The sequence below is a fragment of the Ochotona princeps genome, chromosome 5 (assembly GCF_030435755.1).
Source record: "Ochotona princeps isolate mOchPri1 chromosome 5, mOchPri1.hap1, whole genome shotgun sequence".
Lineage (NCBI taxonomy): Eukaryota > Metazoa > Chordata > Mammalia > Lagomorpha > Ochotonidae > Ochotona > Ochotona princeps.
The window spans coordinates 13,350,837-13,422,925 of record NC_080836.1 but is presented as its reverse complement, the minus strand read 5'-3'; positions in this window follow the sequence as shown (position 1 = coordinate 13,422,925).

Here is a 72,089-nt window from a genome sequence, read left to right as displayed (position 1 = left end):
GAGAGACAAAGAGGAAGATCCTCCGTCCGATGATTCACTCCCCAAGTGAGCCGCAACGGCCGGTGCGCGCCGATCCGGAGCCGGGAACCTGAAACCTCCTCCAGGTCTCCCACGCGGGTGCAGGGTCCCAAGTCCTTGGGCCATCCTCGACTGCCTTCCCAGGCCACAAGCAGGGAGCTGGATGGGAAGCGGAGCTGTCGGGATCAGAACCGGCGCCCATATGGGATCCTGGGGCATTCAAGGCGAGGACTTTAGCCGCTAGGCCACGCCGCTGGGCCCATTCCCCCTTGATTCTTACAATAGATCATGATTTTCTAAAACAGTAACTTCGCAGTGCTGTTGCTACTAGCTGATAAAAAAAGAATTGGTGGTTGGTTGAAGGAAGGAGAATTGATACAAATGTGTGTGTGTGTGTGTGGTGTGTGCATACACAGGCTTGTGAAGATGGGCAGCACCTCAACTAGAATTTGTATCAATAGCATTTTCTCAAGATTTCTGCTATGAGTTAGAGTTCCTGTCTATGCCATACCGCCCTGAAAGTGCCTCTATCTCGTCTGATCTTGGAAGCTAAGCAAGGTCGGGGCTGGTTAGTACTTGGGTGGGAAAGTTAGAGTTCCTGTCTTTCTGAGCCCAGCTGCCATCTTTATGTGTCTCCACTTGATGCAGGAAGTGACAATCTCCCCATCCCCCACACACATTGCCAATTCCTTTCTTAGGGCTGGTGCACCTGAACGACTTGCACTGCCCATAAGCAGATGTATTTCACATACTCTCCTTGTAAGAAATACATACTAGAAAGCAGCACTCCTTCTTACTATGGAACATGGAGATATGGGTTTTTAAAAACAGCATTCCTTGTAATTTCTGCATTCGTTTTTTTTTTTCATGGGTCCCCTCTCTGGCCCCAGCCCAGGTCCCAAAGCATCTGCCTGCATTATTATCTTCTGTGGTTCTCCTAACTTACTGCCCTGATATTGGGTCTCCCTGTTCACAGCCACTCTCCCCTCTGCAACCAGCCTTCTCAATGTGCAGCTCTTGTTGTGTCCATTCCTGCTGTACAAGCTGCTCTGGTCCCCTCCCCCACCCCAGGACATACCAAATCAAGCACATAAACTAAGCTCCCCAACCCCACAGAGAAGCCCCAAGGTTCCACCCAAGGTTTTTCTTTAGTAAACCAAGCTGAGCTTCAGTATGTTTTACAAGCACGGTTTACCTTGTGCTGGGGTCACATAAAAAGTAAGCTGAAAGTGGCCTAACCTTCCCTTAAACTGTGCCTTCCAGCTTTTGGGAGTCTGGTGCAGTGCACAGAGCATAGCATAGCAGTATTCTGAGCTGGGCATCCTGGTGGCGTACTCCCATGGTTCTAAGGATGTAGAAAGTCAGCCCACTCAGAGTAATCTGGGAAGGCCTACTGGAGAAAACACGCCTATCTGTTGGCCCTGAAAATCGGTATTTATTACTTGATATCATCACATTACTAGTGGAAAATACTGGGGACACTCTGCAAGATATAGACATAGCCAAAGACTTCTTGGAAAAGACCCTAGAAGCACAGGCAATTAAAGTAAACATAAACAAATGGAATTACATCAAACTGAAACGCTTCTGCATTTCAGAGGAAGCCATCCACACAGTGAAGAAGCAGCTACTAGAATGGGAGAAAATACTTGCAAATTATGCAACTGATAGAAGATTAATATTCAGGATCTATAAAGAGCTCGAAAAATTCAACAACAACAAAACAGGCCAATTAAGAAATGGCTAAATGACATGAGTAGGCATTTTTCAAAGGATGATATTCAAATGGCCAACAGATTATGAAAAAAAAAGTCTCAGGTTTACTAGCCATCAGGGAAATGTAAACAAAAACCACAATGAGCTTTCACCTCACTCCAGTTTGAATGACTCTCATATGGATCAAAGAACAGTAAATGCTGATGAAGATGTGGGGGAAAAGGTACCCTAATTTACTGCTGGTGGCAATGTTAACCAGTGCAACTATTATGGAGGACACTATGTATTTTCCTAGAGATCTGAAAATAGATTTACTAAATGACCCAGCCATTTAATTCCTTGAAATTTATCCAAATGAAATAAAATCAGCATAGAAGAGAGTTATCTGTACCCTTATGTTTATAGCAACTCAATTTACAATAGTTAAGATATGGAATCAATCTAGATGTCCATCAACGGATGGCAGGATAAAGAAAATGTGATATATATATATATATATATATATATATATATATATATAATAGAAAACTAATCAGTCATGAAAAATCAAGTCTTGTTTTTTACCACTAAATGTATGCAACTGGAAGCCATTGTGCTTAGTGTGAAATAAAACAGTCCCCAAAAGACAAATTTCACATATTTTTCCTGATGTGTGATAGTTAATATAATACACAAAGTACAAAAAAAAAGAAACCTGTGAGTCTGATTGACATCATGAGAATTATTGTCTATAGCATTTGTCTATATTCCTGTGAAATAGTAGAAATTTTTTCTACCAGCTGTGTGTTGATACCTTTGACTAATAGTGTTAAGTGCACTAATATGGAGTGAAATGAAAACACACCCTTATAAAAATTAGGAAAACAGAAAAAGGAAAAACAGGGGAGGAGGAGGATGGCTAGGGAATGTGGGCAGGAGAGAGGGTAGGATGGGAAACATCACTATACTCCTTAAGCCTTTATTGCATAATATACTAAATTTGTACACTATACATAAATAAATGAAAATAAATGAAAATACGCCAGATAAAAAAATTAAAATAACATCAGCACTTACTGCCTCCCAAACAGCCTGCTCCACCTTTCTCTTACTATGTATGTTTCCTTTGAGACTCAGTCAAATGCTGCCTCTACAGCTATGATTCATTTCTGGAGTCTGGCAACTGAGGAAGACTCCTTCCTTTGACTCCTGATGATGTTTTGTGTGTTACCTTTTGTGGTGCTATGTCTTGTCTCATTCTGTTTCTGTTATAGTTGTTCTACATTTTTATTCCACCTCTATAATTTACTCATTATATTTCCCTAACACAGAGAGCTCCTTAAGACTGTCCTTATGGTGCTGAATTCATCACTTTGCGTTTATTTCCCCTGAAAGAGCACCAGGAGGCATTCTGTATGGGTTTGAGTGAAAGGCAGGAGCAGGCTTGTGAGTCTGATTAAAACGGGTGAACCATTAGCATGGAACCTGCATCTGCTCAACCCTCAGTTACGGATAGCCACTGTGCAGCCCAGTGACCTTAATCATGTGCCCTGAGCTCATTCCAGGTCCCTGTTTGCAAACTCCAGCTTTCAAGTGTGTGCTCTTGTTCACAAAGCCATCACCAGTAGGATAAGGTAGGGGTCTGAAGAGTGGAGCAGGTGGCACACATACAAAGGGAACAAAGAAACTCCAAGTCAGGAAATCCAGGGCTATTGGGCCAAACTGACTTTCTATTGAGTACCATCAGAAATTTTCAACTCCATCTCCTCCCAGCTCAAGATTGCACAAACTATGATGGAAATAGAGCTGAGTTCCCTCACATTTTTGTTTGGAATGAAAAGAGGTTGTCCATACTGATTTGCAAGAATGCTGTCGCTCTGGTGGTCTCCATGGCACAGTCGAGCACCTCTGTCCTCTGGTTTATACTGAAAATATCTTTCTGGTTGTTGACTGGGAATGACACTCTTTCAGCAGAAATCTAGGAGGACATCATTATGAAATGATACATTTTACAGCTTTGATTTCGACCTAACTGGAAGCTCATTGCTTCATGCTGATCTCTTAGCTCTGGGAAGAGGCTGTGAAAAAGTCTTCAGTGTAATATGCAATGTATTTTCAGCTTTTTATCCAGACAGAGTTGGTAAGTGAGAGAAACACATTTTGAAGAGTATTATGAGTCTCTGAAGTTGTCATTAACAGTTCTTCCTGGTCCTCCACTTTAATGGAATGAGTGGCAGTGACATCAGGAAAAAAAATAACAGCCCAATCTTTGTGTTTTGTAATGAATAATAAAGTATTTTAACCTCTTTAGGGATTTAGCATCACATTAATCCCTTAATCCCTGGAAAAACCAATTTTGTTGACATGAAAAGGGGATATTTAACTTCATCCAATTAATTTTCTACCTTAGAGATGCTGTGATTATGAAGATTAGATGGAATAGGTTTATTAGCGCTCCCACATTGTGTAGCTTTGACTGTCCCCCCATCACCACCAAAGCAGCAGCAGAAAAAAACACCCCTACATCACCATTGCATTTACATTTTTCCATTTCAAAGTAGCAGGGCTTGGAGTGCATGGTTTCTTAAGCCCTGTTGATTGCACCAAAGTACCTAACAGCTACAATGGTGCCATCAAACCAGCAACTCAGCTGATCTTCCTGCCTTCCCAAATATCTTTCTCAATTTGAGCTTCCAGTTCTCACTGTGTCTGAGAAAAGACTGAAATGCATACCTCAGACACATTCCTAATAGTAAAAATTTAGCTTACAAGGTGGCAGGGCAAGGGAAGAACAGGCAGTGGGGAGGGAGGCACCTCATGCAAGTCATCCTCAGAATAATGGATTGGAATTGGTCATAAAAGATAATTGGGTGGAATATTTAATTATTTTTGCATTGGCCTTCAACATAGAGGACATGGAAAGGTTTGAATCCCCACCCCTGGGCAGAAGTGGATTTACTGAGATGAAAGAGAAGGGATGACGGAAAGTGAGGGTTGGGGCAGTTGCCACAACAATTTTAATGGTGCAGTAGAAAGCCATGAACCCTTCTGGCTGAAAATGGATTTTTAGGATGGAAAAATGGGAACATGAGAAATGTCAGAATGACCTTTCACTCAAATCCCAGCGGTCACTTTCAGTAGGTGCCGTTTTCCACTAGCCTGTCACCCCAGATGGAGCAAATTAGTTCTGATTGTCATCCCTTGTATGTTTAGCCCAGTGGTGGCATACAAGTAGTACTGTTTAGCACAGAACTTTCTGCTGGGGAATGACATGATGTAGCCACATAGAAATGACACTGATGTACTCTATCAGTCAGTGGGATTACTACAGTGAAACCCTCAAGGCAGTTGTGGAGCTCCAAAGCCCAAAGAACACTAGATAGTTTTGGGCCAAGACCCCATGATGGGTAGCCACACACATGCAGAGGAAGGAATCTTTCATTTCCAGGAAACTGGATTGGTTGAGTTTGAACCCAGGCTTCCCTACAGCTCTCTCTCTTGTGAAAATTATTCTGTAAAGCCATATCTTCTCTAGACTTCAGGACCTCCCCCTAGGCTCTACTTCCTAAAGATTCCACCACCTCCCAATAGCACCAATCTGGGGGTGACACATGGGCTTTTGAGGACATTCTACAGTAAGTTGATATACATTGTATAGTGTGTGCTTTATGTGACATGTGGGGGAGCGCAGGACCATGGAGTGAGGCATGGGTGATTTTCGAAGCACTCCGGAATCTGAATCATTAGCTTCCTACCCTCTAGCTCTGTGACGGTGGACAAATTGCCTGTCAAGACTTAGTCTTCTCATCTGCTAACTGGGAGGAATGGTGCCCCTCTTAGAAGTTTCAGAGTTAAGCTCTGTATGTCAACAGGGTAATGGGAACCCTGGCAGAGCCATAGCAAAGTCCTGGATACACAGCAGACATTAATTTCCTGCTCCGGTCACACGGGGATCTTAATCACATTTTTAATGGATGTTATTATAAATGATACATGTTTAAGGGATTTTTGAAGTCACCTAATATTCCCCATTAATTTCACACATAAGAAGGAAAGACTTGCTTAAGATTAGACCACCATTCAATTCTAGAATGGGTCAGAAACAAAAATTGTAACTTTCGGGTTAGACCTGCCTTTAAAATTTCATGTAGATGTAGATTGCATTATGTAGAGTATTTTTTTGTGCAGTCCATCTTTCCCCAGGGGACTGAATCCAACACTTTTTTTCTCTGAACTCTGCTTCTCAGATCTTTCTTTAGTCGCAGAAATTCCTAATGTTTCAAACTGTCTATTTGGGTCCCACACTATCTCTACCTCAACTTTAGGACCATGATTTGACTTTTCTGGGAAGACTATTGGTTTGTTCTTAGAACTTTTTCTCCTAGGCTCCATGTCCTAGCAACTGAATATCTGCTTTTGAGGATGTGGCTAACAGGAATATGTGTTTCTTTCAACCTCCAGGCCTCCTAGGCACCCAAACAGAAGCTAGAGATCAAACATCACATGATTAGCTGGGCAGAAATTAAGGAGACAGAACTTGCATTGCTGGATCCAACTCTGATCTGAGAGCAGAATGAACCAGATCTATCCATGTGTAGCAGGATAATAGTGGCATTGAAAGGAACCATGTGCTTGAATGGAAAAGTCTCAGAAGGATCCTGGCAGAAGGCACATCTGCAGGGACTGAATGTGACCTGGGTGGCTATAGGAAAGGAACTCAGAACATCTGGCACCTCAGGTAGAAAACAGAAGGCGGCCCATGCCCTAGGGACCCATAGCTGCATCTCTGAATTTATTATTCCACAAATAGTTCATTGCATGCCTTTTCTGCAACAGAGAGATGTACAGGTCTGACAGGTGTGCTAGTGGAGAACATAAGAAGTGGCACTTGTCCTCAAAGAGCCTCCACTGTTCTCTCATTTCCCTCTGTGCATTTATTACAATCCTGATGTTTCACTGCGAGAAATGTCTTCACTATTTGCAAAACCTTTTACAACGTGTTAACCATGACAAACTGCCCTATTGACAACTTCATGAATGCATTCTACTTTCTGATTTATTTTGGGGAAAAGTGGCATCTGGTGAAGTTAAGTGTCACTTTAAATTGTGCAGTTGTTAATTCTCAGCCCCCATCTCTCAGAGGACATTGCCTGGAAGTGGAAAATTAGCCTGTCATAGAATAAGGCCTGGTGCACAGTGGTACTCCACTGTGGATTTCAAGAGAGGCTGCCATACTCCAGGTGCAAATAACTGGTGCTAAAGGAATTCACATTGGAACTGAGGAGTTGAAATGTTGCTGTTTGCAGGTGACATGATCCACTACATAGAAGAACCAAAAGATTCAGTCAAAAGATTATTGGAACCCAAAAGAGAATTTGGCAGGTTTGCAGGATACAAAGTTAATGAACGTAAGGCATCATTTTCTAGCAAGACCCTCATTGGTCTCTGCACCACACTGTCATCTCAGAGTAGTAAAGGCTTGAGATCCACAGCAGCTACATTGGCAGCACAACATCAGGTAGAAAGAAGAGTAGGATGACTTCAGGTACTAATGTTGTTTGAAACGGAAGAGGATTTAGCCATGCATTTTGGAAGGATTCACATGTTATTTGCTGAAATGCCCTGACTCCTAAATGCATGACTTTCTCCGTGTCCTTGAGGAGATACCATCGTGCCTCTTCCATGCATTCCCAGTGAACCCAGCAGGGAATGTCTTCTGATCCCTGGAAGTGGTCTGGTTGCCTAGGATGCCTGGGGATTGAAAAAAAGGAGGGCCTTTTTGGGGGATTGAGAAGCTGTTACATATCCCAACACTGCTCTACAACACATGAAGAACCTGCTGACTCTGTAAGAAAGACAGCCCAGGTGAAAACTCAAGACAGCCCAAAGGACCCAGACTTAGCTCCCTCGGAGGTGATAGTTACTGGGAACCCTCTGATGGTTCCTCTTAATTTGACTGATCACAAGCAACTCCTCTCATAGAAGTGTGGCACAGAAACAGCACTGTCCCTCCTCTCCCACTGTCAGCTCTGCCCGCTTACCATCTTTCTTGACTCCAACTCTTCCTACCTGCTTGGTCTCATGAAGTTGGCATCTGAATTCCCAGCTTCCTGAAGGTCCATCCTTCTCTGGGGGAAGGAAGAGCCATCATGCTGGAGGAGAAGGACTGATGCCTGAGACTGAAAAAGTAAGTCATTCCAGAGCATAACCAAGTCTGTGGCCCCTACCCTCTTAGGGTCACAGAAGTGTCACTTGGCACTCAGAAAGGCACAGGGAGACTTGAGCTTCTGGACAATGAAGAAGCACAGTGTTGTTCATGCAGAGTCCAACAAAGGCTGTTTAACAAACTCCATAGCATTTCCTCTTGCATGGCACCCATGGCTACTGGCAGATGTGCCACGGTATGGTCTTAGCCTCCCTCTCTTGAGAGTTTACCCAGGAGCAGCTGCTGAAGCCTGAGGCTTGTTCTCCTTTGCCTGGCTAAGTGAGGGCCTTGGCTATGTCTCTTCCTTCTGACATAGTCTCCCCATTTTCCTTGCTTTTCCTGGGTTTCCAGAGCCAGTGCTTGCAAACGTGGTATCCACCGCCCTGGCCCTTTTGTAGGGGACACTGTCCTTTGTTCCTCAGCAATGAACAAATAATAATTATGATACCAGTAGCTAGATTTCCTCTGGACTACTTCTCCTTCACCTATCTCTCCTCTCCACCCCCTCCAGTTTGGGTAGAATTTAGGATGTCAAAGCTTGAGAGCCACTATTTGGGTTACAAACTTCAGCAAAACATTGGCTGAAGCCTGAAGATGGTCCTGGGAAGAGACTCAATATGCTCAGCTTTGAAAGGATTGGCCCAGTGGGCTGCAGGAGAGCTGGGGTTTTGGGCCATGTTTCTGGGGCTGGTTCTCCTGGCTCTGATCCAGCACCAGATAAGGGCCTTGGGGGAGCTGGCAATCCACCTGTCCATCATGTGCTGATTACATCTCCCCAAATAGGCCGTCACACTACAGACTCCCAGCACGCACCCCTGCTCTCTCTGTCAATAATCCATCAATTAAGGGCTGCTAATAGCATGCATTGACACAGCAGATTAGGCAGCCATGATCCCATTGGTCAGCTCTTCAAGTCAATGGTTGGAGGATTATCAACCCTGCCATTGACGTTTGCCTCATTCTTCCCTCTCCAGTCCCTTGTGGGCGGCAAGAGAGAGTGCCATTCAACCCTACAGGCTCATAAAACAAAAGAGTAATCTCAGCATGGGGCCTTGGAAAGCAATTCAGATCAAGAGAACTCAGGGGCAACCCCTGACTTCCCTCCCTCTCCTCTCTGCCTTCTTTTTTGTGCTACAATTGTCAGGTGTTGGGGGGTTTAGCTCAGGACAGAGGTGTCAGAACACTCTGAACTCCAAACTCAACAAGCTCATGGACCAGGGCAAGCTGAGGGAGGAAAAGTCTTTGTTACTGGGCTTGCAGGTTCTCACTTGGTGTTTCTCCCCACTGGTTGGCAAGCATGCGGCTGCAGGTGGAGAACAAGCATCTTCCCAGTATGGCTCTCAGAGAGCAGAGGGTGCACTTCCCATCACGGGGACAACTGAGGACCTGGCAGACCTTCTCCTTGTGGCTGTCTCTTGTCCAGCAGGCTTGGTTTTATGTGTTTCGAAGGAAGGATGGGGAAGAGAAGACAGCACGGAGACCTGGAAAATGGGAACACTCAGGGAAATAGAGACGAGAGATGGAGGGATATGGAGGACCAGAGGAACTTCAGATGAAGCCATGGGCTGCAGCTCTGGTCCTCTACAAACTCACCATGAGCCTTGGGTTCACCTGCTCTGCTGCCATGTATACGCTATAAATGGGAGATGTGGCAACAGATATTTATTTCCCCACAGTTCTGGAGTGTGCCAAGATGTCACCAGTGAGGTTTCCCTTGAGGCCTCTGTTTTTCAGACGGCTGCTCTTGCTTCTGCTTCAGGTCATCATTCTGCTGTGTAGCCGCCGTGGAGAGCCTCTGTTTACCTGCAACTCTTTCTGTTGGGGGACACACAGAGGTTATAATACTTACCCAGGTACGGCTCTGCTGTGAGCCAGGAGGAGCTGAGCCTCAGAGTCACATGTTAACTTCACAAAGTGGATGACCCAGGCAACATGCCATTTGTTGTGACAATTGCTGTAGACAGTTGCTCGAAGAGGGGAGGAAAACGCGTTCATAAATCTGGGGTTTGGAGGTACATGGGAAAGAGACAAATTTTTCTAGGCACCATGGATTCTGGCATTTCCTATAGTTACTATCAAGCTGAGCGTGATGGGAGGCAACAACAAGGGCATCAGCCCTGCCTTGATGGCAGATGTGCCCTCTCTCACAGCCCCCAGTGGGTAATGTTGAAAACTGTATTCTAATTTAGGACTCACTAGCTCACACTTCAACTTTATTACATCTGAAAGCCTCTTTTTGCCATGTGCTCATCCTCTTCATCAATCTCCTGTCTCCCAACAGAGTAACCTCTGGTCTGAATATTTCATCATGCTTTTAATTGATTTGATGTAGCTTTACAGTATACATATACAATGAAAAGTAGAAATTCATATATGTATGACTATATGAACATACACACATATGCACATATTTGTTGCCTATGAGTATAATCTGTATGCATCTCACGTTTATACGTTTGCCAAGCAAAAATGGCTTGATTAAGCTTACTTTTGCAGCTTGTAAGAAGAGTAGACTAGTTAATCTAGTATTTACAGATGTTTTTCTATCACTCAACAATGACCAGGAACATTTGTCTGTATTGCTGCTTATAGCTTTAGTTTCTTCATTTCTTATTGTATTGTATGGAGTTGTGTGTCTGTACAGTTTATTTGTCCATTGCAGTGCGAAGTCTTCCTATTCAGAAGCATGAGGTTGCTCTCCACTTAGTTAGACATCTTTAGTGCCTTTCTGTAGAGTCTGAGAATTTTCTATGAAGAGATATTGAACACTTTAAGATCATTTCTGGGTATTTAAAGGTCTAATTACTGTTCTAAAATATTTTTAAAAGATTTTTTTTTTAATTGGAAAGTCAGATGTACAGAGAGGAGAACAGACAGAGAGGAAGATCTTTCATTCGTTGAATCATTTCCAAAGTGGCCACAATGGCCGGAGCTATGCCAATGCAAAGCCAGGAGCCCAGAGCTGCTTCTGGGTCTCCCACGTGGATGTAGGATCCCAAGGCTTTGGGCCATCCTCAACTGCTTTCCCAGGCTGCAAGCAGGGAGCTAGATGTGAAGTGGAGTTGCCAGGATTAGAACAAGTGCCCATATGGAATCCTGGCGCATGCAAGGCAACAACCTTAGCCACTAGGCTACCGCACCAGGTCATACAAAAATATTTTTAAAAATCAAAATTTTAAAAATCAAAACTGGGGCCTGGTGGCGTGGTCTAGTGGCTAAAGTCCTCGCCTTCAACGCCCCGGGATCCCATATGGGCACCAGTTCTAATCCCGGCAGCTCCACTCCCCATCCAGCTCCCTGCTTGTGGCCTGGGAAAGCGGTCGAGGATGGCCCAAAGCATTGGGACCCTGCACCCGCGTGGGAGACCTGGAAGAGGTTACAGGTTCCCGTCTTCGGATCGGCGCACATCGGCCCGTTGCGGCTCACTTGGGGAGTGAATCATCGGATGGAAGATCCTCCTCTCTGTCTCTCCTCCTCTCTGTATATCTGACTTTATAATAAAATAAATAAATCTTTTAAAAAAAATCAAAACTGGAATCTATATCTCCCAGGACAAGTGTTTGGCATAGAGATTAACATACATCTCCAGATGCCTATATCTTATATCACAGTTCCAAGTTCAAGTCCTAGCTCCACTTCCAGTTCCAGCTTCCTCCCATTGTGTACCTTGCGAGGCAGCAGGTGGTAACTCAAGTACGTGGGCTCCCCACTTCTGACATAGGGGACAAGAGCGGAGTGTCAGGCTTCTGGTTTCAGCCTGGCCCAGCCACAGCTTTTGTGGATGCTCAAAAAGGGATGGAAGATCTCACTCTGTCTCTGAAAGGCAGGGTGACACAGAAAGAACGCATGAGCTTTTATCTACTGATTCACTCCCTAAATGCCCACAACAACCCAAGTTGGGCAAGGCCCAAATCAGGAGCCAGAAACTTATTCTGGGTCTTCCACACAGGTAGCTGGGACCCAGGTGCTAGGTTCATCACCTATTGTATCTCAGTATCTCTGTTAACAAGAAGATTAAGGAGTCGGAGCCAAGGCTTCAACCCAGGCATCCTGATATGGGATGTATGTAAAGTGACTTTGTTTCTGTTCTGTCAAGCACGCCCTTCCCAGTACATTTTTATTAATCTTTCATATATATATATATATATATATATATATATATAATTCATAGGAGATAAAATGTCTGAAGTATATAGTTTTGACAAACGAAGACACCTGTGTAATCAACACTCCAGTCACCGACCAGCACATTACTATCACTCCACAAAGTTCCGTGTTCATTTGCAGGTGTTTAGTCATTGCTTTTCCTCCAGGCAGCCATCAATCTGATGTCTGTCACCATGGATCTTCTACCAGTTCTAAAACTTCATATAAATGAAATTGTGTGATAGATACTCTTTTGATGGTTTGGCTTCTTTCAATTTAACAATAGACTAAGAGATTAAATCATGACTATTCTCTGGCTGCACATTCTTGATGTAGAGTGGTGCTGCACTGAATGAATGACCATGTAATTATTTGCTTACCCATTCATCTAACAATGGACATTTGGATCATTTCTGATTTGTAATGTTTTTGAGGCCATCTACTTTTACGTCTTGTGGAAAAATACCCAGAAATGGCATTGCCGAGTCAGAGCTTCAGTTTAGGTTTATGGAAAACAAACACAATGATTTTTCAAAACTCTTGTGCCATTTTTGACAGTAGCGTATGAATAGTTCAATCATTCTACATCATCTTTAACACTTAGTGTGGTCTTTTTTTTAAAATCAACTTTAATGCAGCATAGTTTACATAGGATAAAATGTATCTAACAGGAGCAGGAAACTTATGACCACAGGCTGTATGAAGCCTGTAAAATCATTTGATCTGGCCTTCCCAAGGCAATTACAGTGAGGATTCTAAATTCAATAAGTCTATAGAGGCTAATTTTTAAGTTGGTAATTTTGTATGATCCACAAATGATGCTATGAAAACCTTAGCAGAAAAAAGAGGATGCCTTAACTCTGAAAGAGGAAAGTTTGATGACTCTTCCCAAATGTGTACACCTGTGAAACCATCACTATCATCCATCAATGCATGAAGCGTTTTCATCTTTCCCCAAGTTGCAACCTGCCCCTTTACAGTCAATCCCTTAAATCTTATCACTAACCGTTACTGCTTTACTTCCTACCACTTCAGTTAGCCTAGTCTTCTATCTGTCTTCTTTCAGTCATTCTGGTGAGTGTGAAATGGTGCTTAATTAGGGTTTTACTTCATCTCCCTGATGACCTGTGCTGCTGACTACCTTCTAATGGACTCAATGGCCATTTGCATATTTTCTTTTTTAGGTGCCTATTCAGATACTTTAACCACTTTGAAAAATCAGCATGCTTGTCCAAGTTTTTAGGCATGTCTATATCCATTGTGTTTTTATACAAATTTTGGAATCAGCGCTGCGATTTGAATAGGTCTTTCAAATTGTACATGTTGGAAATTTAATCCTGCAAATTCAATGTGTTGATTGTATTTGGATATACGGTCTTTGTGAGGTAATTAGTAGATAATGTCATTGGGATGGGACTCCTATAATGGGACCAGTGGCTTTTTAAGAAGAGAGCAGAGTGGATACGGTTTTATTGTCTCAGTGTGGGATGTCCTTTCCACATGATGACAACATAGTAAGAAGATTCTCATTACATACCTGCTCCTGGCTTCCAGAACTTTGAGCCAAATAATCTTCCAGTGCTTATAAATTCATTGCCTTTAGAGATCTTTTTTATAGCAGCATAAAATTAAGTAAGACAGCCATCATCAATTTCTTTGGAAGGTCTGCTGAAATTTTGATTTGATTGTGCATTACAGATCAGATAGCTAGAACTGATGCATTACCCATATCAAGGCTTCTAATTCATGAACATAGTATATAGATATAAATTCTTTATTTCTCTCATCAATATTTTAAATTTTATGGGTTTTAATGGAGTAGCTTGCATATTTTGTGAATTTCACTTAGGGTGTGTTTTTATGCCATTTAAATGACATTATTATTTAAATATTATTTTGAAATTTTTATTGTTGGCTACAAAAATGTGATGGTTTTTTGTGTTTTATGACCCACAACTTTGGTAAATTAACCCGTTAAGTCTAGATTTTTTCATAGATTCCTTATACATAGTTAATCATGACTTCAAATAAAGACATTTCAATTTTCTTCACAACCTTAACCTTTTTGGGTCCTATACTATGTCTCTGCCTTGCAACAAAAATGGGATAGATTGGAAAGTGAGCACCTTACATTGTTTCTTATTTTAAAGTGGATGTTTGCAATACTTTTCCATATGAGATGGCATTCAAGTGTGTTTGGGTACATGAACCATTCTTCAGAGAGACAGAACCAACAGGGTATTGTGGAGGTGTATGAGAAGAGATTTATTAGGGGAACTGACTCACACACGTCTGGTGGCTGAGCATTCCCATAGCAAGCTGGAGGCATGAGAGGTAGACGAAGAACTCTAGGGTTAGTCAGCCTGAGTCCTGGAGTCAAAGGCTGATGGGTTGGGAGCTGTGACGTCCAAAGCAGCAGAAACATGGTCCACAGAACCTCTCAGAGAAAAGCCCACTTGCCAGGTTTGCTCTTTGTGAGCCATCTACCGAGTGTGTGCTGGCTGGCCACACTGAGAGCAGGTCTTTCTCCTCTTGTCTGCTTGAAGTCCTTCATGTATCTGGACACACCTTCACAGACACAAAGTAATGCTTTCTCAAGTTTCTCGGTATTCCTAAAGCTGGTAAAACTGACATCAAATGTTTTTTATGTTAGGGTTTGATAATGGTTTCCCCATTATTCTATTCAGAAAATAAATGATATGATTTACTTTAACAGCATCAAACCGATGTTGTACACCAAGGACACATGCAATTTGATCATAATGCATTGTCATTTTTATTTGGTATTTGATTTCATGTTTATAGTTTAAGAATGTTTGTATCTAGAGTTGTAAATTGAACCTATAATTTGCCTTGCTGATACCATCTCTTCTTTCTATACCAAAGCTATAAAGGTGGAATAGAAAAAAATCTGGAAATTGGGAGAATTTGCATATGGTTTGGATGAAGATGCATTTTGGCACTCACGTGGTGAAGAGTGGTGAAACATTTTGGTCTGTTCTGTGTGAAGAACTGTAAAGCAGTCTGCCATCATTTTGATATTTTATGCTTATTACCAAACTGTTTGCCCTTTGGTAATATGTCAGATTTGGAGCAGATATACAGAGAGGAGGAGAGACAAAGATCTTCCGTCCGATGATTCACTCCCCAAGTGAGCACTATGACTGGTGCTGTACCGATCTGAAGCCAGGAGCCCAGAGTCTCTTCTGGGTGTCCCATGTGGGTGCAGTCCCAAGGCCTTGGGCTGTCCTCGACTGCTTTCCCAGGCCACAAGCAGGGAGCTGGATGGGAAGTGGAGCTGCCAGGATTAGAACTGGTGCCCATTTGGGATTCCTGCATATTCAAGGCGAGGACTTTAGCTACTAGGCCACGCCGCTGGCCCCATATCTACTTTTTAAAATGTTAACGAATAATTTCTCTCACAACTTTTTTTAATAACTATCTATCTTTCCATCTCTTACTTCTGAAGTAGTCATTAATTAGAGAAAATGCTGGTTTCTTTTAGGGATTATTAGAATATTCATGAATGAGGGGGGTAACAAAAGCTCTAAAAAAGGCAAGATCTTGCAATGGGTAAAATTACAGAACTCACTAGGGGAAGGTAACAGGGAGAGAGAGAGAGAGAAAGAGAGAGAGAGAGAGAGAGAGAGAGAGAGAGAGAGAGAGAGAATGTGTGTGTGAGATACAATTGGGGTTTGGATCCAGACCTTCTGAATCTACTGCCAAAATACTTAGCTATGGCATTGATGGCTATCCTAAAAACAATAGAGAGGAAAAATAAGAGATACACACACATCTTTTACTAGCTAAGGACAGCATGGATTGTTTTACCAATCGATACATTTATGGTTACTGGAAGTACTTAAAGAGTTAACAACAGACCATCAGAGTGTTTGCTTATTCACTAAATATCTATTAAGGATTTATTCAGTGCCAGACATTTTGCTAGGAATTATGAATATAAAGATTCACACAAGATGTTTTTAATTCTAGGACTGCTAGGGTCCCATGAGCAATGAGACAGAAGCTTTGGAAATGGTGTGGCTCAAGCCCTTCACGAATTCATGGTCCCACCCTCAGGAGTTAGCTGAATGTGTGCAATTCCGCGATCTATTTTTGCCTCTTTCGTGTTTCCTCCCTGTGCAGTTCTGCTTATGTTGTGAACTTTCAGAATCCCGTTGGACCTGAGAGTCAGGAAGAAGGATGATTAGCAAGAGCATCAACTTGGCACTCAGAGACCTCCTGTCCAGTTGGAATTCTGCCACTATCTGCCTCCGTGGCAGAGAGCAGGGAGCTTACTTCTCTACATTTCCATTTTCCTATCAATTAAAAGAAAATACAGGCATTCATTGCTGATATTCTCTGCTTAGCTACAAAGCCCTTCTTCAAATTACAGTTTATGAAAGAAGCCTAATGGAAAGTGTGACTATGTGACATGTAGCGTGTAGCTGTAGGAAGCATTGTGTAAGGTTTGAATAGACCCTCCCTGAGTTTATCCCCTTATGATCACCTCTCCCACTGGCTTCTGAGGACATGTAGCACAAGCCCTAGGTCTCCTCAAATCACAGTTGAAATTGAACAACACGATGAGCTCTAGGATTTGCATTAATTCTCCAAATTTACTGTTCCAATTTACCTAGTCCAGGAAAACTTCCTGCAAGTGGAAAGCGTCTGAGTTGAACAACAGGTGAAAAACCTGCAGGCCACCTAGCGACAAAAAGGAAGACCATCATTTCCAGAATGGTGTGTGTAGTTCTTGTCTCTGTATGTGTGTGCCTTCCAGCAGGTGATGAAAGAAGCTAAATTTGAGAATGGCATGGGGTTTTACATCTCTGTCTCTACTGTTTAGAAACTGTATGGCTTTTTAGTAAGTTGCATCACCTCTCTGATAATGGCATTATCAATACTCTGCTGGGTGCTGACAGGCATGAGGATGATAAGGACAATGAGGGACTTCATTTTTAGCTTCTGTGAGTCCAGTGTCCAGAACATAGTAGCTGATAATAAAGATTAATTGTTCTTGAGGAAGTCCTAGAAGGCTTCCCCTCCTGCCTTTGTATTTCACAACTGGAGGATCTCTTCCCACACTTCTACATCCTTTGAAATACCCTCCTCCAGTTACAGGCTGCCCTCTGTCTGCGCCACACTTGACAAACACACATCCTTATGCCATGTGCCTCCTGCCTTCATGTGTAAACACTTCTACATTATTCATCCAAAGTATCATCTTGCAAGATGAGCCATAAAAAGTTCTCCACATCCATTCACACAAACAGCTTTTTGAATCCTATCCAGCAAGAGAAATTGCAGGAGCAGGGGCAGAGGATGTGTTATTGTTTGTGGGCCTTTAAATATTGCTTCACAAAACCACTTTTCATCTTGTTCTCCAAGGGATTAACTTCTGAGCATGGATGATTAACTGATGTCAGGTTAGGAAAGCAGTCAACACCAGGGTCGACCAGCCTGACAAGATTAGTCCTTAAATAAAGAATTTACAATCTGTTTTAAGACTGTATAACTGTAACTTCCTCTGAAAGCTTTCAGTACCTTGAGCAAGAGAGCAAGTTTTGGAGGCTGGCGGGGCATATGGTTTACAGGCGGGCCTGGGAGGGAGGAAGGGAAGGCAGTTCAGTGGATGGGCCTTCTCCCTGGTGCATTAGTTGAACATCATGTCCTTGGAGAGACAACGAAGTAGAATGAGGCCCATTTTGAGCAAAGGAGCCATGGCGAGCTGTTGCTGGGGGAAAGACAATTCACAGGACTGGCCCCACCAAGGGTCCTGGAGGTATTTGGTAGAGTCTCAGAGACTCCTGCTTGACGAAACTGTTTCTCTGTCCTAATGCTCAGCTGCACTCTCCATTCTTCCAATTCTCCTTTCCTGGGAGCCTAGTTCTTGACATTGCCTTGTCCACAGGGTGGTGCTTCCCTTTTGGGCCAGTCTGGAAAGGGGACCTTCTAGGAACCTGATGAAAGGACCTTGCTGAGGCTCTCTGGCTCCTATTCCTATATGTCTCAGTGTCATGCTGGGCCTGGCAAAGCTTGATGTGAAGTTGATCTCGTTGGCCCTGGATTCTAACTATCTCGGCTCAGATCCCAGCCCAATCTTTAATCAACTGACACATCCAAGCCTCAGCCTTCTCACATAGATGACAACAGCACCGCTTGCCTAAAATTATGAAGAACTTCAACGAGATATTACAGGTGACACAAACAGTATGTGGTTCATTACCTCATACCATGCTTAACAAACATATGTTAAGTATTTCTATGAATAAATGGTTCCTTTTAATGGGTTCAATTTTTTTTATCCCCAAAACATCTGTTGGCACCTTAATCCTTAGTACCTCTAAATGCTGCAGATGTGATTAGGCAATGAGGTCTTACTAGGATATCAGGAGCCCCCAATCCAATATTGACTGATGTCTTTAAAAAATCACCCCACAGAAAGGGGACAAATAGAACATTACCTGAAGACAGAGGCAGAGATGGGAGTCAGGCAGCTGCAAGCCAGTGAGGGCCAAGGCCTTCAGCTACTACCAGAAGTTGCAAGAGGCAATGAAGAGTCCTTTACAGGCTCTTTGAACATACTGATTCTGGATCTTGAGTTTTCAGAAATGTGTGGCAATAACGCTCTGATATTCCAAGCCACCGAGAATGTGGGTCTTTTTTACAGCAGGCCAAGGAGATTCTAAATGCCCTACACCATCCTGCAACCTAGCATACTTCCTGCCAGTGCCTGTTCTCATTTTCTTTCAACCCCATACTCTTCTGTCTTCTGTCTTCTGGAAGCCACGAGTCAGTGTTATATCACCATCAGAGGCCCCTGAGAGGAGAGACTGTGTGTGTAGCTGAATGCAGTGGAGACATACTCATGGTGATGGTGTGCCTCAGCCTTATGGGCAGCCTGGTGGATGGGATACTTTGGGATGTTGTCTCTTTGATCTCTGGATTTCATTGCCTAGAGATGTGCCTCCTGGGACTCTGCTAGGCTTGACCTCTCCTGCCCCCTCTTCTGAGTGTCCCCTGCTGTCTCTCACCCAGTGATTCTGCAGGCAGCACTGAAGATGGTGGGCCCCAACCTTGGTTAGGCAGCGAATGTAGACTTTCATTTAAGCGAAATTGAGCATCAGTGGGGACAACCAAGCCCCCTGGCTTGCCATATCATCAGTTAGGAAGAGTGCATTTCTTTTTCTTCTCTTTCATGTATATTTTCCTCCTAGACACAAATAACAATCCAGTTGCCCCATAATTAGATTGGATTACGGAATAATTACAACCTTGTTTGCTCTCGGCAGATTACATGGTAATTATACTTGGCATTACCATGAAGAACCAAGAAATTCCAACAATGTCATTACATGGTTATTTGTACAGTACAATACAGCAGTGTAATTATACATGCAACATTTGTTCTCCAATAGGAGAATGATTAAAACAATGCTAATGCTTCAAAGTGTTGATTAGGCGCCAACGTGATATGACATTTGCAATGTGAAGAGAGTGGCTGGATGTTTTATTTGTTCTTCAGCACAGCAGTAGCTACTCTTCCCTGGACTCCCCTGATATTTCCTCAGTGGACTGTGCTGACTGAGAGGCCCATTTTTGGGGCCCAGTGCAGTGACTCGATTAGTTAGAACTCCCCCTTCAAGTGCTAGGATCCCAAATAGGCACCAGTTTGAGACCTGGCTGTTCTACTTCCCATCCAGTTCCATACTTGTGGTCTGGGAAAGCAGTGAAGGATGCCCAAAGCCTTGGGACTCTGCACCCACATGTGAGACCCAGAAGAAGCTCCTGGTTCCTGACTTTGGATTGGCCCAGCTTTGGCAGTTGTGGCCACTTGGGGAGTGAACCAGTTGATGGGAGAACTTTCCGTCTCTTCTCTCTGTAAATCTGCCTCTCCAATAAAAATAAATAAAATCTAAAAAGAGATCCATTCTCTGCCCTCCAAGTTAATCTGAGCTCATCAGTGCCAGTGGACCTCAGTTCATGTTAAAACCAGAGACAGGGAGGGACTGTTGGCCTTGGAGGTTATGATGCTGCTTGAGGTTCATGTCCCATGTTGGAGCACCTGGTTGGATCTTCAGCTTAGGCTCCTGACTCCAGTCTCCTGGTGAAGCACATTGTGGAAAGCAGATATGTTGAGTTAAGTAATTGAGTTCCTCTTATAATGTGGGAAACTTGCACATGTTTCTTGTTCCCTGGCTGTTGTAACCATTTGGGGGAGAAACATAACATGAAAGTCTGTCTGTCTTTCCCTTTGTGTCTGCACTGCTCTGTCTCTCCAGCTCTATAGTAAACAAATACATTTAAAAACCAGAGTTATGAGGCTAGTGCAATGCATTAGGCTAATCCTCTGCTTGCAATGCCAACATCCCATGTAGGCACTGGTTCAGGTCCCGGTTGTTTTACTTCCTGGTCCAGCCTTCAAATTATGGTTTATGAGGAGTGGAGAATCACTCAGCTGTTGGTGACCCAGGGGTGATTCCTGGCTCCTGGCTTTGGATTAGCTCGATTCCAGCTGTTGTGGCCATTTGGGGAGTGAACCCAGATGGAAGATCTCTCTCTCTCTCTCTTTATAATTCTGATTTTCAAGTCATATAAATAAATCTTTTAAAACAGAGGTAGGTGGCTTCTTGTTCTTCAGGAGAACATGTCCCAGCAGAACTCTGTAATCACTTGCTACTTCCCCATGAAGCTGCCTTTTTTTTTTAACACCTTTGTGGTGGAGAGAGAAAGGGACAGAGCACCAGGTCCCCTAGCCTTGCTTAGGATCTGTGTTCAACCTTCTGAGTGACTGGTGGCACACTTTCTCGAGTGGGGTCATGGTTTCTTCCTATTTGTACTTTTCTGGATAAGTCACATATTTGTGAGGCCTCATGGTAGGGCTCTAGCAGCCACCACTATGTAGCACCTGTGTATGTCCTCTGGTTTCTACCTGATCATGCGTCCTTCCAGCCAAGCTTAGGAGAATCCTAACACATGTTCTTACAGTGACATACGCAGCTATAGAAGTCACAAAATCGTGACAAACACTTCCAGTCCTTCATCAGCTTTTTTCCTTTCTTGAAGAAAGAAGTCAAGGTGACTAGAAGTTGGACAGGAATGAATGTGGTCTAGGTCCTTGTCCATCAGTTTGGATTAGCACAACAATGTGTGTTTGTGTGTGTACGCTCTTTACATTCATGCAGAAAGACACTCATTTTGAAGCCAATCCTGAATGTCACCAGGATTAGTGAGGTAGAGAAAAGAAGAGGTGGTAGGGATGGATAGGGGATGGAAGACGATTGAATGGAAAGGACTCAGAACATAGCTTATTCTAGGAATAGTTTACTGGCTAAATGATAGTTTTGCAACCTTGGGATCTCTGAAAACTGTGGCAGCCTGCCAAAACTCCAGATCTAGAAGATACAGTTCGTAGTTTCTTCATCCCATGTGGGGCTGTGAAGGGCTTTGTGGATTTGTGCATTATGAAGTCCCATGAGGCTTGAGACAGGGATAGCAGGGCAGGCAGGAAGCCACACTGGAAGTGGAGTGCAAAAAAAAGTGTTTGATATGCTTGTGGCACCACATGAGGCTAAAACACCAAAAGGCATGCCTCCCAGTCTTGGCATCTCTGTGAAGACTTCTGTGTCTATCCCTGCTATCTCACTTTATTCTTTATTCCTCTGTTGGAGATACACTGTCATGGTGGTACGGTGGTAATGTGGACCCTGCACCCCAACAGAGCAGTATTCCAATTTTAGTTTCATCACCTTGACATGTGGTGCTGAATATGTTTCTCATCCCCCAGAGCACCCAGTTTCTCACCTGAAGAATCAGCCAACATTCTCACGTCTCCATTATGGCACCATGGTTGGGCTGTGTGCAATAAAGTATGAACTCTTCTTAGCAGAGAGCTGCTGGAACACACTCTGATGCCCAAGTCATGTCATATATTTTCCAGGATGGTTTCCAGTAGAGTTAGGCTAGATTTAGGTTGACTCTGTGGCAAAGACCTAGAGCAAAGATATTGGGACTGTGGGTGCAAGGCCAAGGTCAGGTGCTTCTGGATGTTCTGCCAACCACAAGGGGCATGTTCATACATAGCCAGGTCCTGAGGATACTCACAAGCCACCCTTCAAAGTCTAGTGCTTTGGTCAATGGGGGAAAGAATCCTGACTTTATTTTATTCAAATTCCCTGGTCTACAGATGCAATTTGTATAACCACAAAGTAGGGATGGCACTGGGGTGGGAGGCTGGAGACAGCCTTGAGTCTGTACCAAACAGCTGTGGGTTCTGGAGTCAATCTCAGCTATTTTTGTCTCAATTTTTCTCACTGTAAAAAGGGGGAGGTTAGATAGGATCATCTCCAAGTCCTTCTCCAGCTCTAAAATTTTATAGTCCTGAGAAAAAAATTCTTTTTACCCCTACCAGAAAATGTGACTTTATTGTATATTTGAGATAGGTTCTTTCACTGAGCCGAGGTTCATTCTACACACATGTATGCATTCTATAAATACACACACACAGAGGTCTACGCAGGCAGTGAAAGAGGAAATTGTCCCTACACCTCAGTGCTTCCAATTGAGCCATCAAGTCACTCAGGTATTTATGATGGAGAGAAAAGCACATGCAGTGTTTTCCTCTCTCTCTCTCTGGAGAATCACACCAGGAACTCTGCTTGCATGTGGAAGTTGTGTGGTGGGGAGAACAAAACGAGACACTGATGTGTGAGTAGTGCCACACAGAAATGAGAAAATGTTCTCTCTCTCTCTCCTCTCTCTCTCTCTCTCTGTCTTTTATTTTCACACATCAGCAGGCTGCCCTCTTAGAGTATTTGGTGGACCCTACTAAATGATAAACCCTTCTGCTCCTAAGCCCTCCTGGTACTGAGCTTGGTTTGGCTCTGCCCATGCCCTGATCCTCCAACTATCACTTCTTTGGCCTCTCAGTGTCTTCCTCTGGCATTCATATGATGACTACAAGGGGGTCCTTGCTGTGGGTCAGGCAGTGTGCTGAGTGCTGGTGTCAGAAAATGAGCTGAGTGCTGGGGATCCAGCAGCGGAGAGTCCACGCTCCCTCTTCTGCAGTAGCCTAGAAGGGCTATCTATTAGGAAGACACTAGTTGCCCAGGATCTCAGTACTCTAATATAATACATAATATACTATAGTATAATAGACATTATCTATGATTATATATACATATATTACATACTACTATAGTCTATGACGTGAAACATGATATAGTTGGAGTACATTCTTGGCTCATATCATTTCAATTCAATCTGAGTATTCAGCGGCAGCATTCAGGGACCAAGCTCCTTTAATCTGTGTCCCTGCCACCCCCCACAGCTGTTGTGCTTGTAGCTTCTCATTAGCATGTGGTCAGAGCAGGGGCATGAAGAAACGTCATCCATTTTAGCTCTGAAAGCACAACACAAGTCTGTCTCCTCCTAAGTCCTCATGTGCTGAGAATGCTATGTGTTATGGAAGAGAAGCACAACCATCAGTAGGCAGACCTCATAGGATACAGCCCACACAGCCCAGACATCAGGCAAGGACCCCCACAGCCACATACTTTGGAGTTAATTAGGGGCAAAAGGTATGGGGTGGGAGGATAGAGATACTGGCTAAGTGTCTTCAAAGGCTGAGAGGTGTGGCCAATGTTGGGTGTAATGGGTTGAGCTGCTGTCTGTGATGTTGGCATCCCACATGGGTACCAGTTTGATTCCCAGTTGTGACACTTCCAATCCAGCTCCCTGCTAATGTGCCTGGAAAAAAACAGCAGAAGATGGCCCAAGTCTTTGGGACCCTGCACCCACATGAGAGGCCCTGATGAAGTTCCTGGCTCCTGGCTTTTGGCCTGGTCCAGCCTTAGCCATTGCTGCCATTTGGAGAGTGAATCAGTGGATGGAAGATCTCTCTCTTTCTGTAACTCTGCCTTTCAAGTAAACGTAGTAATATTTTAAAGAAAAAAAAAAAGGCTGAAATATGGGAAATAAAGACTTTCTAGGGTCCAGTGCAATGGTTAATGGCTAAATCCTCATCTTGTGCCAACTGGGATCCCAGATGGGTACCAGTTTGCATCATGGCTGTTCCACTTCCAAATCAGCTCCCTACTTGTGGCCTAAGAGTAGAGGATGGTGCAAAGCCTTGAGGTCTTGCACCCACATGGGAGACCCAGAGGGAACTCCTGGCTCCTGGCTTCATATTAGCTCAGCTCCAGCTGTTTTGGCTACTTGGAAATGAACCAGTGGATGGAAGATCTTTCTCCGCTCCTCCTTCTCTGTAAATCTGCCTTTCCAATACAAATAATAAATTTTTGAAAAAAATATAAAAACTTCTAGAAGTAAAGTGCAGATTAACTACACCATGTGTCGGGAAGATAGGAATGAGAAGGAAAGATAGAGAGGGAATAGATCAACATTATATATCTTGGGGGCTAGTATTGTTGCGTAATAGATAAAACCGCAACCGGTCTGGCGCCGTGGCCTAGCAGCTAAAGTCTTTGCCTTGCACGCGCCAGGATCCCATATGGGCGCCGGTTCTAATCCTGGCAGCTCCACTTCCCATCCAGCTCCCTGCTTGTGGCCTGGGAAAGCGGTCGAGGACTGCCCAAAACCTTGGGGCCCTGTACCCGTGTGGGAGACCTGGAGGAGGTTCCTGGTTCCCAGCTTTGGGGAGGCGCAGCACCGGCTGTTGTGCTCACTTGGGGAGTGAATCATCGGACGGAAGAGCTTCCTCTCTGTCTCTCCTCCTCTCTGTATATCTGACTTTGTAATAAAAATAAATAAATCTTTAAAAAAAAAAACCACAAGCAACCATGTGTGCCTCCCTTACGGGTTGATGTGCTGGCTCCACTTCTGATCCAGCTTCCTGACAAGGCTTGGAAAAAGCAGCATAAGATGACACAAGTCCTTGGGACCTTATCCCACATGGGAGATCTGAGTAAAGCTCTTGGTTTTGGCCTGGCTTAGCACCAGCTGTTGTGGTCATCTGAGGAGTGAAGCAGCAGACAGAACATATCTCTCTTTCCCTCTGCCCTGTTCCTCACCTCAGCTTTCTGTATCTGTATGTTTATGAGTGTGTGTGTCTATAACTGTGACTTTCAAACAAACAAATAAATAAATCTTTGTTTTAAAAAGGAGATTAAGCCTTCTGATTTGCTTTAAGGACAAACAAGCTCCAGGGAAATTAGTTGAATGCCCTTTGGAAAGCTTAGCTGGCTGCAAGTTGAGAGCGTGATGCTGAATAGGCAGATCTCTTGGGAGCTATGTGGTGGTCTTGGCTTAGCCTGAGGGATTGTCAGTGAGACTGACAAAAGAGGGGGATCCAAGAGACATTCATGTGGTAGATTCCTTAGAAAGAAGTATTAGGGAGAGTTTTCTAGTCTTGTCCCTCTACAAGGATGGTCAGCACAGCCTCATGCAAGCATGTCCTCCAACCTCTGCCAGCAGAATTGGACGGTGAGGTGATGTTTCTTCTAAGTTGCAGAGAACTCAACTCAATCTGGCCAGTTCCAGCAGAAAGTGACACACTGGGTTTTCACAAACCTTGTAGTCGGCTAGGCTGCTACCTACAGCCATGGCATCCTATATGAGTTGTGGTTTGTGTCCCACCTGCTCTACCTCTGACTGAGACTGCTGTTAAATTGCCTGGGAAAACAGCATAAAATGACCCAAGTGCTTGGGCCCCTGCAGCTCTTGTGGGAGACCTGGACTGAACTCCAGGCTTCAGCCTGGCGTGATCCTGGTCATTGTAGCCATTTGAGGAGTGAACCAACAGAAGATGTTTCTGTGTTTTTCTTCTCCTGGTAATTCTTCCTTGCAAATTAAAAAAAATTTTTTTTCAAAGTTTATGAAAATGGGGCCAGTGCTGTGGCATAGCACATTAAGCCACTGATTCTAGGGCTAGCATTCTATATGGGCATCCATTTGAGTTCCAACTACTTTGTTCCAATCCAGATCCGTGTTTATGTGCCAGGAAGTATAGTAGAGCATAGCCCACATACCCATGTGGGAGAGCACAAAGAAACTCTCGGTTCCTGGCTTTGACCTTGTCCAGTCCTGATTGCTGTAGTCATTTGGGGAGTGAACCAGCAAGTGAAAGACCTCCTTTTCTCTCTCTCTCATTCAAGTTTTTAAATATGCCTTTCTTTTTTTTAAGCTCATGAAAAACTGATGTTGTGAAAAAGCTGTCCTACTCATCCACATGTATTTTGCTCTGTGCTGCTGTGATGAGGGCCAAACAGCAACTGCTGTACAGCAAACAGGTCCTTGGCAAGCTTGGGCACAGCTGGACAGAATCATCCATGTAGTCAGAGCCTGTCGTTTGAGAGCTGGTCTTGTTAACACATACTGTACACTGCTGTTCTGGGCAATAATGGAAGAAATACAGTCGTTAAATTTTAATTAGGAAGAAAAGAGGTTCATTATTAGTTGTCATTCCTCATTGTTTCCTAATTATACTCATTGCATGGTAAAATGAAAGACTACATTTCACTTGCATTGTTCTCGCCCAGCATGGATGGGGATGAAGGCATGTCTTGGTTCTCCCTCCTGCTTCCCTTGCTTGAACTGCCCCCCTCTGCAAGCTCAACCTCAATGGCCAAAAGATTATGAGAGAAGATTCTGGAGTTCCAGTTGTGTGGGCTTGCACTGTGCCCCACCTGTCATCACAGGTCAGGTGAGTTACCATGCAAAGCTTGGCTCTCTGGTTAAAACTGAAATCATAAAGCCTGAAGGTCTGAGAGGATTGCACGCCACAAGGTGACATTCCTATGAGTGCATGAATGATGCTTCAGTAAACACCAACTCTTCATTCATCATTGTAAACTTGATTATCAACCAAAGGTTCTACTGAAGGGAGGAAGTCTAGACTGACCCTATATAGAGCGTTCAAAAAGTTTGTATATAATGCACACAATAGAAACTATGTGTGACTTTTTAAAAACTGTTGCATCATAATCAGCACCCCCATTCCATGTTTTAAAAGAAACTGGATGGGAAGTAGATCAGCCGGGATATGAACCGACATCCATATGGGTTTCTGGCTCTTGTAGGTAGATTAGTCAACTGAGCCATTGCATTGGCCCAATCATTTTTTTTAAATTCCAACTTTTCTGTTATTTTTCTTTTGAGGTATCCTTATGTAACTCAAGGGAAATTCGTGCAAGCTGCTTCAGGAATGAGAATCGTGAGAAGGGAGCAGGTGGCAGTTAAAGTCATTCATTTGGTAGATGATGCCAAGTGAAAGAAAACTAATTTTCTAAATACACAGTTTATTTTTAAGTTCAACTTCTCAAGAAAGACATGAGTTTTGACCTGAGGATGGATATGCTCTGGATTCATTTGTACCATGAAGCTAATGTCATAGTGGCTGGAAGACAAACTGGCACCAGGGCAGCCTCTTGGTCAGAGCAAAATCAATGGATTGGGAGCTCATCCTGTATCTCTGTGTCTTAAGTAGATAGCCACAAACCTGACAGGCCAAATGTTGTTGAGCTTTTCATTTGCTTCAAAATCAATACTCCCACTTATGTTTAGTTATCTCGAGTCCTCAAAATTAAATCTGTCTCACAGTTGTGGGTAACCTTTTTTTGCTGCCAAGGGGCATTTGAAAACCTGTAATATCATTCAGGGGCCACACAAACTTAGCAACTTCAAACTTCACCTGCTATAGTTATACTGAATTTCAAGTCCTGGCTTTGGTTGCCTTGGCAAAGCCAGATCCAATGATTTAATGAACATTATGGGGACATTCCCCAGCTCCCCACCCCAGAGGGAATTGGGAACTTTACATTAAGTGGATATGTGTGTATGTGTGTATACTTGCTTCTGCAGAAAAACTGAATGGGAAAAAAAGAGTAAGTTTTTTCCATTTGATTTTGAGCTAAATATATTTGGATTAACATTTTTGACTCCCAGACCTGATAGAAAATTCAGAAGGGTGAGCCCCCCAAGGCTTGCTGTAGAAGTGCCATGGCTGATTGCAATGTGAGGTAAGTGAGGGCTTAAAAAGCAGTGATCCAATTGTTGCACCTTCCAAGCCGAGTAGCATCCCATAGTAAATATTATGCCCTCACATTGCCAGGGAAGAAAGGAGCAGGAGTCAGCAAGTGAAACAATGCAGTGACAAAGGAAGGGCAAGAAAGCTCCCAACAGGTATAGTCAGGCACCACTCAACAGTGGACGTGTTCTAGCAAATGCATTCTGGGGTAATTTCATCATTGTACAAACAGCTGAATGTAGTAACAGGAACTGGAATGACTGCGATGTCAGCAAGCCACAAGCTGATCCTGATGGAAAACTCATTGTGCAAATGCATGATTGCAGTTGGATGAAACTGAGGTGTTTCTGTTTGTTTTTCTGAAATTCTGGTCTGATCTGAATTTTGAGATGTTGCCAAAAGGAGCTTATAGCAATCAGTGCTTATGGGTCCAGTGACTTTTTGAACGGTTTTATTTAGGGTCTCTTTTTTTTTTTTTTTTAAAGATTTTATTATTATTGGAAAGCTGGATATACAGAGAGGAGGAGAGACAGAGAGGAAGAACTTCCATCCGATGTTTCACTCCCCAAGTGAGCCGCAACGGGCCTGTACGTGCCGATCCGATGCCGGGAACCTGGAACCTCTTCCAGGTCTCCCATGCGGGTGCAGGGTCCCAAAGCTTTGGGCCGTCCTCGACTGCTTTCCCAGGCCACAAGCAGGGAGCTGGATGGGAAGTGGAGCTGCCGGGATTAGAACCGGCGCCCATATGGGATCCCGGGGCTTTCAAGGCAAGGACCTTAGCCGCTAGGCCATGCCACCGGGCCCTAGGGTCTCTTTAAAAGAGATTTATTTGAAAGGTGAGTTAGAGAAATAGAGAGAGAGAGAGAGAGAAAGAAAAAGGTTCCATTCACTGGTTCACCCCCTAAATGGCCTCAAAGACAAATGCTGGTTCAGGCCAAATTTAAGAGCTTCGTCCCTGTTTCCCACTTGGGTGCAGGGGCCCAAGCCCTTGGACCATCCTCCACTGTTTTCCTAGGTGCATTACATTGGAATTGAATCAGAAGTGGCACAGTAGGGACTTGAACCATCACACAGGTGGGATTTCAATGTTGGGTTGGACATTCCTGTGAAATTCCATAGTTAACCGTTGATGGGGAAGACCTGTAACTCCAGTGCTGACACCCTAACCCATATTCCCAAAGGTTACTCAGTCTCTAGAAACTTATTTATTTCAGCCGAAGACTCCAGAGTCAGGGCCATACAGGTGGTCCTCCAGAAGGGGGGGCAGCTGTAAAACAGAGCCTCTGCCTCCACCACTGGAGGCAGAATATATATATATATATATGCAAATATATATATATGCAAATATATATATTTGCAAGTCAGTCACAGAGAGAGAAGGAGGGCAAGAGGAAGAGATCTTCCATCTGCTGGCTCATTGCTTTGGCGGCTGCATCAGCCATTGCAGGGCTAGACTGAAGCTGAGAGTCAGAAATTTCTCCTAGGTCTCCCACACAGATAACAGGGGCACAAATACTGGGCTATATTCTACTGCTGTTCTTGGGAAATTTGCAGGGATTGGGTTTGAAAGTGGAGTGGCTGGGATATGAACCAGTACCCATATGGGATGCTGGTATTGTGGACGTCAGCTATATGCCACAGCACCTGCCCCATTGCATTTGCTTTGTGTCTGCAGTTTCTTCCGACACAGCTGGATGGAGGGACAAAGTTTTGGGGAATCCCTACACCTACTTGATCCTGAACTTCTTTTATTGGCTCCCCATCCTGGATTCTCCAGAGGGTTTTGTTAAAGTATTTGGAAATCTTTTTCTTTCCCCAAATATGTAAATGTATGTAATCAAAGGAACTATTTTGGAACTTTTCTATCTTTCTTGATGACAAATTTAATACATTCATGATGTGGGATTTTTGAAAATACTGAAAAATAGCAATCAAAAATCCAGTCACTCAAAATAACTTCTGCTCATTGTATTATTATGTGTTTGTTCTGGGCCTAAATACATGTGAGGGTATTTCAGAAAGTTCACAAAGCATGAGCTTTAGATATGCATTTCTTTTGATGCAAAAAATTGAAATCCAAGTATATGAGGAATTTCATATATATGAAAAATTTCATGGAAAGTATGTATCGATGAAAAATGTTTGCATAGGTTATAAAACCAAAGCAGACCAATGCTTTAATTGTTATTTTTCCACAGCCTTTACAAATTACCCTTTTGTAGGCTGGTTTACTATAAAGTTTATGGCCCAGGGGCCCAGCATGGTAACCTAATGGCTAACGTCCTCGTCTTGCATGCACCGGGATCCCATATGGGTGATTGTTCTAATCCTGGCGGCCTTGCTTCCCATCCAGCTCTCTGCTTGTGGCCTGGGAAAGCAGTCGAGGATAACCCAAAGCCCTGGGACCCTACATCCACGTGGGAAGACCCAGAAGCAACTCTGGGCTCCTGGCTTCGGATCGGTTCAGCTCCAGCCATTGTGGCCACTTGGGGAGTGAATCATCGGATGGAAGATCTTCCTCTCTGTCTTTTCTCCTCTCTGTATATCTGCCTTTCAAAGAAAAGTTTATGGCTCAGGAATAGCCAATTGGAAGAAATGTGTAGGACAAAGTAAGGGGGCAGGATGGGAGGAAGGACAAAGCTCCTTCTTCTGGAACATACCTCCTTCCGGGGATATCCATTTCCTACCCAGAAACGCCCCTCTACACATTTTTCTAAACTTCAGTTAGTACTATCTTTGCATGAGTCATTGTTTCACATGACATTTTTAAAAATAAAGTATTTTTATTCATTGGAAATGCGGGGTGACACAGGGCAGGAGATGGAGAGACCTTCTATCTACTGGATCACTTGCCAAGTAGTGCAGTAGCTAGGGCTGTGACAGGTTGAAGCCAGGAGCCCAGAACTCCATCTGGGTCTTCCACATTGGTGGCAGGAGCCCAAGCAGTTGGGCTACCTTCTATTGCGTTCTTAAGAAGATTAGCAGGAGCTGGATAGGAAGTAGTTTTGATACAGATGCCAGTGTCCTAGGCTGTGGTTTAGCCTTCTACACCAAACATCTGTCCCTAGGATGCTGCTCTTACTTTCTTCCTTTTTTAAAAGATTTATTTATTTTTATTGGGAACGCAGAACTTCCATTAGAGAGAAGAAGAGACAGAGAGAAAGATATTTTGTCCGTTGATTCACTCCCTGTGTAGCCACAACAGGTGGAGCTCTGCCAATCCGAAGCCAGGAGCTTCTTTCTGGTCTCCCACGTGGATGTAGGGTCCCAAGGCTTTGGGCCACCATCCACTGCTTTCCCAGGCCACAAGCAGGGAGCTGGATGGGAAGCAGAGCTGCCTGGATTAAAACCGGTGCCCCTGTGGGATTCTGGCACATGCGAGATGAGGGCTTTAGCCACTAGACTACTGAGCTGAACCTGATGCTTTTTTTCTCAAGAGGATGTCAAAAGCATCTGCAATGTTCATGTGTAGGGATTTAGTTGGCTACGTTCTTCTGAGACAATTTCCTCTGTATTGCTCTGCCAAAGTTCGAATCATTTGCCAAGGGTTTTGTCTCAGCTGTGATCTTTTAAGTTTAAAGTATATTGTAAGGCTTTAACATGCTACAAAAGGCATGCAGTGGTGTGTTTTTCCACATGCTATTCATGAAATGTACCACTGTAGCATATCTTTCCCAGCTCTGGATATTTTATCTTCTGTTTTTAAAATTTTAAAGGTTTATTGTATTTTTGTTAGAAAGGCAGATTTATTGAGAAAAGGAGAGACAGAGAAAAAGGGCTCTTCGTCTGATGGTTCACTCCCCAAATGGTCACAATGACCAGAGCTGAACAGGTCCAAAGCCAGAAGTCTGAAACTTCCTCGAGATTTTCCACATGGATGCAGGAGTCTAAGGTCTCCTCTGGATCTTCCACATGGGCCATCTTCTTCATCCTTCCCAGGCCACCAGAAAGGAGTTGGATCAAAAGTGGGGCCATCAGGACCGAAACAGATACCCATATGGGATATAGTATGTGGAAGCTCAGCCTACGATGGCAGTTGCCAACTGATGGATATTTTATTTTATTCTATTACATTTATTTATTTCTGAAGGCAGATTTTTACAGAGAGAAGAGAGGCAGAGAGATCTTCCATATGCTGGTTCACTCCGCAGTGGCTGCAAAATCCAGAATTGAGCTAATCTGAAGCCAGGGGCCATGAGCTGCCTCCAAATTTCCCACACAGGTTCAGGAGCCAAGGACGTGATCCATCCTACAGTGCTTTCCCAGGCCAAAAGTAGAGAACCGGATCAGAAGTGGAGCCACTAGAACTAAAATGATGCCCATACAGGATGCCAGTGGTAGCAAGTAGAGGAATAGCATGCTAGGTCCCCATGGTATTTCATTTTTAAAAGAACTTGTTTCTTTATCAGTGAACCTTAAGATTTTGGGGGTTTTGTTATTTGATGGTACTGTAGAACGCTCTTTTGAAGAAGTAGGTCTGAACCTTTGCTTTCCTACATACAAAGCCCTTTTGGGCTCCCTAAACTCCCTTGCCTATCTAGGACAAAGCCCTTGGAGACACATGAATAAAAGAATATATGAGTAGGGCTCGGCAGCATGGCCTAGTGGCTAAGGTCCTCGCCTTGATCCCATATGGCCGCTGGTTCTAATCCCGGCAGCTCCACTTCCTCTCTATCTCTCCTCCTCTCAGTATATCTGACTTTGTGATAAAAATAAAATAAATCTTAAAAAAAAAAAAAAGTTAAAAAAAAAAAAAAAAGAATATATGAGTAATCATAGGATTATTCTCCATCCACAGTTTCTCAGCAAGTCTCTGTATGATCTGGGCCAAATCCCTTGATTTCCCTTATCTTTGATTTCCTCATCTACAAAACATGAGATTAGCAAAACCAACCTCCTACCAATGAGATGTCATCTGTGCAGTTAGCAGAGTGTCATGGTCCTCTGGAGTTGGCCATGGTCATGTTGTGGTGGTGGTATGCATTTAGCCAAAGCTTAATGAATGTTCTCTAAGTTTCATGCCTGGATGAATTCCTTCTAGCCTCATCAGTGTGTGTGGAAGATGGTATTATAGCAAGTATTTAGTAAATGAGGAAATGGAAGCATGGAGAGATTAGGAAAGTGCCTAGAGATCAACTACTGGTCCATAGCCAGGCTCGAAATTGTACCCGTGTCACTGAGAGCCTTCAGAATGAGCTTCCTTGCTTTCCTCAAGAACCCTTATTTCTCAACTTTGTGATCCTGTGATATGTGACCATGTGGTCTCTCTGGAACACACTTGAGTTCCCTGTGTTCTGCATGCCTTTGCTCTCTCCTTCCCCCTCCAGGGGGGAATAAAATCTTAACTCTGCCTTTCATATAAAAATAATTAAAGAAAAAGCTGATACAGAAGCTTATGTGTGTCCTCACAAAGCTTCCTGTGGAATCCAAGTCATGAATAAATTCTTGTCTCTGTCCTTCACCTTGGGAGCTCCTTCAATTTACTCTTCAATCTCGTTTAAGTGTCCCCTGCACTGTGGTCCAAATTGGTCTCTGTTGACTTTGTTGAGCACATAGCTCAATAGTGTGTGTGTGTGTGACCATGTGCATGTACCTGTGTGTGTATGTTAGAGTATGTGTGGGCTACCTGTGGATGTGTTCAGTGTGCCTTATCATATTGCTTGTAATATAAGTTTGAAATATGTAAACCCTTGCATGGACTGTGGACTTTCAGTAGACTTCAATTTTGTTTTGCTATTATTCTTATTTCCTAAGCTGATGCATAATATCTAGAAGGGGTCTAATCATAATTAGTTGCATGAATAAATAAATGGTGGCATTTCAGGCACAGCAAGAAATTGAGAGGGTGGAGAACTAGAACTCTTGAGGCTTTCTGGAAGCCCTGATATGACTTGCCCTACTTGGGCTCTGTATGGGTCCATTCCTGTGATGAAATGGCTTCTCCCTGTCTGATTGGCCATTGACTGCCCTGTGTATTCCATGGAGATATGTCAGAAAGCCTCAGGACTTGAACTCCACAGGAAGCCCTGGAGGACACACATAAGCTTCTGTATCAGCTTTTTCTTTAATTATTTTTATTTGAAAGGCAGAGTTGAAGAGGACAGACACAAAGGATCTTTCATATGCTGGTCCATTCCTCAAATGGCTGTGATGACCAGAAGAGGGCCAGGCTGAAGCCAGGGGTTAGGAGCTTTCTCTGGGTCTCCCACATGGGTGCAGGGTCCCAAGGCTTTAGGCCATCCTCTGTTGCTTTTCTAGCCCATTAGCAGGGAGCTGGATCTGAAGTGGAACAGTCAGAACACAAACCTGCACCCATATGGGATATTATAGGCTTAACCTGAAATGCCCTTTAAAATCTCTAAAATATCACAGGATAGAGATTGTATGAGATTGTGCCAGAGATACCCAGGAATCAGCCACAAGAATTTTTATTTGCAGGGGAGAAGATGAGACTTGGTTCTGGTTCCCAGGCCAGCTGGAGCACTCCAGGTGGAGAAATGGGAACAGCAGGCAGGGAAATTCCAAGCTGATTACGCAGATGATGACTTTGAAGACATTCTGTTCACTTCCTAGTGCCACCATAGCAAGTGATCGCAAACCTGGTGAATTCTGGCAGCACATTTCCTCCCTTGCAATGCTGGAGGCCGGAAGAAGTGAGTTTCTGTCTGCCCCCTAAAGGCTTGAAGGGACCGGTTGCTTCCTGGATGTCAAGCTTCTTGTGTCTATTCTGAGGCTCCTTGCTTTGCCCTACTTTGCCTGCAGCGTCTGTCATCATACCTTCTTCTTCCTACTCCATCCCAAATGTCTTTCCGTGCTTAGGTTGCAACGGTGTTGCAGGTGGTGGCTTTACCCTCTATGCCACCATGCTGGCCTAAAGTTAGTTCCAATAGGTAACAAGTTTCCAAGTAGGCACCATGTAAGAAAAAAAGATTCAAACAAAGGAAATTTCAGAGCCAGATTGATCAGTACAAGTACACTTTGTATCTCTATAATGAGAGAACTGAGTGATTATATGTAGATGATCTCCCTAATTTTGTAACTCAAGAAATATCCCATCAGATGGGTTGGTGTGTAAGAAATAGCTATATGAGGGGAAAATATTTCAATCTGCACCAGGAGTCAGGATTGAAGCTTCTGTTTTTGACTTGTGGTGCTTACTGGAGGATCAAAGGGGACACACATGTGGTCCCTCCCTTTGGGCCTTGGTGACTTCTTTCCTGGATTGCTTCTTTCCTGGATTGCTCCTTTTCGCTATCTGAATCCAGGTATCTATGGAGTCTTCCTGAGAGCAAAGACTCTGACCAGACTAACTAGACTCAAATCTCAATTCTTCCAAATCGCAGCCAATGTCTGTCCATTCTTGTGTTTGCTCATCTGTAGAGACCTCTGTTTAAGCTCCAATCATGACATAGCTGCACACTTGTGTACATCTGCCTTGGTTCCACTCTCTGAAGGTTTTGTGAGCTTCTTCCTCTGTTTGTGTGAGTCACTTGAGGGCTTGAGTTAATTATGCAAAGGCAATTATTGGGAAAAGAAAGCAGATATGTCAAAAAAATCTCTCTATGGGTATTGGCAGAGCGCTTGGCTTTGCTTTCCATTGTATCCACTTTTGAGGAGGTTATTCTTTGAGGAAAATCTGCTGGAAAGAATTCCAATGCTTTTAGACTTTGGAAGTGGCCCAGAAGGTCCCAGGCTACCTAATGAACTATGTATCATTGCTAATTCAATGACGTGATCAATGAGAGAGATGTGCTTTTCCTCAGGCTTTCTCATCACCCTTTGAGAGTGTTACATTCTTAATAACAGTCTGAGCTTTGTTCTTGTCTGAAGCAGGCCTTCAATGTTTCTCCTATCCTTGTTTTGGGACACCTCCAAGCACCAAAGGATATTTGTTAATGAACCTTTCTGATACTTCTAAAGGAGGCCAGTACCTGCAAATCTCCCTGAGGATGAAATCCTGCTTTTGGCACTCATATTGGGGCCCTCATGAAAACATCGATCTCCTGCCTAGACTGCTGCAATTTCCTGGGACCTTTAAGCTGTGAGATCCCTGAGATACCAGCCACTTTCTCTGGCTTCTCCAGTTTGCACAGTGCACAGCTCTTATGGTCAAGGTTGAGGATCCTTCTGTATGCCCTGCTATGGATCACACTAGCCCTCTTCCCCCGCCCCCAAGTGTTGCTGTGATGAGATCAAAGTTATTGTCTTCCCTGCATGACTAATCAGAAAATGTGCACCACTGTTGTAGTTTCTCCCTATTCCTCTCCCTTCCCTCCAGGTGTGCGTTTACACATAAGCTCCATGACTTGGGTTCCTCTGTTTCTCCCCAAGCAGACCCATTGATGCCCCTCTTGGTAACTAATTCAGCTTGCATGGCAACAAATTTTGTAGAATAACTTCAAGGAAAAGTTTCCAGCTAAGTTTTGGTAGAGACTGTGAATATTTAACAAAGAAGTTTGAAGGCTGAGCTTCTGGAGGGACAAGCTCCTCTTTCTGGCATCATTTGCACCTGCTGAATTAATTTCCTGGTGCTTAAAGACCTCTTGGAAGTGACCCAAACAATAAGTCCATGTTAGAGAAGAGGAAGGGAAGGAGAAAACAACTCGTACTAAACTCCAGGTAGGACTGCAGAGTCTTAGGGTAGAAGTAACCATTGAGAAGTTGGAGGAGGAGGAGGAGGGGTCTGACTCAGAATCAGAAGGCTGGGGTTGAACAGTGGTTCATGATTTCCAGTGACCTGGCTCATGAACTTGGGAGTTCTCTGTGTTAAGCTGATACAGGTGTAGCTTCAGGAGGCCCAAACACCTAAGTATGTGGCAAGAATCTCTAAAAGGGCAAAATTTAGGGAAGGCCTGCAGGCTCTTCTCCTGAGGAGGGGTAGGAGTTGGGAGAGACGGGAGGTGGAAGGTGGGAAAAAGAGGGATGCTTACAGCTTACAGAAGGGTGGGAGGGCTGGGGGGGCAACGAGCAAGAAGCTTTGGAAATCCTCCCCTAGTACTTCCAGAGGCAGCCCGCACTTCTACCCTTCTGTGGGGGTTCCACGGTTGCACCTGTGTGCCATGGGGTTTTTGTGAGATTCAAATGAGAATGGATGAAGGCACCCTGGGAGTTTTAAGTGCCATGCATAGGTAAAGGTATTCCCAAGGGGAGGTGATGGGTTCTCATCTTTTCAATTTAGTTAGGAAAAAGTGGTGGAAATATAGTTTGCTTCAAGGTGACATCTTTTTTCTTTCTTTCTTTCTTTCTTTCTTTCTTTCTTTCTTTCTTTCTTTCTTTCTTTCTTTCTTTCTTTTTTTCTTTCTTTCTTTCTTTCTTTCAATGAGGTCCACATTTCCATCCACCTATCCATTTATTCATTCATTGGTGCAGTACATGTGTGTTACGCAGGTTGAGTCCCAGGCCCTGGTTTGGGTGTGGCCAAGCAGCAGGATGGGGTATGCCAGGTACTTGTGCTAGCACGAATGTTCTGAGCATTACTGAGGACAGAGTCCTCCTTCTCTCTTGCCCTCAAACCCAATAGGGATTCATAAGGAGTCTGCCAGACCAGGAAAGCCTACAATTTCAGATCCAATGGAATGTGCAGAGGGCTGCATGGGGCTTCTAAGGGGCTGCTGACAGCCCTCATTAGCTGAGCATTAAGGAGAGAGCTCCAATAATCACCGCTGAGTGACTGTAAGCACGGCAGTTCCCTGAAGAGAATCCTGAGAATCAGGCCACTTGTTAGCTTTTGTCGGGGCTGGAGAGAGGGGAAGCAAAGCTCCCTCAGAGCATTTACCAGAGGAAAAACATAAAATCAATCGTATGGTTCTAATTTAATTTTAATTCACGTTTTTCTACGTGGAGTTCGTTAGAAGGACTGACACTCAGCAGCAGAAATCTATAAGGGCTGAATTGTCCTCGCATTAGAGGATTTTTAGAAGAAGTTCTTTGCCACTGCATTGCAATTTATTAAAACAAACAATAGCATAACTGCAGTGCAATTGGATGCCAAGATATTACTGGACTCAGCGAAAATCAAGTAATCTTTTTTAGGTTCTATTCTCTCCCAAGTGAACTTCCCAGCAGTGTCAGAAAATGACAAATTGCAGGATGAATGTAAGAGCAGTGCCTTCAAAAATACAATAGTTATACAAGCCATCTATTGTTAATGAAGAATATAATGCAATTTGCCTGTCTGTAATACAATTATGCAAATCAAAGGAAGAACTATCCAGAAATCTCTTTACATTCCGATTAAAATGAGATAATTTATCAAACAGAATATTACTGATTATGTTTATGTGTTGCACATTAATCCTGTTATAATAATGTATCCTTCTCCTAATGTAATGGATTTGTGCAATCTAACAGAAAATGACTTTTATTCTAGCCACAATTACAAAAACATTCAAAGCATATCCATCCTGGTACAATAGCACATGTCTACAACTGTAATAAAATAAACCCATGAAAACAAGCAATGCTTGTGTGTGTAACCTTCATACCAATAAAGATGACAGTGCATTCAATTTCATCATACTCATTAGCTGCAGTACTCTGTAGGTGACAAATAAAAGGAGTAAATTAGCTTACATTTATCCAGCCTTTTGAAAAGAAAAAAAAATGACAATGGCATTCAAGTCCCCACTATCCATCTGTCTTTGGTTGGTGAGATAGGATATGATGTTACATAGAAGCGATGTCCAAGAGATTTTTTTTTCTAAGTGTGCTCTTCTTCTTCCTCCTGCTACCTCTTGGTAGATGTTTGGACTTCTCCTTTTGCATGGAGTTGGGTGTTTATAAAATGTATTCCTTTCTGTGTTGCCTGTGTTGTTTGTGTGTGTTATGGGACCTGTGATTGTTCTGGGTAGCAATACTGTATAAGCTGCACTCATCCCTGCGGGACACATGAATCTCCATTCTTGTATGGACCTCACAGCCAAAAACTAATGAGGAGTATTGTCAGGAACAACAAGAGCCCAAATAATTGGCTAAGGTCTCACTTGAGCTTCCATTGCCAAGGATAATCATTTTTAAACCAATCTTTTCTACCTTGATGAGAGTCATTAGCATCTGACAGTGAGTGATAATGTGCTTAAATTTCACACCTCTTGGCCTTATTTGCATTGTCAACATTTCCCCATGCACATACCTCTACTGCAGACATACAGGTTGACTTAAACAAATGTTTATCTTTTGTTGTAAAATTGTAAACCCCAGTGTAATTGCAAATTCACAAAAAAAATTTTCCATGGCTTTAAATGCCTTGAAGTCAGCTCCAAATTTAACCTGAAACATTATTCTTTCCCCAATGCTGAAGCTTGGGGAATGAGGGAAATTCTCTTCCCACTTGGATTGGTTTGCTGAGTCAAGAAAAGAAGACAGGGAAACCTTTTATGAAAGGGACATTATTTTCCCACTTTTAAACAGCCAAATGTGTGTGTGTGCGCATGCACATGCAAACACACACACACACACACACACACACATCCTAAGTACAAGGACCTCGACAAATCAGCAGTTGTTGGTAGGAAGGAAGAAAGAGGAAAAGATGGGGGAGGGAAGGGAAGGTAAAGAAGATACACATTCATTGTTGATATGGGTGGGGGGCTCAGTTTCAGATGGGGTTATATCCCAATAAATCCACCTTAAACTGAAAATGTGTGAATATACCCAAGATACTGACATCTTGGCTTCACACTGCACAACACTGTAGAGGGTTGCTTGTTTCCTCCATCTTGCTGTGGGGTTGACTGCTCACCTCAGCTCAGCACTCACAAGAGTGAAAACACTGACCTGGGAAAAGATCAAAAAGCGAAGTAAGGTTTCTATCGAATTCATATGACTTTTGCACCAGGGAAAGCCAAAAAATGACAAATGAAAACATCCTAAGTCAGAGACATCTGGATTGTCACCTAGAACATTTGAGTGATTTCCCATGAAGGTTGTAGGGAAGGAAGGCTTGCTGCTAGCTGTCATCTCCACAGAACGATGCCTGTTGCAGCTTGGCTTGGGTGACTGCCAGCTGCTTTCTAAAAGGTCTGGTCTTCCAGGTGGTGTGGGATGCAGTCAAAGGTTCTTTTCCTGAAGCACAGACTCCATGGTCCCATATGGAGACCCTTGATAAAGGAGGACAATCTGGGAAGATCATGTACCCTGATCAAGAGGAAGCAGAGCAGCATCTTGTTTCACAGTCAAGAGCAAGCAGATCTGGTAGCTTTGATCAAAAATGGGGACAAGAGGGAAGCAGTGCTGACAGTGAGAGTGAGAAGTGCAAGGAGACAGGACATGTGGAAGGCATCAGTGTCCCTGCTGCAGCCCACAAGCCAACCACGCCTCCTTTTCAGACCCTAATGTGGTTGAGTTGTATACTTAAAGTTTGAGGTTGGACACAATGGCAGTGAGTGAGCAAGACTTTGATGGATGGCCTAAGCTCCTGAGAGTGTCACCAGGCTGTCCTAATAACATGTTGTGGGCCATCTGCCATGAAGATGAGCTAGAGAAAATGAGATGACTGTGTCTCTCAGAGCCAGGGAGATGGGGCTGAGAGCAATATGCAACAATGACATCCCAAACTAGGAGGAATGCAGAGTTGGTTGCTTTTTATTTAGCCAGTATTAACTGAGTGGCCACTTATGTATCAGTCAGTGTTCTCAGCACTTGGAAAGTATCAGTGAACACACAGACATCATCTTAACCCTGGGGAAGCTTACAGTTCTAGAGGAGCAGAAATGATAATGAATATGCAAAGCGTAATGATGTCAGTAATAGGAAAAGAAAGTAGAGCCAATGGCGGGCATGTGAGAGGGATGACATTTGCAATTTTTTTAAACTGTAATTCTGCTTTGGAAAAAAAATTAAGGCTAGTTGCTTTTAATCAACCAATCTGCTTGGTGAAGCTCTTGATTGTTACGAGAATATGCAACTAACACATTTGAATAAGTGTTAAGTTTGGTTGCATAGGTCCTAGAAGGTCAGTTCTCAACTGGTAATTCCCTAAAACTTACATCTGAAATTACAATGTAAAGGAGAGTCTCAATTCCTTATTTTACTGGCTAGTCTCTTCTGTACTGGGCAATAATCTGCTGTTTTACTGCAACTGGAATCAATATACATGCTTGCTTCTAATTTGATTATATTCATAGGAGGCAATTAGCTAGGTTTCTCTAGAAGAAATAATGACTTATGGATCTCAAAAGATAACATTGGAGACCATTCCCTGAAAGGAATACAAGTGGTTATTTTTTAAATTGTGCATATTTCATAATATGTTTTTCCATTAACTGTTTGAATACCCCCTCTGGTGTAAGGATATTTTTTGTATCAAAATAAGTTTATTTCTTGATTACATTTTCTGGGAACTTTTTGAGGTTCCCTTACATTCATGACCAATTGAATTGGATCACAGATAGAGCCCTCAGGCTGTAGTAAACCACCCATTCCTCATTTAGGGTGGCAGTACTTGTTTCCAAGCTCTTGGGAGTTTAAGCAGCATCCAAGGTTATTATCCCTCCTTGGGGGCAATCAGCATCCAGTAAGCAGCACATAGTCGGAGTTAACAGAGACTGGACCCCCTTGCTTCAAAGACGGTCAGGCCTGAAGTGGTGCCCAAGCTTCAGATCTCTCCATGCTGTCAATATCTCCCTCCCGTGACCAACACTGCCTCATACAGTTTGTCATCTTGGGGTTTCTTTCTCAGGAACTTGATGTAAGAAATGATTTCAGCTTGATTCACAGAGTTGAACTGAAGAAATCGACGTTTGATGCCAACTATGTCCATGTCATTTTGCCCAATTCCATTATCTTTCTGTCAATGTCTGCTTGCCTATGTCTGATGCCTGTATGGAGTTTCACTTCCTCTGGCTTCAACTTCCTGGGTAACCTTTGCTGCTACCATTTTTAGAGGAGAAATAACCCTCCACTCTGGCCTCAGCTGCAGGAATCTGTTCTTGGGGGCCTGCTTCTTCCTTTCACTTCATCCCCAACATTTGAGTTTGAGAATGACTTCCCCTTACACTGTACTCAAGCAATCCAATGAGGCCTTAGGAGGAAATACTATAAGAACTGTGAAATTGGGGGTTATTCACACCAGTGATGGGGTCATTTCTTTAGACACGCAGGATGAGTTTATGTGGACACACAAGTGCACAAAGCAGTGTCCACTTAAAGAAAGTGCAAGAATCATGGTTTTCATGATACTTTTTTCAAGATGATGGTGGGCTTGAAATTGAACCCCTGGCTTAGCTTAGGGCAACGACTGACTCAAAAATATATGTTGATTTTTCCCTTACATAATCTCTCTCTTGGTATTATATTACCACAGGGTTTTGTAGGCACAGTTCCTCTTGTTGTATTATTTATTCCAAATGAAACACCATCCCACTGTAAATGACTTCTGGTGCCCCTTAATATCTCAGGAATTTTTCTCAGTTGCCTGTCTGTCTAAAATTATCCACGGCTCCTGCACTGGTGGATGAAGTTAGTGCCTCCAAAGAGTTATAAATCCAGTGTCCCCACTGAGTCCATTGTTTCGGATCCAAGAGTATACGAATTGCTGTCCCACAATTTTTCTTTATTTTTTGTTATGAATTAGGTAACCAGATCTGCCTGAATGGAAATCCTCCTTCGAAGAAGTTTTGGCATCTGACTCCACTTTTAACTCTCGCAAACCTTATTTTGGAAAAAATGGTCATTTATAATATCAACATTTCTAGATCATGTTTTAAAGACGGTTACAGGCGTTTGGAGTAACCACATGCCGAAGCTGTCTACTTTGAATCTAACAGCCCCCTAGGTTGAAACCAGAGTGAAACTTAGAGACAGGCAGCCGAGAGCTGAAAAACTCTTGGGGGATATTTATAATCCCCAAATTCAACCAAAATTGTTTCCACTCAAAATTAATACTTGGAAACAGATTTTGAAGGCCAAATTTAGTTTCTGTCTTCAGTTCCTTGGTTCGTCATAGAGCCAAATGCTTGATTGAACATTGAACTGATTGTCTTGTACATCAGAAAGACAAGTAAGACAAACTCTTCAAAGGGATGTCTCCCCTGTCTCCTGAAGCTCTCCAAGTCTCACAGTTGGCTGAGGTCAGTAACTATAAAGGATAGCTACCAAGTGTGTGAATCAGTCCTCTGTTTATTCCTCTCTAAGCTTCAGTACGAGTCTCTGCTTGGTGGATGCAATTGCAATTCATATTTACGGAGGAAATGTGATACAGTGGAAAGCATTCAGTTCAAAGTACTGCTGTATCGGCTCCAAGCTGTGCACTCTTGAACAAATCACTTAGTCTCTTGGAATCTCAGGGTTTTTTTTCATATGCAAAATAACCCATCTGCTCTGCCTCTTTCTTAGGGGTGCTAAGAGGCTTGAGTGAAGAAATATGAAGGGATTTCAAAAAATTCATAGAAAATGGAATTAAAATATTTTGTTGCAAAAGATGTAGAAGTCCTAAAGTGTAAAGGGTCTTCCAAAACCTTGTGAAAAATGCATACTAGATGTATAGTAGATGTATAAGTGAAAGTGCTTTGTCTCCAAATGCATGGCATTCCCAATCCAAGTACTAACCATCCCTGGCCAGGTTTAGCTTAACAGTTCAGACATGATGGGGTGCTTTCAGAGCAGTATGGCTATAGACCTCAAATACATAGTGTCGCTTATTTTGCCGTTCTATTATTTTTTTTTAACGTTTCATATTCAATCAGTTTTTGCCATTAACAGACCATAATACCAGACTTATTTAACCAATAATTCATGTAGAATAAGAAAAATATAAACAAATAGTTACCTAAAATGCTTCCCTAATAAAGGAAACTAATTAGGGCAACCTTTTTGCCTGGAATATCTATTTTTTAAGATTGATTTATTTTTATTGGAAAATCAGATTTACAGAAAGAAGGAGAGACAGAAAGATCTTCCATCCACTGGTTCACTCCCCAAGTGGCTGTAATGGCATCAGCTGGAGCTGAGCTGGTCTGAAACTAGGATCCAGGAGCTTCTTGCAGGTCTGCCACGTGAATACTGGGTCCCAAAACTTTGGGCCATCCTCAACTACTTTCTCAAGCAAGGAGCTGGATGGGAAGTGGGCACAGCTGGGGCACAAACTGGTGTGCTTATGGGATGCCCAACGCATGCAAAATGAGGACTTTAGCCACTAGGCTACTGTGCCGGGCCCAGAATATCTGTTCTTATTTTAAAAGATTGAAAATCTTTTTGAACCACTCATCACATCTGATTTTAAGAAAATTTTAGTTTATGTTATGGATTTATTCCTGTAGTCATGTGCTTCACAGCCATCTCCTGAAGTGGAGTTAAGTTAAAGGCAATACTCTGTGTTTGGATTGCCAGGTAAAACAAATTGAAATTTCAGCTAAAAGAATTGCAGGCATAATACTTGTATTTTAAGTCTAGATTCCTAGTCAAATTGCTCAACCACTAACAATCAAGGTACTGTTTTTACATATCTTATTGGCTAAAACTAAGAAAAACCACTGCATAGGACATACTTACACTGAAGTTTTTTATTGATTATCTGAAACACAAATCTACCGAGCACCTCACCCCGGGCAGCCATGCTGCTCGGGGCTCGGTCGCCCCATCTCCAGCAAGGCACACCCAGGTACATGGGCTGAGCGACCCCGGGCGTCTTCCAGATTGGCCGGGATCCTTAGTTGACTGCCCTCCTTCGGGCCGGGAGGGGGGTCCTAGGGTCCTGAGAAGCGGGTCTGATGTCCCCAGCCAGCCATGCGGGGGCAGCGGGAGGAGGAGCCGGGGGGGGGTGGGGCTGAGATCCGAGCACCTCACCCCGGGCAGCCATGCTGCTCCGGGCTCGGTCGCCCCATCTCCAGCAAGGCACACCCAGGTACATGGGCTGAGCGACCCCTGGCGACTTCCAGATTGGCCGGGATCCTTAGTTGACTGCCCTCCTTCGGGCCGGGAGGGGGGTCCTAGGGTCCTGAGAAGCGGGTCTGATGTCCCCCGCCAGCCATGCGGGGGCAGCGGGAGGAGGAGCCGGGGGGTGGTGGGGCTGAGATCCGAGCACCTCACCCTGGGCAGCCATGCTGCTCCAGGCTCGGTCGCCCCATCTCCAGCAAGGCACACCCAGGTACATGGGCTGAGCGACCCCCCGGGCGGCCAGTGCGCCATTTGGCGCCAGGCTTTGCCTGCTGGCCGCCGGGCCAGGGAGTTCTGGAATTTGGGTTCTTTGATATACTGCAGGAATGGTTCCAGGCTGAACCCACAGTGCTCTGGGGACGTGTATCAATCCTATAGATTCTCAATGGCAGTAAATCTTCCTCTGACGATCCTGTACTCACTTTATAGTGCAGATTGCCAATCACCAGTTCAATTAAAGGCAAAATTACAAGCTTGTCCAGCAGGATGTTCCCATTGCCTAATAGGACGATGAATTAGCAGAGGGGTCACAGTAGGCAAGACCATGACGCTGACTGGCATTCGAGTCCATACCCTGGGTTAGAATGTGTCAGGGTGTGTGGGCCAGTCCCCGTGGGAATTCTGATCCCACTGGATGGTTTAGGAGGGCTGGTGGAGACAATGCAGGAGGTATAACAGTCTATGGGGCGCGCTGAGCTGATGCAGAGCAACTACTGGTATACTTAATACTGGCTGGGAACACGCCTGGTTGTGGAGCTTGGGGGAGGCCTTGGCTGGGTGGAGTCTATCACTAAGGAATGCAGGAACTGGATGGGGGCTGAATTCTGATCGGGTCACAGTTGTAGTCCTTTGGCACAAATATGGATTGGGACTTGACGCACCGTGCCAGCTTAGACCGCAGCACAGTTTGGTGCTCTGGAGGACCAAGGCAGACGTGGGACGGACTCGGCTAGGTTTCAACCTCAACTGAGCCATGTAAGAGCTATATGTGGGTATGAACGAGCTGTGGCTGGGCTCCAACTTCCAACAGCAGGAACCAGAATGGGTTGAAGAGCGGAGCTGGCCCAAGGAACTGCTGATATGCGTGAAGCCTGACACCAGGAACGGGTCTGGTGGAGGAACCTGAAAAGTTTCTCTGACAGGACACTGACCCTACAAATAAACGCAGGAAGCAAGGAGGTTAACCCAGAAGAGGCGTTGGAAAGTAACCCACTTACATATATTGGCTCAGGGTGGGGGCGAACCGGGCTGAGTTAGCTTGCGTTATCCACTGGCAAGTCTGTGCGCTGGAGCTGTGCGGGGGTCTGGCCAGGTTCGGTTGCGATTAAAAAAAAAAAAGGTATACAATACAAAATGCCAAGGCAAGGCTGCCTGTGCAGGTCAGGAGTGCAGCACCCAGCCAGCACACCTCCCACTGGTTTAAGTGAAGCATGAGTGTGTGATGGCCAGAACCAGGATGGGCTGCAGTACTCATTGGTTCCAGTGGAGGTCGGGGCTGAGAATAGAACCAACCCAGCAGTTGCAACCACCAGCTGATTGGGGTGATGGACTGTGGTGGGCACTGTGCTTACTAGTAGTGCATGTAGGAGCCTGGACTGGGAACACCTCAGAGTTTCTTTGGGGATTCCCCTGAACAAAATGGAGGAATCAAAACATTAACCAAGAAAAGATGGAAGATGGAGTAGATCAATCAACCACCTCAGCTATATGTTTGCAGCGGAAAACTGGACAAGGGGAAACTCTAAGATGGACTATGTCAATCAGTGGACTCTGCACCAGTCTCATCGTACCTGGATTGTTGCTGATGATATGTTGGAGCTTCTAATTGATCGAGGTGATGCTCTGCTGGCTCTGCCCTCGGACCTGAGAGGGCCTCCCTAAGAGGTCGTTGAATTTGGTCAATGGGACGCTGGACTCTATGTATGGTGTATGCTTGCAATGAGGGAATCCAAGAACAACTTGAGCTGTGGCTATGCAACAGGATGGAAGAATCCACCCGGGGGAAGGGTTTGGGGCGAAGGGGGGAGAATCCCAGTACCTATGAATTGTGTCACGTAATACATTGTAATTAATGGAGAAAAAAAATTAAAAAAAAAACACAAATCTAAGTGGCCATCCTGTATTTTTATGTCTTATATCTGGCGACCCTGCCTGCGCGCTGGAAATGTAGTAATATCTCCCATTGGCAGCATTCATCGGAGGGACTGGAGATAGACAAAGGCCTCTTTGGAAAGTTAACTTGAAATGGAGAGCTAAAAGCAGTAATGTGCTACCCGAAGATACGGGGAAGGCCACCCAAACAGGAACCTAGCCAAGGGTAGAGAGCGTGGATGGCAATGGGCTTGGTGTGTACGTGGAACAGCAAGAAGACCATGGGGCCAGAGCCTGGTGTGAAACACAGTGCTGGTAGGATGTAAGATTTTAAAAAAATACATATACATGCATATACAAACACACACACACACATATATATATGTAAATACACACACACACACACACACACACACACACACACTGGGTAAAGCCAGATCTTGCAGCTAGCAATGTGTAGGCTAGAGGTTTGGTTTCAGTTTGGGTAAGATGGTGAATCTACTAATCACGGTAGTGAGTAAATCCATCCAGAAGCAGAATTTCAGAAACAATGTATGGGAAGACTATGGATAGAAAATGGCTCCAAGTTTTTCACTTGAACAATCTGGTTACAATTTAGGTTATTTTTCAGGAGTTAGTGGTAGGGACTGACATTTTTAATTTATTTTCTTTTCTGTTCTTAAATATTTTATTTTTATTAGATAGGCAGATTCACAGAGAGAAGGAAAGACAGAGAAGAAGAAATTATTTGGAGGAAGAAGAGTTCATGCTTATTGTATGCGGGATAAGGGAGACCAAATAATGAAAGATAGCTCTCAGAGTTCTGACTTGGTCACTGAATAAGTACTAGAGCAATTCATTGCAATATAGGGCTGGGAATAGCTCAGGTTTGTAGGGGACAGGTAAAGAAGAAATGAGGAATTCTTTGGACACATAGTGTATGAGACAATCAAATAGACATATCAAGTACATAGTTGCGTATGTGACCCTGGAGTTCAAAATATAACTCCGGGCTCAAATGTACAGCTGGGTCAGAGACACGTAGGTCGAATAAAAAACCATGGTAATAATGTGCTTCCATAGAATGAGATTATAAAAAGAGAAAGAAAATGGTCCAAGATGGAAATTGGATGTACTGTATACATAAATTACACTCAGGAAACCTCTAATCTATGCAGAACTGAGGTCAAAATCTTAAAAACTCGGGCTCTGCGCAGTAGCCTAGTGGCTGAACCCTTGCCTTGCATGCACCAGGATCCCATATGGGTGCTGGTTTGTGTCCCAGCTGCTCCATTTCCCTTCTAGCTCCCTGCTTGTGGCCTGGGAAGGTGGTAGAGGATGGTCCAAAGCCTTGAGACCCTGCACCCACGTGGGATACCTGGAGGAAGCTCCTGGCTCCTGGCTTCAGAACAGCTCAGTTCTGGTGACCACTTTGGGGGAGGTGGGCAGGCAGTGAACCAGTGGATGGAAAATCTTTCTCTCTGTATCTCCTTCTCTCTATGTATCTGCCTTCTCAATGAAAGTAAAATAAATCTTTAAAAAAAATCTTAATAGTTCACCAATATCAAGAGGGCCAGGTCAATGACAGAAAAAGACTGATGAGAACCATAGTTATGTGAGAATAGTGAAGATAGAAATCTTCACCTAAACATGCAGGCACTATCATAACTCTCCAGCTATCCACAGCATGGGAGCAGATCCACTGAATCGTCCAGAAAGGACAAAAGTTCAAGTTATTCAAATGTTGATGGAAAACATATCAAGTGTCAACAAGAAATCCAATGTTTCCACACACAGTCATCTCTCAGGACCTATCAGGGATTGGGTTCAGAACACCCTGAAGAAATTAAACCTGAGAATATTCAAATTCTTGGTACAAATTGGTAAAATACTTGCATATTTCAAATATCAAATATTTCAAATCATCGTTGCTTAGCATACTTACTACAATGTAAATGCCTTGTAAATAGCAGTTACACTGTTTTCAGACAATAATGAGATCTTTCTGCGTAAGTTCAGTACAATGCCATTATTTTTCTTTCTGAATGATTTTTGATTGGCAGCTTATTAATTCCAATGATGTAGAATCTTTGAATATAGAAGGCTGACTATGCTGTGTGGTGGCCCAATAAAATATCTCAGTGGGCTGGACCTAGCCCACAGACTCTCAGCTTGTGTTTCTCTGGCGTAGGCCCTTGAAAGGAATCAAACTGAACATGACCTATTAGGACAAGGAGGAATCTATGATTGTCCTGAGATTTGAAGCACTGTCCCTGGTTTGTAAAATTAGGCACAGAGTACCCATGTAGTAACAGGACTTGGTAGTTCTCCACCCATCTGGACGAGTGATTCTTCCAAAGAAAAAAACCAAGCATTGTTTTTGTGAGGATGGCTGCATGTCATTTAGTTTCAGTGGTAAAGTGGTGAATATTTTGTGGGAGTCACGTGCAGGAAATATGTGGCTCTAGCTAGAAATGCGATTCAAGAAAAAGCCAGCAACTCAAATAGAATTTCCACCCTCAGAAGTTTGAAAGTTTGGGAAGATTTTTGGATGCTTTCCTGGAGAATATTTTTGAGTGTGAATGGGAGAAACTGCATAGTATAGTTAGCTATCCAGGTCTGTTAAAGAACCCAGCCAAAACCTATTTCTTTTCTAGTGGAAACACAGATCTCTTCTGAGCAGAGCGGTCAGGTGAGAAAAAAGACACAATCAAAACGACAAAGCTTATGATAATAGGGGGATTGAATGATCGTGGTTCTCCAGGCTACAGCTTAATAGTCTAAGGTGTGCATAGTGATTCAATTCTTTTTGACATAAGGTATATTTTCAGGGAACCAAAGTCCTCTTTGTCCACTTCTCAGGTTCCCCAATCCACAGAGAGTTCTGCGAGTCAACTCCAACCTTTCTATTCTTTGCTGCTTTTCACAGTGCTCCCATGACTCCTTGGCAGCACCATGGGCAAAAAGAAGAGATGAACTTGCCCCTGGTGAGGAGGGGTTGCTGCTGACCACCACTTCTGCCCCTTTCTGCTAGGGAGAAGTTGGCCTTGCAGCCTCATTCTCCCCGCCTGCAAGCAGAAACGGGAGCACAAGTTTCACATGGCCAAAAGGCCGAAAGCAAAGCTTCATCTTCAGCAGATGCTCAGTCATCTTCCCTCCTTCCATTGTCCCCCTCCCACCTTTCACATTTGAATCAAATTTCAAAGCCTTCGAACCCCAAGTCAAGCATCCTCAGCTTCCCACTATTTTTCCCAGAAGATGGCTGACCTCCAAGTCCTGTCTTCATGTTCTAGGGTTCTCTAGATAGAAATACACATTGAGTGTTTCCCTCTAGTAACCCTGACCCTTTGTTATACTTCATAAATCAAATAGTAAACATGACCCATGTATTCTGGCCAACTTAGGCTTGCTTACCATAGGCTTCTAAGACATGGTCTTGGCTAATAGAGGCTGGATACTCGGTAAAGATCGGACTTGTAAATAGCAGTGCCATAAAGCATTTACAACTATGTATTTGGTGGCAGATGTTAAAGCCAACTCATCCTCACATCTGGAAAAAATGTGGATTGCAACATTTTCTGAGCAGTGTGTCCTCACTCCACTCACAAACAAAACCCCTCTGTCGAAGCACTCGGCGCATTGAGTGTGCAAGGCATAAAAGTGTCGCCCCCCGTGGACCTACATCCTATTGAAGGCTACTGTCTTTTTTATGACTTGGTTAGCCCTTCTGTGACTGAATCAGCCGTACACGAGATTCTGTGGATAATCAGGCCAGCATGTCCTTGTGGCTCACAACAGGCATCCATCTCTGTGAATTTCGTTGGGTTCAAGGAGAGAGAAGAATACACCAGTCAGCCACGAAAAAGGAACCAGCCAACCCCAGTACGATCTGGTGAATGGAATATCCAACTTCCCTTTTGATGGTTCCCAAGGGCAGTGCAGCTCTCCTGGCTGACAGGGACAGGAATGAATGGTCTGGAGCCTCCTGTTTTCACACAGTACGTCAGGCCTAAGTGAAAGGTTTGTGTTGCTGCCAAGAGCAGAAAAGGATGGCTTTGCATCACTTCCAGAAGAAAGGATGCTTTAAAACAGACCTGGCTCCCAGCGATGCTGGGATGCTCCTTGGGGGCCTCCCTGGACATCTGGTCCGTGGGGCCCACCCAGCTCTGCCTCTTCTAAGCGACTCTCCACATTGGAGGATGCCTTGCATGCTTCAGACATCTGGGATGGTATTCAGATCTGTGTCTATCTCTTAGGGCTGAGAAATGTGGTCTGTGAATGAAGATTAAATCAAAGTAGAAGCTAGTCACTTACTGGAGCCAGTGCAGCATAGGCCACTTTTCTTCAGGGGCATTCAGGGTGTTAATATAATTGACCATTGTCAGCAGGCTGCTCTGGCTGGTTGCATAGGAATGCTGCCAGTCAGAGCAATGCTCTGCATTCCTATGAGGCCACAGTCTGCCTCTACATTGCGGAGTTTGAGCTCTACTCCAGACGCATAGCTAATTGTTTGAATATCCTACATCCCACATGTACTTTCTTCCTTTTACCCTGGTGTTAATTCTCTTACCTTCACAAGCACTGCACCCCTAGGTTTCTCTGAATTTCCAATCTCCACTATCAGAGACTCTTCTCCTTTTCTGACAGTGACCCAGAAATTCCTTGCTTTCTGTTCTACCTCGCCTTGCTCATCGAAGCTGCTCCCAATTCTGCCAGATCCTTCCTCCCTCACTCCCTTGGCTACGTCTGGTGCTCAGAACTGTGATGGGATGGCTGGAGCCAGTAAGCGCTGCTGCAGTGTGTACAGGTCCAGTGTCTGCTGAGGGAAGCAGCAGGTCATGGCTCAAGCCTCTGGGTTTCTATCATGCATGTGGGAGATGAATTGAGTTCTGGGTTCTGGACATCAGGCTGGTCCTGACCTGGCTGTGTGGGCGCCTGGGGGGGTGGGGGTGGGGGGAATGAATCAGCACAAGAAAGATGTCCCTTTTTCTGCTTCTCTGTCTTCCACGAGGGTGCAAGAGTCCAACACTTGAACCATCTTCTATTGGTCTCCCAGGCATGTTATTAGAGAGCTAGATTCAAAGTAGAGCAGCCAGGACTCAAACTAGCCCTCATCTGGAATGCTGTTACCACAGTCAAAGGCTTAATTTGCTGCATTACAATGCTTTCTCCATAATCTATGTCTTGATCAACACTATGTTCCAATCTCTACTTTCTGTCGTGGTGGTCAAATGGATTCCCTTGCCGGTTTTCTTTATCATGTCAATACTATTATATCACAGTTGTTGTTTTAATCATTACTCAAAGTTTTCAGCATTCTCACTATATAAAGTCAGACGTTTAATAAATAAGTAATATTTAGTTTTTGAACTTTCATTTTTTCCTTTATGGATCTAACAATGTTTTATGATCTAGTTTCCCTTAACTGTTATATAATTTTCCCCTCAAATATGCCAGCTCTTTCAAACAGCTAGCAGAATTTTATGTCATTAAGTATGGCAATTCCATATTTTCTTTGAAAATTCGGCTCCCATCTGAATCACTTGTTAAGACTTCTATATGAGAATATTTTAAAATGCTCATGGAAGGCGGAATTAAAAAGCAAATTTATTTCAATGTGAAATGTTGATGTTCCTAGAGTTTTACCATAATATGTATTTCATAAATTTTGTAGACTGCTTGGTAGCTGTTATCTTGACAATTCTTTGGTGGCTATCGGGTATTGAATTCCTATATTCTGTCTGATTTATTCCTTGCTTGGTTTTCTGGAGTACATACTTTCGTAGCTTTCGCAGGAAACGTACATGACAAAGTTTTTGTCTTTACTTGAAAGTGTTTTTATTCTGTGGTTATTTTGACTAAATTTAGAGGTCTAGTTGGAAAATCTAAAATTGTTCTCCTCTATTCAGTTGATTTGTTTCTGAATCCCAGTCTATATGATTTGACTTGGTATTTTGATTTTTGGTATCATATCTTTTCCTACGATATCCCAAAATTTTAGGAAAATTTTGGGTATGAGTCTTGATTCTGTGTGTTGTGCTTTTCATGTGATGTGCCCTTTGAATTTGAAAGCTACATATTTTTGTTTCTGGGGTATTTTTTCAAATTGCTTTGATTATTTTCTTTAGTCTATTTTTTCTCTTTTTCAAACATTTCTATTATTTGAATATCAATCACCTTGCTAAAATCTCAAACTTCGTTTTCAACTTTCTGCTTCTTCTTTATCCTTCTGCCCTACCTTCTACACAGCCCCCTTGCCTCTCTAGTAGTTTTGTACTGCATGAGCCTGGTGGGACTTCGTTTTCTAGAATCTTCTTGAGTGAGTCATTCTGCAGTATTGATTTTCTATGTTGCAAACATGGACACCTGGAACTGTATTTCCCCAAATCACTTTCTATGGATGGCTGGGGCTGTGGATGGCCCAAAGGGAAATTTGAGACTTGAGATGGACACGAAGCAGCAGCCAGCCCTTGCTGGCCTTCATCATGATTGCAGGTGCTGAGTGACAGGAGATAGAGATGCAGCAGGTTGCAATTTGTCTTCTCCCTCCTCATTGCACACACAAAGCCTGGCTTCAGACCACTGGTCTGTTGTACTGCCAGGCAACAGAGGTCAGCTACTTTTTTTTTTAATTGGAAAGTTAGATATATACAGAGAGGAGGAGGAGAGACAGAGAAAAATATCTTCCATGCGATGATTCACTCCCCAAGTGACCACAATAGCCGGTGCTGCGCCGATCTGAAACCAGGAACCAGGATCTTCTCCAGGTCTCCCACATTGGTGCAGGGTCCCAAGGCCTTGGACTGTCCTCAACCACTTTCCCAGGCCACAAGCAGGGAGCTGGATGGGAAGCGGGGCCACAGGGATTATAACCAGAGCCCATATTGGATCCTGGTGTATTCAAGGTGAGGACTTTAGCTGCTAGGCCATACTGCTAGGCCCCAGATGTGTTATTTTAAGTCATTCACTTTGTGGTCATGCTTGGGGCAGACCTAGGACAACTGTTGCAGTGTCTTCTTTGGTCTCATGGATTTCCTCTGTCTCTTTTTTAAAGATTTATTTATTTTTATTACAAAGTCAGATATACAGAAAGGAGAACAGAGACAAAGATCTTCCATCCGATGATTCACTCCCCAAGTGAGCGCAATGGCCGGTGCTGTGTCGATCCGGAGCCAGGAGCCAGGAATTTCCTCCAGGTCTCCCACATGGGTACAGGATCCCAAAGTGTTGGGCCATCCTCAACTGCTTTCCCAGGCCACAAGGAGGGAGCTGAATGGGAAGTGGAGCTGCCGGGATTAGAATTGGCGCCCATATGGGATCCTGGAGCATGTTCAATGCGAGAACTTTAGCTGCTAGGCCATTGTGCTGGGCCCATGGATTCTCCCTTTTTTTAAAAAAAAATAATTTGAGAAGCAGATTTTATATAGAGAGAAGTTGAGACAGAGAAATAGATCTTCTAACCAATGATTTACTCCCCAAATGACCCCCAGGGTCAGAGTTGAGGTGATTCAAAGGTAGGAGCCAAGATCTTTCTCCATGTCTCCCACAAGGATTCAGCTTCCCAAAGACTTGAGTCATGCCCTGCCATAAGCATAGAGCTGAGTTGGAAATGGAACAGCTGGGATTCAAACTGGTACTCATACGAGATGCTGGTGCTGTAAGTTGGAGGATTAGCCTGATAATCCACTGCACTGGCCCCATCAGGGACATTTTCATCACCTTGTTCTTGTCACCTGTGAAGACAGCCGTCCCCTCTGTATGTTGGGCCAGTACAGCTAAGACTGAGAATCCTGTGATTTAGATCCTCAGAGAGAGAGTCAATGTTGATCTGCATGCTACTATTCAGGGAAAAATGATGGCAAGTTTGGAAACAAAGCTTAGAAGGTATCCTTGGCTTTGGAGCAAGAGACTGAGGTAAGAAGGGAACAGTCCTGAGAGCCAGAGTGAAAGGAACAGAGCAGTACTTGTGTTTCCAGATGGGGTGAGCTGATTACGGGTCCGCCACAGGCCGCGTGGCTGTCGGGAGCTTTTCTGCTCTGTTGCGGTTGTAATTACAGCATCTGAAGGCTTGCGTGACATTGCTAATTCTAGAGAAAATGGGACACTGATATCTGTAGGAACACTCAGGCTTAGGTTGCCGATGAACGCTTCCACGTATCACAGCATCAAACCCAGAAACGGGGTAGACTTCAGGAAATGTTATTATTAGAAGGATGTTCCTAACGATGGAAATGAAAAATGTAAATGCTGACTCTTTTAGAGGGGGCTTAAAGAGATTAATTGGAATAATAAAACAACTGGAAGTCAAATTGGTTATGGAACTGTGCTTTGAAATGATGAATTCTATATGAGGTCTGTTTTCTTTGGCGTATTTTTTGCTAAAATGTAAAAATAAATTAGTAAAGCCAGCTTCTCAAATCAGTGAAGGACTATTTAGTATGAATGTGCTGACCAGCTATTTCTCATTTGTGCCAGAGAAACACACTTTGAAAGTTTTCATAGGAAGAAACTATGACATGTAAGTGTTTATGTATTTATAAATATATAAAAAGGATCAAAAAGGAAACATAATGATTGGTAATCAAAGATCATTTAAGGGAAACTGTTGATGAAAAAGTTGGGGTTGTTTCCTTCAAAAATCAGAACAATGGAATAATGGTAAGATCACACCTGGAAACAGTAGAAATCAGAATAGGGTTAAAAAGGAGTGAAATGAAATGGTTATATAGTAAGAAATGAGAAGAGAAAGTGTTTAGGCCCAGAGTGAATCATGCAAAGGTTTGTTTGTATTGACTAAGACAGAGAATAATTCTCATGAGAAGAGCTGAAATTAATCATTATTCCTAGGAATAATAGCCTGGAAACATTTTGACCAAAAAATGTATTGTATCTCATTGAGGCAGACTAACTGCTTGTCAAGTGCCCTGACATTCTGCTGTGAGCAGTGCAGTCATACAGTTTATAAACTCCACTTCTAGGAAGGCTAGACGCTACATGAACTTTGAAGCTAACTGGAGCTGCGTTAGGCCAGTGTGACTTTGTGCAGCCTTCTTTCCCTGCCTGGAAGAGAATAAACTTGCTTTGATGAATGAGACCATGTAGGCACAGCCTCCTGGCACTTATCACACACAACTGCTAACAACACTTCTCTCTATATATACAAAGGGGAAACATCCACAAAAACTCAATACTTACAACGTGATAGGTCACCCACCACCCAAGCTCGCCTTAAGCTTAACATCCAATATGTATGTCTTGAGCATGGCTCTGAAAAATCAAAACTCATTTTATGGAGTAGTCCTTGATCTCAGGGCAACTTTATGTAGAATTCTGTGAAGTGTTCTAGATTTTGTGTTGGCTGCAATAAAGAGAAACTGATAGGGGAATTGGTCTAAAAGAGGGGCATGCATCTGATCTCTCTTAGATAATCCATCAGTTACTGATACAGTCGTTGATCATATTTTACAAGGAATTTGCTAGCCCTTGCTAGCTTGAGAGAGTCACCTAACTTCTCTGACCTTGGTTCCTCAACTCCAAAGCAGGGATATTTATCATATTTCCCAGATAGAGGTGCTAGGAAGATAGCATGAAAGAATGTGAGAGGAAGTATTTAGTAGAGCGCCTGGCACTCAGTCCATACCGGGGAAAGTAAAACAATTGAACAAGTGATAAATAAAATCTCCATCCCTTGTGAAGTGTCTGGGACTCCTAGTGCTTGCTGAGTGTTGGCTCTCAGCCCCAGCTACATAATTAATCACAGTACAGTGAACTCTCGATTATCTGCACTACTGAAGGGCAGAGGCATGGATAATACAAAACAAGGGGTAATCTAAAAGTCATTTATATCTATAGCTGTTGGAATGAAGGCAGAGAAAGATACGTGCGCGTGCACACACACACCCCCTTTCATTTTATGCCCTGGCAAAGTGTCCGCTGTATCTCAACAGCGGGAGAATATACAACTTCACACTTAACCAAGGAGATAAAGGATCTGCAAAGCACATACATGTTTTTAAAAACAAGCAATATATACAAGTCCAATTGTCGGTATTATGAATACAACTGGTCATACTTAAGAGCAGTGAGGCTGCCCAGGGACATGCATTTAGTGTCTGTGATTCTCAGCGAATGCCTCAGTTACTGATCAAGTCATTTGCATCTCATGAGAATCACACACTTCCTCCAACCTTTTGCCTGCAGATTGCAGCAGGTCACTCAAGAATTCAACCAGAATGGAGGAGGCAGCCTGTCTTTGTGCACAAACCTCTGTTACAGTTCTTATCTGCTGTTCCACACCATGCAGGCACAAGAGATTTTGAGTGGGTTGAAGATGGAGTAGGATTCATTTTTAAGGTGTTGTGAATATTTAGCTAACATAGTGCTTGGCGAATGGCAGGTGGTCACAGAGCATTGTGAGTGAATGCATTTAGATAGATTTCTTTTAAAGTGAGTGCTGCAGTTGGACTTGGGATCAAGTCCTCCACAGGTTCCAGGGCTCTCACTGAGTGTTAGGCTTTTGTGTTCTTCAGACCTCTTGCCCCTTCAGAAGAGGTTGCACTAGTCCCTTCGATGAATTAGTTGACAGTGATACTGAAAGTGGAGAGGCTTGCAGGCCAAGAAGGTGCAGTGAAAGATGGAGTAACAGCTTCCCCACTCTTATAGGAAGGATTCTCAGAGTCACTAAGAGTAAACCCTTATGTCTCTGAAATTTCGCTCGTCTCATCAATATCTGTTTTGCAAATCATATAGTTAAATATTGCACTAAATATCAGGAAAAGAGACACCTTAGGTTGTGTTTTAATTGCTAATAGCTCTGTCTCACCTCTTAGACTCAGTTCTTGGAGGACAAGAACTATGTCTTGCTCCTCAGCACACATTCAGTTTGGTGTCAAACAGGTAACTTAGAACTTGGTTCATGAAAGTAGATAGATGAGTGAGACATAGTCTCATTTTTAAAAAGAATCTACTTATTTTCATTTTGAAAGGAAAACTGCGCAGGAAGAGAAGGAGAGACACAAAGAGGTCCTGCATCTGCTCGTTCACTCCTCCAGTGTCTGCAATGACCGGGGCTGAAAGCTGGAAGCTGGAAGCCAAGAGCTTCTTCCAGTTCTCCCATGTGAATGCAGAGGCCCAAGGACTTGAGCCATTCTTTGCTGCCTTCCCAGGCCATCAGCACAGAGCTGGATCAGCAGTGAAGCAGCCGGAACATAAACAATTGTCTATATGGATGCTGACACTGGGAGGCACCAGCCCCAGTCTCAAAATAGTTTTTTTAAAGGAACTTGTAGTTTGATAGTAGCAGCAACATATTAATAAATGTTCACCAGACAGTCCATGGGATGCTGTATCAGAAATTGCCAAAGGGCCTCATCTGTTTGTGAGAGCTGAGAAAGGTTCCTAGAGATAAAGTAAATGAGTTGGAATTCGCAAAGGCTAGAATTTAGCTACATGAAAAAGAGAAGAGGAAAGTATTTTAAAAAGGAGCACTTGCTTGTGCAAATGCATGCTCTGATCTGAAGAAAGGATCTACATCGTAGACCAGGAGAGCAGGGTTAGAACACAGGCAGCAATCTAAGAGCAACTGTGCCTCCATCTTTTCTTGTTTAATTGAAACATAATAATATATACTCACACAGGGGCACTTTGAAAGGTTTTCACAAAAACGAATGGGAAGATAAGTTTATTTGAACAACAAAAAATTGAAATTTATGCACAACGTTTGCCTATTCCATCTGGTGTATCCATATAATTCTGAGCTACAATGTGATTTCAGTATGTGTATCAATGTGTAGTGATCAGATTAGGGCAATGGGCACATCCATCACCTCCAACAGTTACCATTTGTTTCTTTGTGTTGTGCACGTCAAAAATCCTCTCTGTCAATGATTTTGAAATGTAAATTAATTACTCGCTGTCCACTCTTGCTGTGTTGAGGCATGCCAGTCAATCCTCCCATCCAACTCGATGTCCTCATTCTTACCAGAACATATCTGTGGGTTACTGCATTGAGGGATTTCTGTGGGAGTGTTTTCTGGGTCTTTCCATGGCGTGGCTAGTCCTCTTTGAGATAGTCTTTCATGCCTTCCCTGGGCTGTATTGGATCCGGACAGGTGAGGCTCACAGTCAGCTCACAGTCACGGCTGGCTGGGTCCCTGCTTCTTCCCAGCCACAATGTCACCCTGGGTTATGTCCTTTAGGGTTTTGACACGGGCTATGCCTTTTTCATCTGCCTCTCTTTTACCCATCCATCCTTTCATTCTTCCATCCCTGATAAACAAAAACAGCCATACAGGTGGCCTGTTATTTGTAAGGATGGGTTTGTTTATCTGCAGTGAAGACAAGAGCTGGAATCTCCAAGAGTGACTTGCACTGGCTCGTACAACCCAGAGAGGTTTAGCTTCTTGATCGTCTTTGCATGATCCCTTCCTCCCCCATAATGAAATAATGATGTTCCTGTTCTTCCAGATTCCCTCTGCTGATACAGGAGAGATAAATTTGGCTTCCAGAGAAGCCATCGCCACTGTAACAGTCCAGAGTAGGGAACAGGAGAGAAGTAGCCCCAGCCTGTTTATCAGACACCTGCTTGAATCCTGCTGCCTCTCCTTGAATCAGGAGACTTCCTTCGTATCTGCCACCAACACTAAATATTTAGCACTGAGTGGGCCCTGCTTGGTAGCCTAGCGGCTAAAGTCCTCACCTTGAATGCATCAGGATCCCATGTTGGCACCAGTTTTAATCCAGGCAGCTCCAGTTCCCATCCAGCTCCCTCCTTATGGCCTGGAAAAGCAGTCGAAGATGGCCCAAAGCCTTGGGACACTTCACTCATGTGGGAGACCCTGAAGAGGCTCCTGACTCCCGGCTTCAGATTGGCTCAACTCCAATCATTGCAGCTGCTTGGGGAGTGAACCAGCAGATGGAAAATCTTCCTCTCTGTCTCCTCTCTGTATATCTGATTTTGCAATAAAAATAAGTAAATCTTTTTAGAAAACATTTAGCACTGAGCAAAAAGAGGCAGATGAGGGAGGGTGGGAGGGAGGGAGTGGGAGAAGGAAGCCCATGACACAGTATTGGTCTGTTTTCTTCCCACAATGGGAGGGATCTAAACAGAAAAGACCCAGGCACAACATAAATATTTCCTATTATGGAGGAACTGAAGTCACAATGAGAGCTGTCATGCTTGTGATATGAGAGATGGACAATATTTCGGGGCTGCTGCCACGCTGGCACCTGAATGGAGTTTATATTTTGTTTATGGAGCTGAATCTGAAGCCTTTTATTTATTTATTTATTATTATTATTTTGGTTGGGTCCTGTGTAATTCTTCTTCATGGGAGCTCGAAGTGGCTGCGGAGCGGCTCAATATTCCATTTATTTTATTTATAAAAGAAATTCAAAGGCTGAAAAGATGAAGTAATTGACTTACTGGGATGACAGTTAAACCCACTAAATTTAATCTTATCCTCTCAAGTACAACATATCGCGCTTACAAATTATCGCCAGCCACCAGGCAGCCCCGCGCTGCTCACCTAATGCAAATGGAACGGAGGCCTCTGTTATTGTATTATCTGATTTTACTATCAGCATTAATCCGGCTTAGCTCACGTAATGATGCCACTTGTGGCACTCTGAAGGCAGCGGAGAAGTCTATAAACTACTTCCATTAAAATGCAAATCGGGCCCGCCGAGAAAATAAGTGACACAAAAAAAGTGGGAGAATTGGGCCCCGCGCGCACGCACCGGGCCGCCGCCGCCCGCATGACGCGCCATCGTGACTGATGCTGCGATTATCAGCGGCCGGGCGGCCCAGAAAGGGAGCCAGCCTTGCACACAGCGCCACAAAAGTGCTCCGACAAGCTGGGCCATTTAATTTCTGCCGAGATTTATATTTTTTTGTTGTCAGGAAATGAACAAATACTTATCAATGTAAAAACTCCTATCTCCCATCTCCCCGCCAGGTTTTTCATACTGATATTATTTGCACCCCATAACACAGGAAATGAAAATCTTCTCCGCCTTGCTCCTCGCCACTGTATCTTCAAATCCTCTGCGAATAGAATGCTCCCCGCACCCCCTCCACCAGCCCCAAACCCCTTCCCACAGTCCCTCCCTGGTAAACAGAGAAGAAAACTTTTGTGGGCTTAAGGATGGAGGGATTCCAAGGCTTATAGAGTTTCCCAACCTGACTTGGATTTCCGGCAGGCGATTTTCAGCTCCACACAGCTCCCCACGCGTGAGCGCGTCCTAGTGCATCCAGCCAGACTGGAGGGGGATGGAAGGAGGGATTGGGGAGAGCGGCGGTGGGAGGGGGGTGAATAGGGGTTGAGACTTCTGGCATTCTGGGGTAACATCTGTTTTACTTAAGCAGCCCGGACTGGGGTTCAGGATGGAAAAGTATTCCCTTTCAGCACGAGGCGTCCTGGGCCCTGGGGCTGGTATTGATTCAGAGCAGGGCCTCGTAAAACACGAGCAGGTGATTTCATTTCGGTTTGGGAGTCCTTTGTTTAAACAGTTTCTCTCAAGTTCTCCAGTGTCAGCTCCAGCATTAGAGCATCTCGCCTTTGATGTTGGAGGAGGAGCCCAGTGCCCTGCCTGGCGCCCCCTCTCCACCCAGGCTCTCGGTGGGGGGCGGAGGCACCACGGACACAGTGTTCCTCAGGGCTGCCTGCTGCCTCCCTGGGCTCAGAGCCCATCCTCTGTGGTCAGGCTCTGAGATTCTGCGACGATTTATGGTGCTCCAGGAGGGATCAATTCTACATCTTAAATATTACAATACCTTTTATCGAGACAATATTACAACAAAAACATTTCATCTTGTCATGGGACCCAGTGAAAATTGATTGGGCCCTCTCGCTGGTGGGCTTCCCTGGCCATCTGTGTTTATAGTGGCTGTGGGGAAGACCACAGTGGGCCAGCCAGTGAAGACCAGAGCAGGAAGGGGCAGCCAGGGAGGGCTGTAGGGCACCCTCATGAGGAATCCAGAAACCAGCTCTTCCCCAAAAAGGCCTTCTTTACAGGGCCTTCATCTGACATGATTTCCTGGGAGAGAAGAAAGTGGGTAGAACAAGTTAGGACTAAGGGTAATGGCTATCAGAGAGCCCTCCCCAGGCTGCCACCACTGTCCCAGTCCCCTTGGTTCTGGCAGTCCTCTGAACTTGTCTGGATACATCTAGTATATGTTGGCCATGTTGCCTTGTAACCACCCCCCCCTCCAGTTCCTTCCCTCACTGGAGTGGAGGGAAGCTACATCTTGTCCATTCTCCCACGGGCAGTGCCTAGGATCAGCTGCAGCCTCTACAGTGTAGACACTGTGTGCTTGATGACGGTTTGCTAAAGGACTACAGAAACAGTGGATGTGCTGTGTTTTTATCTCCCTTAAAATTCAGATGTTGAAACTGAATCCCCAAAGTGATGGTCTAAGGAGGGGATGGGTTTTGGGATGACTGGATCAAGAGTGTAGAGCCTTCATGCATAGGAATAAGGTCTGTAAAAGAGAGATACCTCCACCACCAGCTTCCTTTTTTTCCCACCATTATGGGAAGACACAACAAATGGAACCAGAAAGCCAGTTCTTTCAAGACATCGAATCGGCCTGCACCTTAACTTTGTACTTCCTTTCTTATGGCCCTCTGGGAAATACATTTCTTTTGTTTATAAGCCACTCTGTCCTCTGGTGTTGTGTTATAGTAGAACGGATGGAAGGACTGGTATCTTAATCTTACCTCCTTGCCGCTGCAGGTAGCCCAACTTAAACTTGGTTTCTCTAGCTTCAGAGAGTGTGATATCACTTCTCCACTTCAAAGCTGTGATACTTGAGAGAAACACTGACTGGAGCTAAGTCTTAGTGCTTCATCTCTTCATTGGGAGTAGGAATACCTGACACGTGGAGCTGTTGACACTTTGAAGAGATGATGGTTGTTTCTGATCCTTAATAGTAGCATCCCGTGCTCTTTCTTCCTCTGAGAACTCCATTGACATGGGTATGGTGTTGGTCAGCCACAGGCTAGTTTGTAGCCATTCACAATGGCAACAAAATAATTCTAACCATTTTCTGCATTTACTAATCTAAATCACACAGCTACTCCACCTTCCTCCTTGCTTTTTCCTAAAACTTTATCAGGTGTCTTCTGTGAGTGGTTCCTATGTGATAGAACTGGATATATCTGAGTTCTGGGATTTTTATCTGCTCATTGGTTATTCCATGGATAATTAACAGCCTGCTCACTGTGCTCCAGTTAGTGGGCTGGGCATTGGCACACAACAGTGGACCAAACAAACACCATCAGGGTATCTAGGGAGATCCTATTTTTGTGAGAGGGTCCAAAAAGGCAAGCAAATAGCAAATGAAGACTTTAATTGCAAATTGTGACATATATTCCATGAAGGAAGTAGAGAGTGTGATGTAATAGGGAATGCTAAGCACACATGCGTGCATACACACAAACATCCCTTATACTGTGCATACTTGACAGCCTGAAAACTGTGAAAGCACTCAGTGTGTATGTGAGAGAGAGAGAGACTGAACCAGCTGCTTTTGCTTAGCTATTGCTATGTAACAAAACACCTCTCAACTTGAAGTCACTTTAAATATCAGCAGTGTGATTTTCTGTTTTGGCTCATGAATCAGCAATTTCGGCAGAGCTGTAAGGCAGCAGTTCATCGCTGCTCCACCTGGCATCAGTTGGGGGCTTCCCAGCTGGAGGCAGCATCAATGGAAGCCCTGTCACTTCATGTCTGGAGTAGACCCTGGTCAGCTGGCACATCACCCAAAGTGGGGTTGGGATATCCCATCTCTTCATGGCACTTGCTGGCTTTCTTAGGGCCCCAGGGGTTGGGTTCTCAGGGCAGGCACCCTAAAAGAAGGTGAGTCAGATGAAAGCTGTGTTGCTCTTTTTGCCGCATTCTATTCATGATTGGTGAGACTCTGGGGTGGACCCAGGTTTAAGGGCAGTGGAACTAGGGTTGGTCTTTCCAAAGGAGAGGGCATCAAAGAATTTGTGAACATAATATCAAACCACCCTAAGCCTTAGGGAAAAAGAAGCAAAGCGTTGCTTTGGCAGAAGCAATCAAACATACTTCCTTCCAAACACGGTCCCACTCCCAGGTGGTCCTGCTTCTGGTCTCTCTGGAGTCCAACCTCTGAGCCATGGCCGTTGGACTCATCTTCCAAATTGTGCCCTAATTATTTGGTTTTCATTTTGTTCACGGCCCTCCATCATTTGCTGAAAAAAAGCTCATTCAAAATCCTGGCATGTCTGACCTCAGCATTCATCCCTGTGAAAAGACACTAATTTGAACCTGAGGTGACTCCCATCAGATGGTTCATCTACATTGGCCTAAACGATGCACAGTGTGTTTCTTTGTCGGTACTTTCTCCATCAGATGGCTTCCCAGAACCCAAATTCCACTCTTCTTGAGAACGCTGCCCCTTGCAGCAAGTCTTTCCCAACCACCTCACTAATAACGAAAGTCGTAGTCCACATGGGTACAGTATCCACTGGACATCAGCAGCTTTACTGGAGGCTTTGAATTTAGTTTCATTCATTCTTCCAATAACTTTACACATTGTTGTTTGCCTTTTGCACAGATGAGAAAATTGAGGCAAAGAAAATTACTTTAGGTTACCCAGCTACTATGACGTATGTTTGGGATCTCAATCTATTCATCTGCTCTGAGACTAAGTCAGTTCAATCACAATGTACCCCAAAAGGCAACAGGGTGTCTGTAAGATGGCAAGGGCTTAGGAGGTCAAGGGGTTGTGTGATTCCAAGCTCTTTGAGGGTGGAACTAATCAGGAACTTCCATGTGCATGATGTCATCAGAGAAATACACAGACCTGTTCGAAATTGTAAGCTTTGGCTTCTCTGTTAGCTGTATCCAGCTCTTGATCAGCCATGCTCCTGTGGGATTTTCATCATTCCCTTAGGCCTCCCAATTTCCATTTTCTTTCTTTCTTTCTTTCTTTCTTTCTTTCTTTCTTTCTTTCTTTCTTTCTTTCTTTCTTTCTTTCTCTCTCTCTCTCTCTCTCTCTCTCTCTCTCTCTCTCTCTCTCTCTCTCTCTCTCTCCCTTCCTTCCTTCCTTTTTTTTTTTAAAGACTTACTTATTTTTACTGCAAAGTCAGATATACAGAGAGGAAGAGAGACAGAGAGGAAGATCTTCTGTCCACTGATTCACTCCCCAAGCAGCCACAACAGCTGAAGCTGTGCCAATCCAAAGCCAGGAATCCAGAGCTTTTTCCTGGTCTCCCACATGGGTGCAGGATCCCAAGGTTTTGGGCCGTCCTCGACTGCTTTTCCAGGCCACAAGCAGGGAGCTGGATGGGAGGTTGGGCTGCCAGGATTAGAACAGGTGCCCATATGGGATCCTGGTGCGTTCAAGGCAAGGATTTTAGCGACTAGGCTACCGTGTTGGGCCAAGGCCTTTCATTTTCTGACTGGAAAGTTACATCTTCAGGGCTGGGAATGAGAAAAAGCAGGGAAAACAATGGGTGAAGGTTTCACAGCCTGACTGTTGGTTCTGCTACAGCAATCTTGAACTACATTTTTATATGGCCAGGTTAAAAAAATAGGGCCATGAATTCACCCCTTTCTTGTGTGCCCGTAACTTCCAATGAACCATTGCTGCCCCTCCTGAGAAAGAGGATTTTGGGATTCTGGCAGACACTGGCCTTCTAATTTGCTTTGACCAATCAGCGGAAAGGAATGGTGGGGTGAGGATGCTGGGTTGAGGCCTAAAAGGGCCTGGCAGCTTCTGCCTCCCTGTCTCATGACTCCGCTCTGAAACTGTCAAGCCGAGAAGCAACTCCCTTGAGGAGCTGGATGGAGATGCCTGATCATCTCTGCTCTCCCAGCTGCCCCTGCTGAGCCCAAGCACCACCTAAGTGCTGCTGAAGGAATGAAAACTGACCAGTCAACCACAGAAAGTTGGGAAAAGGTAAATTTCTTTAGAAAACATTTATTTACTTACGTGCAAGGCAGAGTGATAGCAAGAGCGAGCGAGCGAGTGAGAGTGAGAGATTGCATGAGTGCATTTACTCCCCCAAAACCCACAACAGCTGAGTTTGGGCCAAACCAGGAACCAAGAACTCTATCCACATCTCCCATGTGGGTGGCAGGGGTCTAAGTACTTGAGCCATCATCTGCTGTCTCCAAGCCGTATTAGCAGGAAGCTGGCTAGAAAGCAGAGAAACTAAGACTCCACATCCCAGGCTCTCTGATACAGGGTAGGACATCCCAACTAGGAGCTTAACCCACTGTGCCACAATGTCTGCCCCTTTGTTGTGTTAAGCTACTATATTTTGATGTGGTTTGTTACTGTCACGTTGTTGTTTTTGTTGGATGAGATAGAAAAAATGAGTGTCAAGAAATCATCCCTTTCCTGTGTGCCTGTAACTTCCAGTGAACCAATGCTGCCCCCCACTCCTGCTACTGTTACTGTTCAGGCAATAAACAGCCAATACATATGGGTGAGATGCCGCTGGGGAGAGAAAATGACTTTAAAGATCCTTTGGCATTCTGTGTAAAAAAAAAAAAAAAAAAAAAAAAAAAGATCCTTTGGAATTTAGATGTGGAAAGAGGCTTTGCCTGTCGGACTTGAATGGGATGAGGGAGGCTCCATCACGTCCAGGACGTCGATAAAGCTGAAGAAAAGCAAGCACCTGTGAAATGCTCAGAGCAAGATTCAGTATTTAAAAGCTGAATAATAGGAGAATCATAGAACCAGGCATTCCAGGCATGGAAGGAGGGCCTTGTAAAACCAGCTGGTCCAGGGCCCACAAACAGCTCTCATCACTTGCCCACTCCAATCTGTGCCTGGTGACTGACTGGAGAACTGTGCTAAGCGTTCCAGGTCTGTTCTCAGTTGAAGAGAGGGCTTGCATTCTACAAGAAGCATGTGCCTCAGTGAAGGTCGTTTTTAAAAATAAATATGGGGCCTTGTGTGATAGCGTAGTGGTTAAAGTCCTTGCCTTGCACGTGCTGGGGTCCCATATGGGCACTGGTTCTAATCCTGACGGCCCTGCATCCCATCCAGCTCCCTGCTTGTGGCAAGGGAATGCAGTTGAGGACGGCCCAAAGCCTTGGGACCCTGCACCCGAGTGGGAGACCCGGAAGATGCTCCCGGCTCCTGGCTTTGGATCGGCTTAGCTCCAGCTGTTGTGGCCACTTGGGGAGTGAACCATCAGATGGAAGATCTTCCTCTCTGTCTCTCCTCCTCTCTGTCGATTTAACTTTTCAATAAAAATAAATAAATCTTAAAAAAATTAAATATGCTTTTTTAAAGATTTATTTATTTTTATTGGAAAGTCAGATAGACAGAGAGGAGGAAAAACAGACAGAAAGATCTTCTATCCACTAGTTCACTCCCCAAGTACTGCAAAGGCTGGCGGTGAGCCAATCCAATGCCAGGAACCAGGGATCTCTTCCGGGTCTTCCAGGCAGGTGCAGGATCTCAAGACATCCTCTGTTGCTTTCCCAGGCCACAAGCAGGGAGCTGGAAGGGAAGTGGAGCAGCTGGGATTAGAAGTGATGCCTATATGGGATCCTGGCGCATGCAAGGCAAAGACTTTAGCCACTAGGCTACTGCACTGGACCCAAGTGCAGGTCTTACTTCAATTCCCTCATTGATACCCTGTTGCGTTTCCGACCAGATGATCCTTCATGAGCCAGCTTTTAGTGTCATTTCTAGTCTTCCTTGTTGAGAGGTGAACTCCTGTAAATACCTCTTCAGTGTACGCATCACAGTTTGTCATTATAGTTTTCTGTGTATTCATCTGTTTTTTGATCTTGTCTCACACTACATTCACAGGACAGCAAGCATCCTGAAGGCAGGGCTTGGTTTATTTCTTCCATGTTATTACACAGCACCTAGTACAGCACTGGGACATAACAAGGTGCTCAATACTTTGGTTAAGTGGGTGAGGAAGACATATCCTGGATTCGGAGTTTCATCGTTCTGAATGAAGTCCATCTTCTCTTTATCCTAAAGTGGTTAGATCCGGAGTTGGACCTTTTCTCTCCCTTGGTAGATGAAAATTTCAATCACTGATTTCTGAAGAGTGTTTCTTACCTCCAAATATGTAATTAATGCAAGCAGCAAAGTATAGCCTCATTTCCATACTTTTAAAGCCATTAAAACAAAAAAAGACCCAAGTTCATTGTGCCTTTAAAATGAAGGAACAGCGTCTAATGGAAGAAACTGTTAAAAAATTAAAACGATGCATAATTTTCAAATTCTGCTTCTATGCAGCAGCCCTCTTTCTTGCTTGTGAAATTTTCCAGTAGAATAGCTATTATTTCCTACTGATGAGCCACAAATGGGCTGCAGATATTTGCATACCTTTTAAAACACAATATATACCAGTACCCTAACCTCTGATTCTTCTTACCAAATTCCATTTAATTTGTCATTAATTAGTAAATTGTTATGTGAAGTGCTGCAAAGCATCTTGGGTGAAACAGCCAGGGTAATGATTATTCTTTTGGAAGCTATCTGAAATTGTTACTACTGAGCAATTTCCATGAAAATAGAAGGGTCTTTGGAGCTGTTCTCTTGAAAATCAGAATAAAATGAGCCAAATGGGGTGAACAAATAAAGGCAATAATAAATCAAGGACAAAAGACAGGAAAAAAGTCCCCCCAAAAAGTATCTAGCAGGAAACTATATTGGCTTTTTCTTTTTTAAAAGAAAATATTAGGGGTTTCTTCAACTTTCCTTTGAAGCTAGAATTAAAAAAAAAAAAAAAGGCAAACTCGAATCCAGTCTGGGAGTACACCTGAAGTCCAGAATCTCCGGCTCTCAGAAAACCTTCATGGAAGGGCGCAGGAGGACGCGGTTGGGTTATGGGAGGCCAGGCCCTTCCTTCCTTCCTTTCTTCCTTCCGTTGTTCCAAGCATGCACATTTGCATGCGGTTTGCCAATTTTAGACTCATTGTTTTGAATGAGTATTAGTGTCTCTTCTCTCTCTCCTACTTTAATTTCCTCCTTTCTTTCTTGATTTCCTTCTCTTCTCTTCCTTTTTTGTACTTGAAGCCAAGTCGAACGCACCTTCTTGGTAGAAGGGATTTTGCCTGGAAGTTGTTTCCAGTGTTTCAATTGCGCTTTACTTCCACCTCCGGAACCAAGTCCAAAAGAAAGGCGAGCCTCTTTGACCCTCTGCCCTCCCTTTTCCTGCTTTCTCTTCTTCAGGGTTTCAATGGTTGATTGAACTGTGTGTTAGGTTCACTGAACTTGGTCTTGGCTCCGGCTCCACACCCAGACAAAGTAGGCTTCCAGGTCTATTTCCATATGAAAGGAGCTGAACTCGTTCCCCCCCCCCCCCCACTTTGGCATTCCAGGCAGCACCCTGGGCTCTGACTTCTCAAAGTTGTACCGTCTCTCCTCCCCTCCTCCCACCTCCACATCCCACCCCACCACAATCTCGTGCTCTGTTTCTCGAGATTTCCTACCCAGCCAGCACGCGACCTTGGCCACGGGAGAGCTGCGGTGAACTCAGCTCGACAACAACTGAACTGCTTCCTTTTCTCCGAGGCCTATCATGTAAGAAGGCAATTTGTTTACCGGGGCTAGAGGCAGGCAGCCGGGGCGGTGGGAGGCCCCGTATAGGATGGGAAGAAACTGGAGGAGTCATTGCTTGTTAGGGTCACATTCCGTGGCCAGCAAACAGAGCCTCTTCCAGGAACTGAACCAGCTGTCTGTAAATCTGCTTTGGGAGTCTTAGGTGAGCTCCTTCCAAAATGTTGGCTTTTCAGCCAAAGTGGGTTTTGCGGTATTGGAAAATGACAACAACGATGACAGTGTTGTTCGTTTCCATTATATTTCCGTGTATTCAAATAAGTTGTGTAAGTAAACTGTTAGTGAAAGGGATTAGCCGCAAGCTGTAAAGAACCTAGGAATTGCACCTCCATTCCTAACTGCAGAGATGCAGAGAATCACGCCCAGATTCCCTTCCACCTGTAATCAGAAAAGCTTGAGGAATTGCTGGCATTCAGCTCAGTCCTGAATTATTTACCAGTTGTTGTTGTTGTTTTTTCCCTGGACGGTCTTTCCAGTACCCCTCCCTGGTCACATCTTAGTTATGTTCTGCCCTATTGCCTTGTTTTCAGTTGTTGCAGGGTAGGGCGGGGAAGACAGTGACTTCTGGTGAGGCAAACACTGCTTGTTTCCATTATGCCTCTCAAAATTTCATTCCTCTATTGGAGTGAAGTTGCTTGCGAGATGAGAAATATGCCTATGGTTTAGGTAAACAGAGAAGATACACAATCCTTGCTGTAGGACTGATATGTTCCTATGCCCAAAGGGGGTACACCCGTGTGTGTGTGTGTGTGTGTGTGTGTGTATGCACATACTCCTTTATAGGAAGCAGATTTTTAGTGATGTGTGCAGAAAGGTACTACCCAAGGTTGTACGTGGTGAGTGGGTGAAACCTGGGTACACAGGGATTTACACTCATATGCCTATGTGGCTTTGTCTAAGTGAGTGTGAAGCTCCTGAAAGTTTGTGAATGTGCAAATCAGTCTGCAGTGCTCTGGCAGCAGGAACCCTAGCCCGGTTCCCAGCAGCCAAAGGCTTGCAATCCTCTTTGTTAGAGTCTCATTCCCAGCGGACCCCAAACCTCAGCCGATGCCTGGAGGTGCAGTGTGTTTTCTTGAAAGAAGAAATTGCCGAAATGCAGAATGTTCGCTGCTGCAAGTCCACGCTAAGTTGTGCTGGCCTGGTCCCCTAGAAACAGCCTGGCCATCACTGCCGACGCAGCCCTAAGCAGAAACACATGTGCATGCCTCGGCCTCCGAATCCAATGGCCTTTGAGGAAATGGAAGAATGAAGGAAGCAAAAACTGAGGCCGCCCCTTGCTGCTTGCAGGGAAGGCGCCTGGTGTCATTTGTTATGCTGCCCGGGTACCTTCTCTCTGCATTAGAATAAAATAGTCTCCTCTCCTTTTATCTGCAGACACTTTATTGTCCTGCATCTGGCCTTGGTAATGAATTCATACACAGATGGGTGACAACAAGGAGGGAGAGTTTAAGTATTTTGACACTGTTAATATTGATCCCAGAATAGATTAAGAGACAGCCAGGAGGAATTTCTTCACGGGATCAAATTCTCCCTCTTCCCCCCAGCACCCTCGAGACAGCCAGCAGCCATAGACACCAACATTTATCAATGCAACAATTTTGACTCTGGAGCAAAAAAAACCCCCCTCCAATCTCAGAGATTTTTGCATCTAACAAATCACTGCATTTGTCCTAAAATGTATCCCGTGGCAACATTTTGGCAGAATGGTTGGACTGTGGGATAAGGAGATGAAAAATTTTTCGAGCCAGGATTTCCCACCCCCAGCTGCCGCACACTGCCCCAGGTTGTCCATGGAGAGGTGGCGATGATTAATCACGTCCAGTTCCCTGGGACCCACTCTGCCCTTCCCCCTCCCTCCCCATTCACTCCCGCGTCTCCGAGGTTGTCTATGACAGCAAGAATGATTTACTGACTAGTTGAGGATAACAGATCTCAGGTCTTAGGTCCAATCTGCTTTCCTGTCTTTTAAATAAACAGACCCGGCCTTGCCTTGGGCCCTAACACCGTTGCCTTTCTCTGGCCTTTATCCAGAAGGATTTGTCTTAGCTTCCAGGCCTTGTTTGCTTTGCTGGGTCCCTGACCCCGTGACTTATTCTATAGCCTCTATGCTGTGACCTAGTTCATGCACTTGCATCCCTAACTCCGACCTCTGGCTTGCCTTCTCAGCTGTCACTCTCCCTTGTCCTGCTGGAGATTTGGTCTGGGGGCTCTCTGGGGAAATACCCTGCCGGTTCTCATTGGCTTCAGGGCTGGTATCCCAATACCCAGCCAGCTTTGACTGTGCTCTGAGACTTGATAGGAAACAAAGAGGAAGATGGCTGTGGCCGCTGAAGGTCTGCCCTATGCCAAGTGCTGTGCCAACGGGCCTTGAGTGTATTGCCTGATCCTCATAGTAGCACAGCCTCCAGCTAGTCTTTGCAGCAGCTGAATCTAACAGAATTGAAGTAACTTGCTCAAGTCACTCAGTACAGGTGGTGAGGGGAATAGCCAGGGTTAAAGCATGC